We start from the raw sequence: 54,752 nt of genomic DNA on the forward strand, positions 1-54,752 counted from the left end.
GTCAGGGACAGTAAAGGGAAGCTAAAGCAAGCCTCTAGACTCATGTTTGTGTTTTGACAAGAGTTTCTTCTAAAGAACATGTAGCCTTCATGAAGGGGGTAATCTTGTGCCTGTTTCTCAGATTATCTGGGCTGGATTTTTTACTTGCAGCAGTTGTATGGGAGGTGGGGATGACAGCAGGAGCTGGGTGGCTTCTTTCCATACCTGACATTCTTGATTACTGACACACACATGCATTTTGCGTTAGGAAATCAAAGTCACGAATAAGATGAGGGCTGGTGGGAAAAGCAAAATGAGCACATTTTTCCACTATAGTCATGCACTAGGTCCAATTTTCACTGCTAAAGGAAAGAACATAAGAGCCAGGACACAGCCAGTAAAAAATTTAAAGTCTTTATGTGTTCTTCCCAAAGAGAAGAGGTTACTGTGTAAGCCTTATAATGAATATTTCTCCCCATGGATATGCTGGAACTGACCTGTCCTGCCCTGTAATTTGGACACTGGATGGTTCTAGGTTTGCTTTGCTTCTCCGCATGCCCAGCAGGAAGAGTCCCGCACATGAGCAACTATTTAACTAGATGGACCAGATTCCTAGCTGGTGACAGACAGCTGGACATCTTTCCCGAGGACTTTTCATCCACATTGCATTTGGAGAAGTGACTTGGGAAGAAAGAATCAAGGCTGTCCAAGGAAACCTTGGCAGATTTTTTCCACCACCCAACTTAGGGACTGCCATCAAATTGGGAGCTTTTTCTTCTTTTGTGGGATTCATTCCAAGACAGAAGGGTCAATTCACATCCTTTGATATCAGGAAGGCCCAATTTATCTGTCTCGTTACCTATGAGCTCATGATCCCTTAGTACTCATGATCCCTATGGACTGCAGGTTTACAAGAAACAAGGGTGAGAGGAGAGCCTGACTTTGCCTCACATCCAGCCATGGTGTAGGCTTTCTCCAGATACAGACGGGGTTTGGCTCACCCTTTGTGTACTGTTAAGGCTGAAGTAATTTCTGTTCACAGCATTTTGAAGAATAAAATAAAGAAGTTCACTGCACGATAAAGAAGCCTGTGTGTGCCCACAAACAAGTAACTGTGTTTGCTTCAAAAGAGCTAAAGAAAGGTGGGGAACTTCCCTAGCCCTTGTACTCTTGTTTGTGACACCCATGCTTTCCTGGATGAGTAGAGTTATTAAAAAGTTACTCACTTCCTCTTCTCCCTCTTGTAGCTATTAAGAGAAGGTGATTTTGCTTTTTGATGTGAGGTGCTTTGTTCCCTGAGTTTTCACAACTCTCACAGAAATATTTTTTTTTCCATCCTCAAGTTTAAGACATGTAATTCCCAGCTGCATCTCTATGACTCAAGTAAACATTCTGGTCCAGGGTGTGTTGTCAGCAGTTAATGCCTCTGTCCCACTCTTCATGGCAAAGTTGTTAATTAGGTCTTGCACTCTCCTGTGTGCATGTTTTGGAACTGTATGTCCCAAATGGCAGATGAACCTTACTGGTTAGAAGGGTTAGAAAGGTTAGTTCTGGAAGGCCCTGGCAGAACAAAAACATTCAGAAATTAAGGGATGGCACAAAATGGCACTGATGTGTATTGCTACCCCTGAAGGAACTGACTCAGTTTGCTATCTGAGTCATGATGTGTGGCCATGTGGGACATCCCAGAAGAAAAAAATTGCACCTCTTCCACCGACTTCAGGGAGGAACTGGGCACATAGTGTCTCAGCACTAAGACATGGGATGGAACAGGAATCAGAGACAGATATTTCAGCTGAGGAAAGCTAGAGTGGATCTGCTTTCCTTTCACCCAGAGAGATTAGGTCCTCACAATGAGAAGAAAACTGCTTAAAAAACTGAAACACAGTACAATCAGTAGAGAAAGGCCACTGCAACAAAGATGAAACATAAAAAGCTTATAAACAACAGCATTACACAATCTCTGACCATATACTTCCAAAAATGAGTTCACCTCTAAGGTGACAGACTGTAGTCTGAACAAAGTTTGGGAACTAATTCCTGAAGGACACTGAAAGTATTGGAAAATTATGTCAGTATGAATACAGTTTTAGAAGTAATATCTTAGAGCAGAGCCCTTTTTTGGGTTTTGTTGTTGTTGTCTTTTTTTAAAATCGTCTTAATTTGCAGAAAGCTAACATGACTTTTCACAGAAAATTCTCTTGGCCTGTATAAAGCAGAGGTAGCTGCTGGCTGTCTGTAGACTGATTTGGTGATCTTCCTGCAGAGGACATCTCAATATATTCCTCATTTCTGATTTTTTCTATGATAGACTTCCTGCTTCATCTGAAGTCTTCTATATTCTTCGGATATTGATTTCAGCCACTTTAACATGTTCTCCTAAAAAGTTTGAAGTACTAAAGTCCTAAACTGAGTTGCTTAATTGAACAGTATAAATAGGGATTATCAGACCCAGCATGCACTGCAGATCTCTGTATACTCAGAGTAAATCCAACATTTTTGGGACATCTCCTCCCTTCTGAGTTACACACAAGCATCTGTGATGCTCTGTGAAATGTCAGAGTAATTGTATGGGTATAACATAAATACCCAGGCTTGCACACCCAAGTGCAGTTCTTCTGGTAAGGCCCAGACAAATGTGAAAATAAGAAAAATCAAATTGTACACCCAGGTAGATTTTCTGAATAGAAAGATCGTGGAACCTTGACAAATAAAAATTGCTTGAGATCCTCTTTTGAGGATCTTCATCTTCTTTTGAGGATACTTCAAATTCTTTACCTGTGCCACCACAGGAGTTGTATGTACAAAAAGCAGTGTTCAGATCTGGATCCAGCATGATGAGAGTTCAAAGGGGAGAACAGCTGCAGATTCCTGCCTCTGCATTACCACTCCGGAATGGTAGCTATGCACACCTGTGACTTTGCAGGTCTACAGCACAGCAAAGGCTCCCTCTATTTTCCTCTTCAAATTAGGAGTAGAAAATAGTTATGCAAGTTTGCTCAACACTCATGAATGGCTTTAAAAATTCATTACATCTGTCCAACTTAGACCAAAGCACCCAGAAAACACAGTGGTCTGCACTCCCTGAGTATCCAAGCACCCTTTGGCATGCAGATTTACAAAGGCCCAGGCTCAGAAAAGCTGAAATGTGATACAAAGAGCTGTGTTTAGTGATCTTCACCAACTGTGCTCCAGATACTGCCTAGGATAATGCCTTATCCAGGATACTTGCTTCCCATAGCCAAGGAAATGCTGACAAGGAGGACTGCCAGAACGGAAAATAGGAGGTACAACTTGAAGTTACGAGGATCACTGAAAGAAAACTGATAGAGAAGCTGCAAACAACCCCTTCATGTCTCACTTCCATCAGCTGTTGTGCCAATGAGTCTGGGCACAGCTGAGAATTCAGCCCAAAGAATTATTCAAATTAATAGCATGTGAATTTTTTAAACAAAGTAATCTCTTTTTATAGGAAGAGAAGAGCTGGTCTGTGAGTTTCCCTCCTGAATACAGCATTAAATACTGTGATTTTACTTCTAGAAAGAAAGAAGTATCAGGATGAAATAGCAACGGTGAAATGCCATATACTTTTCACCCACTACAGACAATCTAGAACTTGGCTTTTAAAAAGTTTTACTCTTTTCTTTACATTTGCATGATTGTCATTGATATACATATAAAATTGAACTAAATTAAATTACATGATTTGATATGCTCTTTTTTTTGATGTATTGAAAGTTATTGGCAGCATGGAACAACACTTCCCATTTAAAAGAAATAAGTGAAGACAGATCCTATTAATACTCCATTCCAGGATCTGTTTGTTATAGAAATTTTATTTTAGAAGTCTTTATTAATGAAGAAAACAATCCCAAATGATTTAACATCATTGAGCTGTCTTATTTCCTCATTGTATGGAACAACACAACAGAGTGACAATGCTAAAGAGATGGATCACATTAAAATGACAAAAAAGTAAATATGTAAATATTTAAATAGATCTATTAAATAAAATATTAAAAATAATAAAAGTAAAAGGCAGTAGAAGACTATGGAGAGAGTGTAAAGACAAGGAGGAGGGAAGGAGGGCACTCTGAAAGGTCAACTTCTGCCTGGCCAAGCTAACTTCCTGAGGTGCTCTGAGCACTGGACAGTTTTCTTGAGGCTGTTTCTGAATAAGGATTTTATTTGCTGCCCCCATTGCCTTCAGAAGGAACCTATTTTCCTCCACAGTCTGCAGGAGGAATCTACAGAGATGAGGTGACTGGGCTGCAGCTGACTTTTGTAGGCACTCCCCACAGACGCTCCAGATTTTAGAAGAGAAAGTGAGAATACATTGTTCTTCCTGGGGAAAGGACATGGAAACCCTCGGTGCTTGGTAATCTGCTGGGCACAGAGTCAGGGCTGCAGCTGTCTCTTTGCGATGCTAATGTTCTTCCCTGAAGTAAGTTAACTTGCTAGTGATAGCTTTATTTCTTCCATTCCAGAAAATATGAACACACTGACTAAGGGGGGCAGGGGGGAGGGGGAGGAGGCATCCAAATCTGGCACTCAATTTCTAGCTAAAAGGCTTCAAGTCCCTTCTGCAATGGGTTCAGTCCCACACATTTTGCATCCTGGAGAGCAAACCCCAGGAGGAAGCACTCCCTGTTCATCACCATGTGGATATTTTGCTCATGGAGAATAGCAGTTACATTCTTTGTAGGGCTTTTTTGATGACAGGATGAAGAATGAATTCCCATGTGCTGTGTGGGAATTGAGGCTCCTTTTGCACTTCCCATCAGAGTTAAGACTCTGGCCTGGTGTCAAAACATCCCTTCCTCTTTGAAAAATGCTATGTCATCAGTGTAGCTGATTTTTGCCTTCGTGTGCTGTAAACCTCATGGCATGCTGAGGAATTCACGTTATTCCCACTCTAAATTCAGATACCTCAGAAGATTTTTTTATATGCCATTCTCTTTCTTTAAGTATTTTAATATGCTAGAGAGCACAGAGGTGGTGTCCTACATTTCCCCTCACCCTGGATTTGCACCAGTTTAATCTATGGGATGTACTTTTGACTTATGCAGCTGAGGTCAGATGTGATGTAAGGAATGATGTGGAAGCAGCTGTGCAGTGAAACATTAGACCTCTTCAACATGGGATCCTATACCAGAATAGCCGTTGTTGTAAAACTACTAAAAAGCTAATCTCAAAGATGTTCTGGGCTTTTCTCCATAGAGAAGGTGATTAAATCCAAAGGACTTCTCAAAGAAATCACTTCATTTCTGAATTGAAACAGTCACTCCACTTAACTTGTATAAATGCTGTCTTATAACTCCATGTAATCCTTTTTCTTCCTCCTGTAGTTTCCTTAGGCCTGGATTTGGAGAAAGTTAAATAAAGTGAAGTATTAAAAGAGGGGGGAATGATATGAAAAATACTTATCACTAGTATTTGAAGGAGCTATTGATATTCATGTTCTATGGTCTACTGAAGTCTGTACAGTATGTTTTATTTTTGTAAAAATATTTCCATAAAGCCTACTCTGTGCACAAATTGTCACCTGGGTTACCATTTGCTATTTTAATTGCTGGGTAGTCTTGCTGCATTGCCACAGGCCGTTTACAGTATTTGCATTGTTCTGTATCCATATAAAAAAGAGGCTTTTAAAAGTAACCCTCATACCAGTTAAACCTGGTGTATATTTACAGCTCCGATTATACAGTGTCCAAAGACGACATTCCAGGGAGGCTGTGGCTGTAACACATTAAACAGGCATTGAGCAGAGGACTTCTCGGGGTCTTATGAGCAGTCACATTTTAGAGCGTTTAGAGGATTATTTAATGGAAAGCACGTTTTATGCCATTATTTTTCTTGCACTTCTCCTGCCATAAATAACACCGTGCATCTCAATGCCTTGTTTAGATTTTCCTGAATGCTGAGTTGCCTTCTAAGCATGCAGAAGTACAACACAGGCATTCGGAAGCCAAATGAGAAGCAGTGCAATAGATGTTTTAGAAGTTTAGATGCGGTATTAGGAAGAAATTCTTTACTTATACTGAGGGGGGGGGGGGGTGAAGCAGCGGCACAATTTCCCCAGACAAGCTGTGGATGCCGCAAACCTGGGAGTGCTGAAGACCAGGCTGGATGGGGCTCGGAGAGCCCTGGTGCAAGGTGTCCCTGCCCATGGAAAACGATGAGCTTTGAGGTCCTTTACAGCCCAAACCACGCCGCGATTTTATGACTCTGCGGAGGTGACGGCTGGATCAAAGAACAGGCCCGGAGCGGGAGATCCCTGCACAAAACTACGCGGCTTCCCCGAAATTACGAAAGCGGCGGGGGCATCGCGGGCGGCTCCAGCCGCTGCCCGCAGGCCGAGGGCAGAGCGGCGCGGGGCAGCCCCCGGCCGCTGAGGGCCGCGGGCCACGCCCCGTGAGGGCGGGGGGCGGGAGGCGGTGCCGCAGAAATGGCCGGCGCCGCGCGGGGCCGGGGCAGGGGCCGGGGGCGGGCATGGGCGGTGCCGGCTCCGTGATGCGGCTCAGCGCCGCCGCGCTGCTGTGGGATCGCTCCTTCCGCCGCCTCCCCGCGCGGGACGAGCGCTGGGAACCGCCGCCGCGGGCCGGGACCATGCTGGGCGGCGGGGCCAGGGCGGCCAAGCCGTCCTTCGTGTCCTACATCAGCCCGGAGGTGCGGGGCCGGGCCGGGCCGGGCCGGGCGGGATCGGGGCGGGGGAGCGCGGCCGGGGCCGGAGCTGGAGCGGGGCCGGGCACTGCGGGGCTCATCTGTCTGGGCTGCCCCGAGGGTGGGCGGCGTGCAAAAGGGTTTGAACAACAGAGCTGGCTGTCAGCGGAGTTGTTGCTGTCCGCCGTGGCCAGCTGTCGGAATGCTGCTGTTCGGCCCGTAAGGTGGGACTTTCCGAACCTGTTGTTCTTATTGTCCCCGAATAGCATCCACTTCGCGTTCTGCTCGGTGAGCTCCTTGCTGTCTGTTCCGCCGCTGGAAAGCCCTGGATATCCTTCCTTAACAGCTCGATGTTGAGTTGTTGGCGGTGTGGATGTTTCTGTGTGCATCTTTGATGTCTGCTTTCACTTATTTATCGAAACTTTTGCTGACGGTTTGATCAAAGTGACCTTAGGCTCAGTTTACTGAGGTCATCATGTTAGCACATGGGATTGGGTCAGTATTGTTATTCTGTATTCCATCATTCTTATTCCTGGTAAACAGCTGTTTCCTAGGAAAAACATTTGATGAATATGGGCCGTAAGTGTTGGGATTTTTTTCCCCTCCTAGTCCTTTTTAAATTGTGTCAAACTGATTCTTCTTAATCATAAATTCTCTTGAGAGCTTTTTAAGGAAAAGATTTTTGTCAATCTTGTTGGTTAGTGCAGAGTCTATCACTGATAGGACCTTGGTGAATCTGCTGTTTTTATTTTACACTAGGTCTGAAAGAACAGAGTTGTTATAGCCAAAACCAGCTGTGGTATTTAAAACTTCTGTCCTTAGTTGGTGATAGGAAATCTGGTTTTATATGTTTTTCAGTCCTGGTGGCTTCTTGTATCATCAGTTTACTTTAAAAATTTTATCTCTTTCTCGTATTCCCAAGTGAAAATAGATGTAAATGATAGTTACAAATATTTCTGGAATCAGCAAATATATCCCTGTCTGAGGTCACTTTTTCACCTTTGGAAAGTACCTTGTACAAATATACAAGGAACTTGATTTTGTGAGAGAAACAACTTCACTTATTGGATTTACTGGAGGATATTTCACCATTTAAATGAGTGTGGTGTGTGACTAAAGCTTGCTAGAAAAAAATGGCTGGTTGAAAAGAGCACAAGTAAATATATGCATAGTGCAGCAAGATAGCAAATAATAAAACGTCCTTTAATTTGATTTTAAGTGCAGTGATGTAATGCATCAAATATGATCCTGATGGCTGCAGGAAGAGTCAATTGTATTTAACACTGGAAGATGACTCTTTATGAAATACCCTGATTCTGTAGACATTGCAGTCATTAACTCTTTAAGTGTTCTTGCTGCTTTTAAGCCTCTCTCTATTTCACTTAAATTTAACAATTTCATGAACTCTTGCAGCAGGACCTTCATGTTGTAGATGTGACTTCTGCCATATAATGGGTGTTTTGCAGCTTCAAAATGTTTTGCAGCTTCAAACAGACAGTGAAACTGAGGTCTGATGTAATTAGCAAGTACAGCAGGTGTGACTCTGTTGTTGGCAGAGAAGACTGCCAACTCTAAGACTGCCTTAATGGTTACACAGGGAACTGAAGACTTTAGTGGCTTTTATGAGGATTAAAAATAAAATTTTAGATACATGATGAAACCTGTGAGGCTATTTTGGTGTCTAGAAAAAGCATGTTGATTAAATATCCCAAAGTAAGCAGAAGTGAGCATCTCTCACAGAGCTGTGTGCGCCCAGAAAAACAACTTCCTGAACACAGGTTTCCTGTACAAGTTAACTTTTATTTACTTGAGTTTTAAAAGGAACTAGACTGATAAAACAGGGGAAATTCTAATTCCTCTTACATGCAACATAGTTTAGTCGACTGGGGAATTTTATTAAGGCATTTTAACTTCCAGGTGCTTGGGGAAGAAGTACTGGCAATAGGTGTGACGGATGCTTCTTCTGGCAGGCCCTGTCAGAAGGTGAGAGGCAGCAGTTCATGGTCTTAATGAGCTTGAGATTTCAGCTGTGTAGCATCGGAGTTAATGGTGGACTTCTCCATAAATTTGCAGAGCCTTGCCTTGAATCTCTTTGCACTTCCAGCCTGAGGCAAGATTTCCAATCAACCCCTATGCAGAGCAGAGCAATAGAGCAGTGTTGGCTGTAGTCCTCCCTTGCTTGCAGCCTCCAGCTTCTGCGGTCTTGTCCTGATTTGCTTGGAAGCTGTTTTAAGGCCTCAAACTGCTGCTTCCAGGCTAGGGGAGCCCTGCAATAGGGAAATTAACGGGCAAAGCTGAGTTTTGGTTTAGCCCCACCTTGTTCAGTCCATCTTCAGATACCTGAGGGACACAGTAGGCAATATTCTGAAAAATAAGATGAAGTCAGCTTTAAGCTGCTGTGTGTGCTAATTTGAATATGAAAAGAAACAGGAACTCTATTTGTGTCAATATACGACCAGATGGAAGCAAGGAGCAAAAAGAAAATGCTGTTTATTAAAGGAACAGAAGTAGTTTTTGGTGTGAAACCCCAGAATGTCTGGAAAAGCAGCATTTTTAACATCTAACTAAATATAAACTAGTTAGGCTTTGCTGTATGGAACTGCAAATCAATCAGTGGTCTGTTGAGAGTGAGACCATAGGATGTTGATATTAATGACATACTTCCCCTCAGGACAGACTTGGCTACCCTGCAGGAAGTGGGGTGAATACTAGGGTATAAAGTCAATGTTTTGACGTTTCAGAACGCAGACTTGGAATATGTGTCTTCAGCAAAACAAGAACCAGTGAATTACTTCATGATTTCTAACTTTCAGATTTCTAAAACTGAAGTTATTTACAGGTCAAACAAGCTAGATCATATTTTCCTAAAAATCTTAATTTGCATAAAAAAATTAGATTTCAAATTTTATTTCAAGCTTAAAGTTGGTGCTTTTGCATGCATTCTTTAAAGCTAAATTATTAATTCTAATGGGATGTTTTTTCCTGTGTGTAGCCTTTAAACTATGAAAGAGGTGGTTCTGCTTCATACTGCTTGTCTCTGAAATCTGTTGTACGCCACAGACTGCTGAGGGTAACGTCCATACCCTGTGTGCTTCATCTCTCAGATCCTGCTCTGTTGTTGGCTCGTAACCACCATTAATATCTCTTGCCTGTAAATCTTGGTACAGTGTTGCATGTTCTGTAGTGACCAGTCTTTAAAAAGTATGTCCCTCCTTCAGGATTGGAGTGGTGGAGTTTTAAGGGTGGAATAAGGAATAGGAGTTGGTGAAGTGAACAGCTGGACTGGATATGGGGGAAACCAGGCTTTGATGTCAGAGGGGATGGACAGGACAATGTAAGGAAAGAGGAGAGGATAAGAGATGAAACGGACGGGGAAAACACGTGCTATGATCTAATAGACTTCTGGATAATGGAGCCGTGAAAGGAAGGAAAACAAGCAGTTAGAGATTATTCTCAGCAATGTTATTAAAGTGTAGTAAGTATATGCTCTGGGTTTTATGGCATACAGTGTGAGATTAAGCTTGTTTCACCAACAAGGAGTCCTTCAGAAAGTACCAGGTATGTAATGTGATTTGTTTCTGGATGCAACCTAGATACCCAGCATTTGCACAGGTGTTTCATCTTTTGCATGGAATTTCAGTGGAACTGTTGCACAAAAGTTTATTTTACTCACTGCATTCACTTGTTGGAGCACCACAGCTGATTTGCAGGTATTTCAGTACACAGTTTTGGCTTTCACAACTGATAACTTTCTTAAGTATACATTTATTTTTATCTCACCCATCTTTTAGTGAAGTAAATATGAAAAGAAAACATGCTCGTAGCAAACCTCACCAGGATGTAGAGTTCCACTGTGCAGAACACACTTGTGGGAAACTATAAAAACATCAAAGTATTCAATCAGCTTTGAAAGCTGTCAATTATTTCAGACAGTAACCCTTGATACCCTGGAAGTGATAACTTGCTCTTTCATTATTCGAATCTTTCAAACATGTTTTCTCAGCATGTTTAGTAAAAGTCCTGTTTTTCATTGTCTGTAGCACAAATGTCCAGCAGCTATGGATCAGTGGAAGCATTACTGTGGAGCAAAGTGGGAGAGATACAGATATGTGTGTCAATAATGATGGAAAACCCCCAAACAGATTCTGTATCAAGATCTGGATTCTGGCATGCAGGGAATGTTTTTCTCTCTTTACATATTTCTAGTACACAGTTGTTTGCCTCCCTATGGAGTGAGAGGAATTGCTCTCAGTTGTGGTGACACTACAGGACAAAAAGCAGAAGTCATTTGTGATTCCTTTCCTGGTCCAGCCCTTAGGACCCTGTTAATGTAACATAGCTCCTACTTGACCTTGTTGCCCTAATCTTTGTTGCCTCACTCCAAGTGCTTTCCAGCACTCGGGGAAGACTTGTCTTCCCCAGACAGACTTGAGGGAATATTTTAACCCCTTTAAATACATTTTTTGGAGGAGCGCTAACTGTAGTCCCTGGTGTTGCAAACTGTGCAGTTGTTCCTTATATAAGGGTAAAAATCAGAAGAGACCTTCCCTTAAGAAAAACAGTTTTTGGTTTTCTGTTAGCAAGAAGGAGGATGTATTATGAATTAATTTGGTGTGACATGTCAACTTGAAGTTTTGGCAGTATTTGTCACTCTCTACTGTTAAAATTGATGATTAAGGGGCATTGGCATATTTCCTACCATGGTTTGAGAGGCTTGACGAAGAAATGTAGCACAAGGCAAGTGCACAGGTGAGAAGCATCTCTTAGAAAGAGGTTTTAAGAAACTTCTGCAGAGTTGAGGTCTTTGCCTCAGAAATTACAGAAGCAAAGTTAGTTTTCCTCATTTGTCTGGTGTCCTATGTGTGACTGCTTTTAACTGTGGCTGGTAGCAGGGCCTCCCATGTTGTGCCTTAAGTAAGAAGTGATTAAATGCTGCCTGAGACATTCAGAAAGGGGAGCTACAGATGATAAACTGTTTATCTAGAGGTTTGAATGGCTTTCAGTGGTCACATATGGAAAGTACTTGCATGCTTTGCTTCAGCAAATGGACAGAGGGTAGAAACTTCTGATGTCCAAACGTATTCAGTAACTTGTAGAAAAGGGCAGACTTACTTCTGCTGCTTCCCTTTCTTTTGTTTCTGTGCTCATCTGACCTGTTGATGAATCAGTTCTGCTAACAATAGGCACTAACAATAAAACCAAATGTAGGACAAGTATATACTTCCCAGCTGATTTTACAAACCAAATTACCTCACCATGTTGTCAGACAAACCCGGGGTGAAGGAGTGGGTGACTGTGAATATGACCGATTGAAGGGCCAATGAGTAGTGTGAACTGAAGTGTCAGTAGGCTCTTCAGTTAGAGGTAAGATCTGTGTTGTTATAAAAAGTGTTGAAACGGAGTGGAGATGGCAGCTGAATTTACATGTGTGTTCTTCCACAACTTGAACTGACTCATGGTGAATTAATTTTTCTTGGAGGTCTTTACCATCTCACTGAAAAGAGCAAATACCGAATGTGACAGTAGTAAAATATAATGTTTTTTAATACCCTCCCTAGGAAAATGAGTGCAGCAGCATGGATTCTTCAACAGGACTTATGGCTTGAGGTCTAGCTATCTCTAACATATATGTACCAAAACCACCTTTAATGTGTTTATGAATTTATTGTGGGAAAGTTAATGTTGAATTTCAAATAGAATAATTCTGGAGACTTAGCTCTTGGAATCTGTTGAATGTTACAGGAATCCTGCCTATCATAAGCACTTCAATGTCTGTAGGCTTTTATCAGCAAAGTGAAACTGGATTTTACAAGGTGATCTCCATGTTTGTGGTCTCTAATTTGCTGTGATGCGATTTAATTAAACTTCTAACTCCGTTCAGAAGATAACTAATTTTAACTTGTAACTGAAACCACGACCACTTGTTCAAGATTATTTGCTGTTGAAACCTGTTATAAAAGCTTCATTGCATTTTTAACAAATGGGTGTGAGCTCAAAGAACTTCTTTGGGGTCAGATATCTTTTTTCTTCAGTTCTGCCAATGGTAGCATAAACTGGTACTCATGGCAATGAGTACTAACAGTATGTGTGCAGGAACAGTGGTTATTACATTCTTTGAGACATCTCCCAAAGTCAGGGTGGTGGACTCAGTGCTGGAAAAGCACCTGGCTGATATAATTGCTTTACTGTTCCATGGAAGTGATTGTTGGCATGCAGTTTTCTGAGCAGTGTTGCATGTGGTTAGTCACAAAGAGTGATTGTATAAGGCAGAGGTTTTAAAGGCACTTGTAAACCCAAAGTGTAGTTTAAAGCTACCAGTGCTGAGGAGACGACACTGGAGGAAGGAAAGGTGTATATATTTTCTCCTCTGAATGCAGAAATATTCAGCTTAAGTCACAGTAATATCTTAGCTAACTTATTTAGCTGACAAGCCTGAACTTTGATTAAATATTCCTTCTACGGCATCCACACTTAGAAGACAAAGGCAGCAAACTGGGCATTTGTTTTATCTGTTAGCAGTCAGTTGCAGTTACGGATTTCTTTCTTCACACTGCTACCACTTTCATTTTGTAGCTTTTTTCTCTTTTTGGCCTATCTTGAACATCTCTGTTGTTCTTGTGACATGGTTTCCTGGTGGTTTTAGCTTTGCTATGCAGCCTTCAAACTTAGTTCTAGGTCTTCTGAGTGTGGAGAGCAAGTGTTTACGTGAATAGCAGAGGCTGTTTATTTTTATGCTCTCAGGCACTTTTGTTCCTCTGTTTTTAATCCAGCAAAATTATTATTGCTTATATCTTCTTTTGATTGCTTGCCTTGAATTGCAGTAGCTGACTCTGGATGCTGGTGACAAACTAAAATTAACTTGCTTACTGCTGTGCCCCCGGTGGGGGGGTTCCAGTTAACTAATGGTTTTCCAGAAAGAGTCCAATGCATGCAAAGTGATTTGGGCTTGGATTGGAGGAGGAAGTTCTGAACAGGCTGAGCAGGAAGGGTGTAGCATGTCCTCTAGTTTAATAGTCTTTTGGCTGGACATTTTAGCCCAACTGTCAGTGCCTAAAGGCACTGACAAGTGACACAGGGAATTTAATATATTTGCTTTGAGCAATTTAGGTCCAAACTGAAGGATATCCTGTCACCAGGTTTTGCCTCTTTGCTTCAAGATGCTGAAATACCTTTCCATATAGTCGTGTTAGTGCCATTTAAGTAACTTTTGTACTTTGGTTGAAATAATATGTATGAAAAAATCAGAAACAGGGAGTCATGGATGAAACTTGAAAAACTGGAAGGTACATTAGAAACAGTAGCATGTCATACATGGAAAAGCTTATGAATGAGCTGGGAGATGGTGCTGTAATACTAAGTTTATGCTTATCCATTTAGGAATGCTAATATAATTTAAAAAATACTGGTAATGTTTTATTTCTGTCTGTTACAGAAAGAGTGCATTTTCTTGTGTGTTCACAAATTCATGTAACTGATGTCAAAACAATTAATTACTTAGCAAATAGACTTCTGACATTAAGTGGAAAGATGAAATTGCAGACATACTCCTTTTGTTTAGGAGGCTTTTTTCCTTAATTTTAATTTGCCAGAATGTGAGGAATTAAAGTGGGAGGGTGTAGTTCTTTACAGCATGTGTTGAAGGTATCTTTGCAAAATAATAATTAATCTTTCTCTTTAGGAAATACATATAAAGGAACCCATAGAAAAGGAAGTAAATCCACACTTATTACCAGGTAACTGTTGTATATTACTAGACTTAAGTAATAAAAATTAGTGATTAATGAACAATTCTTAATTATTTCCATGTCTGCAGCCAACACTCATGTGACATCAGTGTCACAAGTAGTAAAATACAGGGTTTGGTTTAACAACCCATGCAGGTTGAAATGTTTTTAATATCTCTGCCTACATGGAATGTTGGAAACTCTATGTAAATAATTTTTTTTTGAGTACAGTTGAGTACAGTGTCCTCAGGTAAACTGCATGTGGAGAACTGTCAATGCTTGTGTTTGCCCTGTTTCTTAGAAGTTAAAATTGGGTGGATTTTGTTTATTTGGAACTGAAGACAATAACTAGAGGAAATTTACCTTGTAGTCGCTTTGCCTCTACTGTGAGTTAATTGGGCCTTCCAATGCTTCTTTTACCACTAAGATTTTCTTTTGTAATTTACAATCATTTATTTTTTTAAAAAAATACTTCCTGAGATAAGGGAAGATAAAATACATGTAAAAGTTTGCATTAAACTAGTATTCTTCTGTTGGGTTTCCTTTACTTTTTAGGAAGGATCAAGAGTATCTCTGATCACATCCATTAAAACTTTACTTTCTTAAATTTGAAGTTTAGTTCATGTGAATTCTAACATGGGAACTTAATTACTTCACAGTTATTTATGCAAACTTCTGAAGAGGCTTCCAAAATAGCCTTGGGACCTGTGAAACAGTAAAAGCTATGAAAAAAATAACTATGATGGATCTGAAATAATGCAAATATTTCAGCATTCTTAAAGTTTAGCAGTATGGAAAATTAGAATAATTTTTTACTTGTTTATTGCATATTCATAAACTGGTCTTGCTTCATTTGAGGTAACAATTGAAATAATTCAGTTGTAAATGTCAGTTAATGTTGCAAGTCAGTGTTTCTTCTCTACAGGTGAACTGCTGCTTTGTGAAGCCAACACAGTGTACAAGTATATGCAAGAGGATGGGTCAAATCGTGGCACTTATGGGAAACTCGTGTGCACAAACTTTAAGATTTCTTTCCTTGATGATGATTCTGCTTCAGATGATAGTGTAAGAAAACAAGTCTTCTAATTATGACTAAACAAGCTCTGCATAAATAATATCTTTCCCTTATATAAAGATGCAGAATGAACATGCATAAAATTTCCAAATGGGTGCAGAATAACTTCAGTCAGTCTGCATCTGCTTGATCCTTCCTCAAGCTCTAATGACTATTTTAATCAACGGCAATGCAAGCATTTATATGGACACTTAGAATAGACATAGTTTATAACACTCTGTATTTTGTGAGTTCATGAAGCTTAAGTTAAAAGAACCCATTGTTTTGAAAACTAATCAGCAGTTTGTCTACAGCTGATTTCTGACTGTCTTGGTAGCATTTGTAGAAGTGTGACTGTCTCTGATGGATAACATCTGCCTGATTTGACTTTGGGCTACATCTGCAGAATCATTTTAGGCTGTACAAGACTGAGCAAGCTAATACTCAGCAGAAATGCTCTGAAAAATTATGTGGCTCAGTAAAGCTCTGCATTATTTAATTCAAAGTCTGACGGTTTCTGAAAAGATGTAGTGCTGCAGAGCTTGCAAAGACTGAAAAAGCTAAAAACTCTCCAAATCTTAAAAATTATTTTGATCTTTTTTTTTCCTTTGGCTTACATGCTCAAAATGTGCTGTCAGAGGAGAATGATAATGCCACAGGGCTTTTGATAAGCTTAAGCATTGAAATAGTTTAGTCCATTTAGGTGTTAGAAGTGAAAAGAGAGTCTAGTGCCTCCTAAGTTCAAGGTGATCTTGACAGTTAAGGACAATGAGAATAATACGATTTGACACATGTCGATTATAGTCAGAAGTTTCTTGGGGTAAAATTTCAAAGTTTGAACATTAAAGCTTCCGTAGCCAAGTACAAATTATTGGACCTTCTGGAATTATTTTAAGACAAAGCTGCAGCGTCTTTTGACATAAGTCTCAAGTGTTCTGTGGAAAGTTGGTAATGACCATGCTAATTTCTGTTCCATTGCTGGCGTTGAGCCTTGGGTTTATGACATACCAAGTCAACGATATTCCTTTTAACAAAAGTTTAGTATTAGCTACCTGCTTCAGAGTACTGGAGACCTAGAAGTAACTTGAATAAGGTTATTAACTCTGTTCACAGTAAAATATAATTTGCTGATGTAGTGTACATCAGCTGTTTGATAATAATGTTGAAAATAGTGTTTAATTGAGGCATCATTCAAAGGCCTTTTTTAATTGAACTCATGGAATGGTAGAAGTGAAGTGAACTAAAAATCACTTCAAGTTTGGTTACACAGTAGATAGTGTAATTGGGTTGTGTGTGTCTTCACTTTACCCAGTGATAAATCTGACTTTAATGTTGGAATGTTCTTGGGATACTTCTCTTAAGAGACTTTGTATTTCCTGCCAGGTTCCCATAGCAAGGAAACTTGTCATAAAAGGGCTTGGATTACATGAAGTTAGTGTATTTCCTGTTTACTGTAGTGATTCTAGTTTGAAAAGTGACTCTCAATAGAAATGTATGCTTTGATGCTATTTGAAAAGTAAAAACTGTGTCTATATTTCAAGCATGGCTGAGACTTAAAACTATATTGTGTAACTTGCATCTGTCTGTATTTTAATAAATGTTCTTCAGTGTCCTACCTCACACAGCTTATAAGAATAAGAAGTAATGCTGATACTAAAACAATGTATGGAAAGCCTTTACTTGGCAGAAGTTGGTACTGCAGTGTGACATTTCTATGATTTTTTTCATGTTTCTAGGAGCCACAATTTAAGAATAAGATTGTAGGAGAAAATGACATAACTCTGCAATGTGTAGATCAAATATATGGAGGTAAGTCAGCTTTCTACTCCTTGGGGTCTTAGAGTGCTGGTGCTCCTTCTACAAGTACATCCTTTTTAGAAAACCAGTAGATTTTAAAAAGCAGCTGCAGTTACATCTAATGATTAAATAATGGATAAGAAATCTACCAAAACCCAGTCTTATCCCTCAAACTTGTCAAATTAATTTTAATTTATTTGATTAATTATCTGCTGGTACAGACAAAATGATTCCTTCAAAATGCAGTGGTTCAAAGCAGAGAGCATACTGCAAAAAGTCCCTAAATTTGGTAGACAAGGATCTTCCAATGTATCAACAATTTCTATAAATGGATGTATTCACTTCATTTGAGCAATTGCAGTACAGGTACCAAATTCTCAAACAATTCTTTTTTTTTTTTTTTTTTTTTTTTTTTTTTTTTTTTTTTTTTTTTGTCTAAGGAAACTTTGTTTCATGAGATTCATGATGTCTTCAGTGTATTAAAGGAGATAGAAAAGGAGGTTTTAATTGCCAACTAAATTAAGTGCTTGGCATCAGAGCTTAGAGATGTGCTGGTATTGCTAAGAAAGATAAATGAGAACGGTGCTGGTAATTTTAATTTGGGGAAGGCTTTTATTGAGAATCCTGTTCTTGAACTAATTATGAGTATTCAGAGTGTTCATAAATGGTGGTGTAGATTTGTGAAGGAGTGAACTGGGGCAGACCAGTGAGGATGGTTATGAGACACTTGTGAAATGGTGCATTCTCAAAGAGAAATGAGCAAAGGTGTGCCTTGGACTTCATGGTGGCTAAAAAAATATTTTTAAGGAACTTAGAATGATCTCAGATGTCTGGGGACTTCCCCTTGGGTAAAATTACTAAATTGTTCTTTATGTATCTTGAAACGCTGAACTTAGTGTGCAGTCAGAATGTGAATAGATAGAACCACTGAGCAGCTGGTTTGCTGCAAGTTTGCCTTTTACCTTATATGAAGTAATTCGGTGGGCTTTAAAATAAAAGGTTGAGGGTAATAGCACAAGAGCTTGACAGCCTGTGTTGTAGTATGCTTGTTTTTTCTTGAGAAAACTTAGGCTTGAATTAGTTTCTTGAGTATTCTGGACAGTCAGTCAGGGACAACTTTATCAACATACAAGTACCTTTTTGGTATTTACTTCGCTTTTTAATTTTTTCAGTTTATGATGAGAAAAAGAAACTTCTAACAGGACAGCTAAGAAAATACCCAGAGAAGTTAATTATCTACTGTAAAGACCTTAGAGTATTTAACTTCTGCCTGAGATACACAAAAGAAGAGGAAGTGAAAAGAGTACGTATAGTAACTTAATTTGATTTTCAATTTTTAACTTGGTGTTGTGAGGATGAGAGGATGAAATTCACTCTGAGAGATCTCTGAAATTTTGAAGTGTTTTCTGATCATTTTCAGCTAAGACAGAAAGTAAAAGATAGATTTCACTAAACATTTCATTATGCATAGCAGTTAAAAGATAGGTGTAGTGGCTCTTTAAAAAAAACTGGAACCTGGGAGTGCTACAGGAAATTAGCTCCAGCTCAGGCAAGCTGTAAAACTGATTGATTTGTGATATGTAATTTCATTATATTTTTGACTCAATATAACTTATTGTTACTTTGCTGATAACTTCAGGTTTTTTGACAAATTAGTCTGAACTCCAAACTAAGAGTTAACTAACTTTATTTAAATAAGAGTAATTCTGGACATTGAACATATAATACTAATTAGGCAAAGTAGGTAGTGTCTTGCTGACTACAGAGAAACCTTCAGTCAGGTGTCAGCTGTTGGGGATAGAGCCCATCAGTTTTGTTTAAAACCTGGATGGAGGGGTTGGTTAAAAAAAAAAAAAAAAAAACAACAAAAACAAACATTCATTACACTGACAGTCTTGGTCTGTTTGGGTGTTAATTTTTGGTCCTTTTTTAGATCGTCAGTGGTATAGTTCATCATAGCCAGACTCCTAAGCTGCTTAAACGTTTGTTTCTGTTCTCTTATGCATCAGCTGCTCCAAACAACACAGGTAAATGTTTTTTGATCTGTTTGTTGCATAGTTAATTTGTTAAGCAGTCTGGGAGGTCTATAGTTGAGTTTGTACTCAGATTATGGCTCTCACCTGCTGGCAGGTAGCCTCAAAATATTAATTTTTCTTTTGGTGTACATTGTCAGTCATGTTGCTAAAAACTTCTGAATTGTCTCCTGTTGGTTTTGGTGTCATTTGGGAAGTTGCACAGGAATTTTCCAAGCAGAAGTAGCATCCCTGGATTGAAAACTTACTGTGACTAAAATGTGCAAATACTTTTCATTTGGTTCAACTAGAAAATACTTTGCTTGTTTTATCAGTGTGGTTTTTCTGTATTACTGCTGTGAACCAGACTTCCTGCTCTTAATTCTGAAACTACTGCATTTGCAGTGGCATCCTGTGAGAAAGTATTTCCCCTTTTGCTCTTATTTGCAAGCAATATGCTTTTTCCAGGCAGTTGCAAAAAAACCCCATAGGTTTGCAAGGCATCTGGTTTCCTCTTATATCTGACTTATTACATAATCTTCCCACTTGATCAAATTGGCTGAATAATATGTTAGGCTGCAAAATTCAGTATAAAAAGTTGTCAGGGCACTTTTCTAGCCTTCTGTAATTCAGACTTTAGCTGAAAAAATAGTGCTGTTTTGAATTAGGAACCTGACCCCTAGTGCACCAGCAACACCAATTCCTTTCACAGAGGGAAGTTTTGATGTGTGCAAGATATTAATCATACCAAAATATGTCAAGGAATTTCAGGATCCCTGAGGTTAGAAGAAGCCTCTGGAGATTATCTAGTCATGTTCTTGTCCATATGCCCTTCTTCAGAGTGGGGTTAACTACATCAAGCTTGGTCATGTCCAGTTGGATTTTTGACTGTCTCCGAGTATTGAGACTCCTCAGACTTTCTGGACAGTCAGCTTCATTGTTTGACCCTCCTGGTAGTGAAAAATGTTACTCTTATGTGTAAGTGGGGTTTGCTGTAGTTCAGCTTGTGCATCACTGCCTCTTGTCAAGTCACTGAGTCTGGATCCATCTTCTGTACTTTCCTCCCCTGTTCCACCTGCAGTGTTTATATTCACAGGGAGATTGGCCTCTGCTGAGCCCTCTTCTGCATGATCCTAGCTCTGTTTCTCCTCATATCAGGTGCTTTGAGCCCTTTAATGATCACAGGGGCTTTTGCTGGGCCTGGTCCAGGAGCCTTCACAGGGCAGCCCAGCACTGAGCACAGCTCTGCAGACGAGAAGAGTGGTTTGGTGCAGCTGGAGCACAGTGGCTTTGCTAATGCAGTCCAGGAACACAGGGTCTGTCTGCTGCAGGGAAGGGCACATTGCTGGCTCAGGGAGTTCCTGCAGGCTTCACCTGAAACTGGTGTTCTGTTTCAGCTACAAACAGTGGAAAGACTGGAAGCTTTTCCAGGCAGAGACTGAGCCTGGGAGGAGCCTACTCTTTAAAACAACATGGAAGTGCTATTCCACACTTTCCTGTTTTAGTAGCTGTTTTCAGCAGTAGGTGGCTCAGTGTCATTCTTCATAAAATTATTACAGGATAAGCTAAATAGACTGTAGAAAGTGTTTTTTATGCCTCTTAGAGTCTGTTACCTCTAAAATCTTGTTTCCAAGAGCTCATCAATAATGTTCTGTTCTGAGCTGTAAACTTTTCATCTCCCTTATCTTCTTAGAGTGGAAAGCTTCAAGTTGCCATTGTATTTTCCATGGAAATTATAGTTCTGTTTGGTATTTCAGTATTAGCTGATGTTGTAGAATGTTACTTAATTAGGATGTGTGCTTAAAACAATTGACATTACTCCATAAATTATATAGTTGTTGTACAAGATTTGAGGCTAAATCAAGCTGCTGTCTTAACTGTTCCTGAGATAGCTAAGTAGAATTACAGGGAAGATTGTCAGCTGAAAGTATTGAGACTGAATTGCTGTAATTAATTTTCTACTCTTACTGAGTGGCTGGGATATTCTATTCAATGCAAAACAATGAGGAAAAAAATGAACTCTAAATGAAATGCAATATCTGAAATTTTTGTAGAAAAGTTTTTGGTATGACTGTCAATTCTGCTTTTAAACTACAGGATTAGATACCAGGCAGCTGCATTAGTATAAAATTATATTTGCTGCATAGTATTCTGCATTTTAGGCTGGATGTGAGGACAGCCCCAGCTGTATGGAAGTTCTGTAGCACCTAATTAGTTTCTGCAGGAGAAACTGTTCCTGAAGTTATTAGTCACAGCAGTATTTGACAGAATATTGCTGTGTTAAAGATCAGACGGAGGCAGTGTGGTGTACAAAGGCATTCTGTCTTTGACTTGAGGCTTTCTGTACACAAGAGGTTCTGCTTGCTTCCCTTAATGGCAGGTAACAGGTTTACTTAGGATTGCTTTAGTGTTAGAGTTCCTGACAGTCTGCAAAGTTAATATTATTGATGTCTGACAGATGGGAGAAACCAAACTGTGATGTTTGAGACCCTCGAGGACTGGCGTGATGAGTTGGAGCGGACCAAAGGGAATGTGAAATACAAAGCAGTGACCACCAATGAAGGCTACAGAGTCTCTGAAAAGTAAGCCCTAATTAATAGTGAATTTTCGACTTGGGAAAATCAGCGCTACCTTTGATGCTGGGGACTATACAGTTTTTTAGGACTTTTTTTAGAGTCTGGTTTCCCTTTTTTTTTATGGAATAGTTTGGCTTGTAATCTCAGGAGGTGATCCTGCACAACTCCTGGTTCAAACAGGGTTAGCTTCAGCATTAGGTTCATGCTACTCAGGTCCTTGGTCAAATCAAGTATATCTAGGAGTACAGAATAGAACATATGTATGTCTGGGACTTACACTTCTGTCATGCCTGTTGACATGACACTTTCTCAGTCCTGTACCTTTACTGTGGTTAAATTTCATGTTATATGCACTGGAGATTTTCCACTGTTTTAGTTGCAAGGGAGCTGGGTGGAGAAAAAGTAACTGGTTTAAAGTAAATCTGCAGTGTGTGCTGTGGAGGTTGTGTTGCCTTCAGGAGTAGGTTAGCTAAGTTTAGCTGGGCTTAGCCATCACTTTAGCTGAGTAGCATTTAAGTGAGCCCCTTAGGATGCATACAAGGCATTGTATACTCCTATTTTTTTATAGTCAAATCTTGAAAGATTTCACAGAGCTTGGAAACTAGTATTTCAGAGTCGTAACTGTCTATTCTAGAGCTCTATCTTGGGAGACCCAAATTGAGTGTAAATACTTACCTTCATTGCTTCTCTGGGCCTTGAACATAAATAGTGTTGGTTGATGCTGGAAATCCTTGATATATTAAATTATATTCTTGAATTAGGGTGTGAACTGCTTAACAGATATGGAAACAGAACTAGTCATTTAATACTGCAAGGGTATCTTTTAAAACAACAAAGCATGAGAAACCAAGGTGGTCTTAGCAATCAGTCTCAGAGGCTACAATTAATTGTCCCTTTAGAAAGGCAGGGGAGTGTTACAATGAAAATAATTATGACCTCAAGGTTGGGGAAAAATTATTCAACTGAAAATAAAGGGACAGCTTTGTAGACAATAGAACTATCTAGTAAAAAAAATAATGTAGCAGGGTGAACATTAGAGTTAGAATTAGAGCTGGAACACTCACCATCATAAAAAGGATCTTGGAGATTGTTCTTTGTTCAGTTTTTGAGACCAAGAAACTCTTCTTTCTTGTCTTAGGCTGCCTTTATATTTTGTTGTTCCCATATGCATTTCTGAAGAGAGTATCTTGAAGTATGATGGCAGAGGCATTCCTGTGAGTATATGTGCATGGCTGAGGGTAAGACTCTTACTGAGATGGCAGAATTTCAATTAACATTGCAGATGTTACTGCATGTTGTTTTCAGAACTTGTATTTAATGGTTTACATGTATATCTGGTCATCTACAGAAGGGAAACAGATGTTGGAAGGAGAAGGGCTTGATATATTCTGTATTTCACTGTCTACTTTCACTATGTTCGCTGTGAACAGTGTTAATATATAGCAAAACATATATATAGCAGATACATAAAAGGAAAATGTTATTTACTGTTCACATTTCCCATTTACTAATGTCTTATAGCCTACATATATTACTGGCCTGTCTGTCCATCAGCCTGTTTTTCATGAGACTGTGCTGAGTGGCATCTGGCTGGGGCAAAATGTAGGCCTTGAAATGCTGTTTGGATATTGAGGTGAAGATGGTGCATGTAAGTTATAGCTGAACACCTCCAGTTACCTGGCTTGGGTTCTGGTAAGGGCTATGGCTGTGATGATGCAGTGTTTTTAAAAAGTCAGGTAGCCCAAGTGATGAACTAGTTCTACCTGTCCAACAGAAAATGAAGTTAAATGTACTGGTTTGCAGCCTCTAGCAAGCTGGGTTTGGTTTCCTGCCTTGTAGGTCAAGAACCAGTAAGACAGAGAATATGGAAACAAGGAGGAAAGTAATCTCACTTGTAAGGCCTTACCTTAGTTATTTTTTGTCCATTAAATTTGCCAAGGAAAACCATGTTCATTTTGTGCTTGTACATGCATTGGTCCATGGAGGAGATAGTAATGTGTTGTCCTGTCTAAAGGTCAAAGTAGTTTGGTTCATTTTTTCTCAGAGACCTATTACACTGTCTCTTACATAGAAACAGAAGTGTTTGGGATTTTTTATTCTGTCTTGCGTTCGCAGAACTGTAAATTAGTTTGGACCTTTAAACATCATCTAGTCTAATCCTCCTCTGGAATGAACTGAAGCATCTTCTTCTAGATCAGGTTGTGCAGAGCCCTGTCCCTGTTCTCTTCTGTATAGGACAATTTACTAATTTTTCTCACCTGATAAATGTCTTTCTGCAGATTTGGTGTTGGTCTTGCCATAACGGTGCTGCTCTTCTCAAAATGGCTGCATTTCCCAAAGAACAGGATGACAGCACTTCACAAATGCAAAAAGCCTTCTTGGATGGGTCAGTAATAGCTATTCTGTCCACAACACTTTGCTTGGTATGGACCTTGCTTCTCTTTTTCCATATATGCTATATCTTTTAAGCTTTCACACATGAGGAAACAAGTTCTGTATCTGAAAGTAGCTTGCTGTAGTGGAATGTGTTTAAATTCTCGACCCAATGGCATTGGTCACTTGTGCAAGCTAGGAACTATATTGAGGGCTTTTTCTATGGAAATACATACAGATCTGTTTCTGAGAAATCTGTACAAACTACCGTGTGCTGTTCAGGTGAAGCAGCAGCAAAGCTGTGGGGTTTAATGTCTTAATTTTTGCAAGAAAGAGAAATGTAGGCTCCATCTCTAAATGTGCATTTGCAAACTGAGTTTTTAAGATTCTGCCACCTTCTGAGAGTTAGGTTCGTGTTCTTAAATAACTTGAGATGAAGTGATCTAAAATGTGTGAGATAGCCTAAGCAATTCACTACTGCAGCTTTCAGATGTGAAGGCAGACAGCACTTTTTTCAGATGGGGGAGTGAGCTGAATTAGTTCAGCAGTCTGAAAAGTGACAAGTGTAACTTAAGGGAAGGAGCACAGCTGTCTGACTGTTATGGCAATGATTTTTTGCCCTTTCATTTTAGCTTTTTTTTTTATAACCTGTTGTTTGTCCTGGGCAGAACTTCTCTCTCAGCAGCCACCTGTTAGATCAGGCTTGTGTACAATCTGTACATTGAGCATTGATCTTGCTCCTCATAGATGGAGACCTGTTAATCACACAGAACTGATGGAAAACAACTTGATTGGGCTCTTAAAGCTGCTTTGGTTTATAAAATTAATTATACTTGTATAGGAAAGAGTTGTGGCCCTTCCTGCAGGTACTCTAATATTTCTACCCTGAAATGGGAAAGATTATATGATTTAGAGCTGTCTTTAATGCTATTTTGTGATGTAAAAGTAAATAAAACTAGTGGTAAGCTGTAACAAGGTATCCTCTGATATTTCGATCCCTTCTCTGTGGCCATTTGAACTTGGAGCAGTATTGCTGGTTTTCTTTGCTCTGCAGTACTGGTGTTTAATTACTAGAGTCTGAAATGTGTCTACAAATCGGCCATCAGGGTGTGTTAAAGTGCCATTATAGCAATAGTCTGAACTCAGGCACAGAGCAGATGTTTACAATTTGCAGTTTATCTTGCTAAAAAAAACTGTTCAGAGACTGATCTTCCAGTGCAAATTCTTTACTGCTTCATTTGGAAGAAGTACTGTATTTGACCAGCAATTGCTTTCCCTCACTTCTCTGATCTGATGCATCTTCCAGTAGGTCTGGTAACCCTTGTTTCTGATGTGGACTCCTGTAGTTCTCACCTAAAGCAGGTTTTTGTTGTCACCTAAAGCAACCTGCAGGAAGCAAAGCACTCTGCCTGGAAAAGTGTCCACAAGGCCTCACTTCTGAAGTATGAGCTAGGGCAACTTTTCATAGGTTTTGATAATAAAGAGGCCAGTGTGACAGCAGATGTTACTATGTTGATGTTCATCTGAGTTCTGGAACCTTAATGAGAGGGAGTGTTCTGGGTCCAAGCCAAAGCATCATCTGGTCTGGTATTTTTTCCTTTCCTTCAAGGGAGAAAAAAAAAGTAAATATATAGGGAAGTGCATTGTCATGTTTGAATCCAAATAATTTCCTTTCCTTGTATGTTTCATTAGAAGACCTGGCAGCTAGGTATCACAATCTGCTTGGCAAAAGTCAAGAGAAATTGTAAACTTCTGCTGGGAGGTTTGGGTGTTTCTGTCTATCTCTCCTTTCAGGATACAGATCTAGCAGCCTCCTAGTAAAGTGATTTTGGTCTGCCTAGTGAAGAAAATACTAAAGAAACAGCAGTAAAAATCAAGCTGTGCTTGTAATATTCATAACTGCATAAATAGGCACAAGTATAATTTTAATAGTGTCACGGTTAAAAGCATCAAATCTTGTTATAAGCCTGTAGGCAAGTTCTAGACAGTACTTAAAAATGTATGGAGGTCACTAGCTTTCCAGGGTGTCCATCTTCTGGTATTAGATGCTCTTTGACAAATCATGCCTATTAACTTTGTCTTCAGTGATAGTAGTTGATGCATTATTTCACTTGTGAAGCAGAAGGCTTTAATCTCTTGATGGTTTGTTTAGAATCTATAAGACAATTAGCAAACCTCCCTATGAGCTCCTGAAGATGGATGACTTGTCAAGCAGCCTTCCATCTCTGCAAGATATCCAGACTGCATACACAAGATTTAAACAGCTGTTTTTCATAGGTAAGTCAGACTGTAAAGCAAGGCAAAACAATGATGTGCTGTGTCTCCTGAATGCAGTAGTTTTCTTGATTGGTGTCCTGATTTTGAGGGTGGTTAAAAGCAGATTTTAAAATATGTAACTGAAGACTGTGCTTATGTCTGGGATGTGAGTGAAGGTTTGTAGTTCTTTAACCTAACCACCTCTTGCTAAGTTGTCACAGTGTCTGAAAATTACTTTTGAAGGCATGGATTCTTAAGTGTTAGTTGGAATACACTAGCTGGAATGAATTTTGTGGGGAAGATTTTTCAGTCTTCTCTGGCCAGCCTTTTAGCCTTTGGGCTCTGTCTGTAGTAGAGACTAAATGCTAATTAATTTTTACCCTAAGTTTTGTTACACACTAGTCACATCTCAAAATCTATGAAGCTACTTAAATTCTGTCCTTTAGAAAGCAATAAAATGTGAACCACGTGAAAGTGTATTCTCGGCTTTCAGACTTCCTTCTTCTGAGACTTTCTAACTGTTTTGTTGTCATGGAACACTTTGACCTCGTCTCTTGAGATATAAAAATCTCCACTCCACTTTTAATATGAGGTATTTGAGTTTCACACTGAGGATTTTGTCTAGAATACACTATCAAATCCACAGTGAATCTTCAGAGCTAACAATAATTACCTTTGGTTGTGATTTCTGGTAACTTACCCTCTGTAGGAAAAAGGCCAAAGCTTGAATTTAAGTCATTTAACCTGTCTCAGGAAATACTGTGTATTTTGTTGATGTAATTGCATCGTCTTTTATTCATACAGAAGGGATTGTGTTGAAACTGCAATCTAGTAAGTGTTTGTTCTTGCAGTTTTTTAAATAAGGTTTGTTTGTGGTCTGTAACTCCCTGTGTATAGCACTAGTCACTTGTAGTCTGAGAAACATTCAGGTAACCTTTTGCAGAAGTACTAAGATCTTACAGAAATTTCTGTACTATCTTACTTATTACTATCTTTCAAGTCTGAACACATTAAACATTACTTTTGTTTTTTATGTGCCTAGTTAATATGGTATAGGCAACTTGTCCTGGCCATGGCACTCACAGCCCAGAGAGCCAAACATGTCCTGGGCTGCATCCAGAGCCCCGTGGGCAGCAGGGCAGGGAGGGGATTCTGCCCCTCTGCTCTGCTCTGCTGAGACCCACCTGGAGCACTGCATCCAGAGCTGGGGTCCAGCACAGGAGGGACAGGGACCTGCTGGAGTGAGCCCAGAGGAGAGACACAAAGATGATCAGAGGGATGGAGTATCTCTTCCATGAGGACAGACAGAGAGAATTAGAATTGTTCAGCCTGGAGAAGGCTCCAGGGAGACCTTATGAAACTGTTCAGTGCCTGGAGAGGAACTTTAGAGGAGGGCATGAAATGATAGGACAAGGGAAAATGGGCAGGTTTAGATCAAGTATTAGGAAAAAATTCTTTTCTGTGAGGGTGATAGGATTTGGTGAAAACTGTCTAATGGAACAGAGCTTTGAAGATGCGTTCTAATACTTTCGTGGAGAACTAGTTTCTGTGGTCAGGGTGAAAAAAACTGGGAGAGGAGTTTAAATTGCTTAATGAATAGGATGAGATGCAGAGGCATGGAGGCAGCACAGCCACAGGAATAGAACATGTATAATATGCCTGTACATTTGAGGCGTAGGTGAAAGATACAGTGGAGACAGAAGTGTGTTTAAGTGTGCTGGAACTGAATACTGGAAATGTTTAGAGTCTCTGGAACGTGTTACACAGAAGTGTATACTGAAGCTATTGTGGAAAGGGTGAAGGATGAGGGAAGTGTGTGTATCTGGGAACTAGTAGAACTGTTGTAGGCCTTGTGCTTCAGGGTTTGTCTCATTTCTGCTTGTCAAAGCTTTCCAGTGTTTGTTAGCTTGCTTTGATAGAAATAAAACCAATGGGCACTTAGATGGCATTTGAAAAAGCCTACAGAAGTCATAGGGAAATTAATAGGAGTTTAATGACTTTGTGGTGTTGAACTTGGCCTCCCTGTTTATGTATTTTAATGCCTTTTTTTAGTTTCAGCAAAAACTGTTTAAAACATTTTTCAGGTAGTCTTATATTCCATTAGTTTTTGTAACCTACTTCTAAAACCCATTGATGTTCTGGCTCTGGTGATCATAATTTTCAAAATCCAGCTCTTTAGGATAAGCTTTATGTGCATCATTATCTCTGATTAAATGTTTTTATTATTTTTCTATTTTGTCAACAGATTTTTTTTTTTTATCTTATTTTATTGCCATGAACCTTCAATATATTTTTTCTCAAAGGCTGTGATGCTCTAAAACTCTGCTGGTGTTTGTAGGACTACTTGACTTCCTTATTTAGTTATGAGGTGTCAACTTTGATAGTGATTGAGATTTGCTGACTCCATAGCATTGGTTGTTTTGTACCTGTTCACAACTGAAGGGTAATTCAGTGGATGGCTGTTAATTATCACTCTATATGTGTAAACAAACCAATTTTTTGCTTTCCTCTTCTTTTTGCAGATAGTAGTACAGACTTCTGGGCAACTGATGTGAAATGGTTTTCATTACTGGAGAGCACAAACTGGCTAGAAATAATCAGGTTTGCTGTATCTTCAGTTTTCTGTGTTTCAAATTGTTGGTAATTGCATTTGTAGTGGGTTTTCTAGCTAGTTTCTTGAAACTGAGTGACATTTTTTACTGCCAATAGGAAAAAAAATTAAGACAGGCCTAAGGTCCCATTTATATATCTTACTTCTGCAACCTGAGACAGTGTTTTTAACAGTGCAGATTTGTGTGAAGCTATCCACTTTAAAGGATATGAGAAGTATCAGATCATTCAAACTGCAATTCTTCCAGAGAGCCAGTCAGAAATACAGATCCAGTAATTTCCATCCCGCACTGTCACCTTTTTTTCAAACTCAAGAATCCTGTTTGTTTCTTGCATGAAACTGTTCTGTCTGACTGGCCTTGCCATTCTTCTCTGTACTCTCTACTTCTGTAATGTCCTTTAGGATGAGATGAAGTGCAGTGTTCAAGATGTTAGCCCACCAATTAAAAAAGGACATTTCTTCTCAGTTTTGTCCCCCTGCTGTCTGATTGTTCCTTAAGTTCTCTTTTCTTCTTTCAGCAGTCCACAGTGAGTAAGTGTTGGAATGGTGTTGGCTACCTTAAAGGCTTGTTGTAGTGGAATGTTGAGGAGTTTTGTTTTCAACTACTTTATGCTAGCTCTTTTGTCTGTCAGTTTATTTTGTGATCACCTAATTACCATGAGATGCTTCTGCGGTTAGATCCAGTCCCTTCTGGTCTTAATAACAGTCAATAAATATTGATAGTTATTAACTCATTAATCCAGTATTTAAATGTGTGTGTTTACTGGAAGGTTCTAGTGAAGACCATATATGTTGAGAAATTCATTGACATAACCAAGATCACAAGTAGCTTGAAGTGAAAGCCAGGCTGGTGTCCTATCCTTAGGTTGTCTTAAGGCTGGTCATTTCCATACTTGGATCCAGTTGGTTCCTGGATCAGCCTGTTCTTGGCTCTTGCAGTTAGTAGGAACGCTTTGTCACATAGAAAAAAGATAGAAAAAAGATAGAAAAAGAATCTGACAACCCCACACTTAAAAAATAAACTCAGCTTCTATTAGTGACCTAAGATATTGCAGGAATCCTAATTTGTGTGCAGACTTTTGCTAAAAATAACTAGCTTTATGAAGATCTAGAAACCAACAGTTCTACATATGATTTTATGGGATCTGTAATTCCACTCAGTCTTCCTTGTGTAATAATATTCTCTGCATAACTTTTGTCTGAATATTTATGAGAGCTGAATGCTCATCCTTCCCTCTACCTCTTAAAACCAGATTTTGGAAGAAATGTAGTGCGTAGTACATGAGAACATAAATGTGGTGATGTTGACTCTTTCCAGGATAAAGATCTAGTTCTTAGCAGTTGCAATACCCCAGTGTGTGATGGCTGCTGTTGATCCAGAATAAAGTGTGGTATCATAGCAACTGAAAATGCATGGTTAATGGCCAAACAAAATGTTCTTGAAGCAAAGCTAAGCAGTTCTTCATTTACACAAACTGAGTGTGGATTTTTGTGTTTTAAAGAACTAGTCAAGTTTCGAGTATGGCATTCTAACCCTGTCTAGGGGGGTTAGAATTTAATAGAATAGAATAGAATTATTGTCTAGGAGTCACTCAACTTTTCCTGTACCAAAACAGGAGAGTCTTGAAGAAAGCAATAGAAGTTGCTGAGTGTCTGGAAATACAGCATACAAATGTTCTACTCATAGGTAAGAATTTAATGAAATAATCCTATATATTGATCTGTTTAATTTTGAAGTAGCCTAAGCTGTATAATTATGGTAGAAACTTGCTAAAATTCATACAGTTCATAAAATTCATACTCAAGTAAGACACCTAAATATCTCACACTCCTGGAAATGCTTACTATAGTTAAAGAAAGTATGGTAAACACAGTTCCAGGGAATGAATGAAAAAGCTGCTGATAAATTGGCAGAAGAGTCTTGCATAAAGAAGAGGTAACATTCCTGTTTCCCAGTTTGTTTTATTTAAGGTCTCCTAAACCTTTTGCTATACTTTAAAGGGCAGGGAAACCATATCTATACGAAGGACCTTATAAAAACCTTGCAAAATAACCTTTATATTTTCTATGTACACACTGGATATTCTGCAGGCTCTTTTTTAAAAATACATGGAAGAACATGCTTACTGTAACCACATTGAGCAGTTTATTTTCCTAGACTGAATAATCACATGTAAAACCAAACCTGAAGTTAACCATTAAATTACTCTTGGCTTGGTAATTTAGTTGGGTTTTTCACACATATTGCCATTTGAGAAACCTAGCACGGGAAAGAGGTGTTTTCTGGAGACACCTTTTGGAAAGGTGAAGAATGTATGTTGCATGAGGAGGCAGTTCCACACTTTGTGAGAATAGGTGTGGAGAGTAGAAAGATAAGGACAAATAGCTGGGCTGAGGGGCAGTGTGTGCTTGTGGGAGACTGAAGGGCACAGGCAAGTTACAGTAGTAAATGTTGGGGACTGCAGGTTTTATTGTCAAAGTACTTTCCTAGGACAAGCGTGTAAGTAAGATTAGATTTGGAATCATGGATTAACTTCCCTCAGACTTGCAAAAATGTCTGTGCTGCTCTGATCCTGAAATACAGTTTTGCTTATTTGAACATGGCAATGCTTTGCTTTCTTATACAAAGTTTGAGGAATGGCTCAGTACAGAATGTGTTTTCTGTTCTCCTTTGTAGAAGAGAGTGCTACTGATCTGTGCTGTGTAATCTCGAGTCTGGTTCAAGTGATGATGGATTCATACAGCAGAACAAAGTCAGGGTTTCAGAGCCTTATTCAGAAGGAGTGGGTGATTGGAGGACATTGCTTTTTGGATCGCTGTAACCACTTACACAAAAGTGAGAAAGAGGAGGTATGTCTTTTTTAAATTGCTTTCCTTACTTACTATTTATAAGCTGACTCAGCATGAGGAGGGATTTAGCTGTTAGTCCAGAGGTTCTAGTTACTCTGAAGGTCTTTTGTGTTCTGTTTTATGCGTTGATGGCTGTACAGTGTCACTGGTTTTGCTGTTTAGAGGTCAGCAATGGCTTTATTATTGAAGGGAATAAATGTAAAATTTCTTTTTCTTGGAGTCCTTTGAAAGTCATATATCTTGTGCCCTTGAAATTTGTGTTAAATGGTAGTAGCGTCCATAGAAATAACTCAAGTTCACTGCCTATTCCTGATCTGGAGATCAACTTTATACTGTCTTGCTTTGGGACTAGATCAGATTGCTATTTAAATGGAAGTAATAGGTGTAAACTGACTAATTCTGATCGAGAATTGCTATTAACTGTTTTGCTTTGCCACCTCTAAAAGCTATATGGTGGCAACTTTCAAATTCGGAGTAGAAAGTACTCATATGTTCTGTCAATAATTGCCCAAGGGTAGCTCAGATAATACTACTTCAGATTTCAGCCAAATATATATGCATCAGTTCTATAGTTAATCAGGCTTCTTGCCTTAAGATTTGTATTTGGAGACACTAAATACTACAAAATAAATAGTTTGCATGGTGGAGCAAATTTAATTTTTTTTTAACTGATTAAATATTTTCTTTATGTAGGCTCCTGTTTTTCTGCTCCTGCTAGATTGTGTTTGGCAGCTGGTACAACAGTATCCTCCAGCATTTGAGTTCACAGAAACTTACTTAACTGTCTTGTCAGACAGCCTCTATGTGCCTATTTTTAGCACTTTCTTCTTCAACTCTCAACATCAAAGAGACACTAATAAGGTAAGAAATTTTGTGTAAATTTTGTTAAATTTTACCAAAATTTTTTGGTATTTTGTGGATGCAGTGTGTTGGAGAATGAGTTTGACCAAAAAACAACAAACACTCAAAATAAGTTAATTCCCAACAGCACCTTTTCCATACTCATTGAGATTCCTTGACAGATGAAAGAGTGCAATTTTGGCTATAAGGAGTCAAGTTCAGGACTTGAGAGTTCATGATGACAGAAAGGATACATTACCTGTAATACGTAGCTGTAGTGTCATGTTTAATGCCCTTCAGTGAAATTGGACCTCCTTAACCTACAAGGAGTATCCAGCTGTCTTGCTGAATAAGTGATATATGAAATTCTTGTATAGTATTATCTTTTGTTTTCCAAAATCAACATCTCCTGAATGTTGATTTTTATTTGGTTCATGTTCTTCTCTAGCCTAAGAAGCTGGGAGCAATGGAAGTATCCTCTGCAAGGCTGCACAGGGACCAAAGAAAACAATGAAGATTACTGTCTCTCATACACATAAATTGTTGAACACAAAATCTAGGCCAGTAGCACTGCAGGACTACAGTTATAGCTTTTGGTGTTTGGAATCCTCACAGGCCCCTGTATTTAAAGAACCCAAGTGTCTGTCTCTTGCCCAAGTTTTGAAACTTATTTCTTTTCTGAGAATATTAAACTTCCTTTTCATTTGTGAAAGTCTGATTACACTGTTGTTCAGTTATTGAACAGATAGAGAGCAGCAGTGTTGTTGCAACTCTGTGGCCATTTTTCTGAAAAGCCAGTTTCTTAATTTTGCCTTGACTTGGTCAGAATTCCCTTCTAGCAGTATTAAATGTGACCTGTTTGTTTTGGCAGAGTGGGGAAAGCTTCAAGACACAAAGTGGTCCTTTCAGATTCCTTACTGTGTGGGACTGGTCTGTGCAGTTTGACCCTAAGGCCCAGGCTTTTCTGAACAACCCTTTTTATGCAGAGAAACCAAAACCAGATAAAAGTCAACGGAAGACTGCACGGTTCAAAGTAAGATATGTACTGCTGAACTGTTTTTTAAATTCTAGTAATATTTTGCACATCTCTTATTTCAAATGTACTCACAGTGAAAGTATTGGTGCAGGCTTTTTTAGAATGACAAAGTACATGTATAGCTCAGACCCACCTGGATATTAACAACCTAGTTTGCATCCACCTCACTTGTAAATATCTCTTTTATAGTTAATAGCCATGAAGTTAGGGATTCTTTTTCTTTATACTTCTGTGCAAGTCTGTTGGTAAGTCATGAGATTTAATACTCAGGTGAGTTGCAGTGACATGTTTGAAGGGATTTGATTTAGTTGTTCTGTGGAGTACCTGACTGAATTACATAACTTTGTGATTGCCTCCCTAATTTTGTCTGAGTGTAACTGGACTGAGTGTGTGTACTTGGAGTGGGAGGGGGACCAACAACAGCAAAAAAACTTTGGAGTATGGAGGATCATGAATGGACCACCTCATTACTGGCACGCAGCACTAACTCAGGGGAAAATTTTTGGAGTAGCCTCTTTCAATTGCAATAATTTAGTTAAATTCTATCCTGTATAAAGCATTCTCATGTGAGTCACTGCCAGTATGATCTACAGCATTAATCTGAGATGCAATGAAGGACCACTGGATAAAAACCTATAAATAAAATACTCTCTGATTTCTAAATAGCTTAAACTAAACAAGGATGTTTGCAATATTTCTAAGCAAGTGTAAGCAAAGTGTTTGGCTTTTTCAAAAGAAAATTGCTTTACTTGGTGTTACTTTTGGTTAGTGCAGGGAAGCAAGCTGGCAATACTCAGCATGCTTTTTGGAGTTCTTGATGTATTGAAAGATGATTTAAACACAGCTACTGCTTTTCTATATAGTTCAAGTGACTATTGCTTGCAGGAAGTTTCTGAATGCAACTTTTTCTTCCTCTTAAAGGTGCTTTCTGAAGTCCTATTCCATTAATATTTAACTGAGTATTTTCCTTTTTTTTTTTTTTTTCCACTTAAAGCATCAACGGCAACTTTCTTTGCCTCTGACACAGGCAAAACCTTCCACGAAAAGAGGATTTTTCAGGGAGGAAACAGATCATTTAATTAAAAACATTCTGGGCAAAAGAATTGGCAAGTTCATAAATTCTTCAGATGAGCCCCCTAATAGCTTAAGGGAGTTTTATGATAGCTGGCATAGCAAACCTGTTGACTACCATGGTCTTCTGTTGCCACGCATCGATGGCCCCGAGATCAAAGTCTGGGCACAGCGTTACCTGCGATGGATTCCCGAGGCTCAGCTTCATGGTGGTGGAACAATAGCTACAGCTGCCAAGATTTTAGACTTGATGGAGGAAGTGCAAAGCCTGCAGGTGAAAATGGATGAAGAACGCAGTCAGGCTGTTTCTGGAGACGTACATTCTGTTCCCATGCTGAGAAATTCTGCCCGTTTGTCATCCTTGTTTCCATTTGCTTTACTGCAGAGACAGTCTGTCAAACCAGCTTTACCCACTAGCACCTGGAAAGACTTGGAAGATGAAGATGACTTGGTCAAAAGGGATGATGAATTTGTTGATCTAAGTGGGGATATGTTATAACATATATAGATTGCAGTATGGATTGTATGTGGCTGAGCACTGAGTTTTAAATGTTGTGCTGTATCTTCATATAAGGAACTTGAGCATCTGTTTAATGGGTTTGTGAGGGTAAAAATCCTTGATTGGAAAAAACTACTTGCTGTAATTAACTGAACGTGTTTTGAACTTCCATTTCACTCTTAACAATATTTATTGCAGAAACATATTTTTAGCATAGATGTCATAAAAATAGGAGTCTTGGCTAGAGTAACCATATGGCCACTCTGATAAAATAAAGAAAAACAGCAAAAGAATACTTTCTGCTCAAAAGGTGGAGTGTTTAATGCATATGGCAACAAACATCCTTTCTTAACAGAACATCTCTTTCCCTGTATGTTAAGAGTACTGAGGTGGAGTACTGCACGTAAACAGTGAAAGATGCAACTAATTGTGCACTCACGAATCACTCACTGACAGTTGAGGAATACCCTTGTGGTCACCAGGGGTTTTCTGTCTGCTGTTGGATAAACAGAAGTCATGTGCTTTCCCCTTCCCTTTTGTCAGTGTTGGTCCGTGTGGTGTCATGGTCACAGGTTGGCTGCTGTGAGCCTGTGCATGCACTTATCTCAAGGGTCAGATGCAAGAGCTTAATGACACATTTCAAGTCTTAGTGTATGGGTGCTGTGCTCCATGCCCTTGCTGCCTTGGAATATTAAGTTTGTTCTTAAGGAATGAGATTTCAATTTGCCATGAGTATTTTTTCTCCTTTCAAGTGGAGTGAGACTTTCATTTTAACTTTTTCCCCATTGATGCCAGTTGCCTTTAAGGCTTTCTGTAGCTTGCACTGAGACTCTCCACATAGCAGGGAAGACTTTTTTCCTGTAGTCCTGCAGCAAAGCAGGATTTGCAGGCTGTTACCACTTGTCATGAGTTGGTGGTACAGCTTATGAATATGGTGTTTATAGAACACTTGTGTCCTGTTGCTGGATGTTATAACAGTACCTCAGTGAAAAAAAAAGCCATAAAGAAATGCCTGTTGACTTGGATCTACTGTGTGTATGTTTATACAAATTTTTTACTGCAAATAATTATCCTTTGTAAAGCTGAATGTTATTTGACTGTCTGATCTGTTCTGAACCCTTAAATTCTGTAATACCGAAGAGCAGATTCAAGTCTTAAAATCAGTTACACTGAGAGGTTACACATTGAATATTTTTTTCTGTTCTCATAACAATTTAGAAATCTATGCTGGAAAACTTAGCTGGTGGATAAACTGTTGCTTAAATTTGATCAGCTCAGTGAAACTGGGGATATTAAACTTTTGTTACTGACTTATAACTTCATACTGAGTTGTATTAATGCATAGCAACAATTCATCAGCATCCCTCTAAAAATAAATTCTCTTAACTGGGAAAGGGGAGAGAGCTTGATGCAGCTATGCCAAACTGAAGCTTCCCAGCTCTTAATTGCCTTAAAGTCTTAGTGCAAGAACAAGACTTGAGTTTGTAGTGTTTTATTTAAAAATACACTAGTACTTAATGCTTTCTTCTGTGATATGTATGATCTTTACAGCTAGCATTTGCTAGAATGGGCTGTACAGCACATTTCCTTCAGATTGAGTTGTAATTCATGTGACTCATGTATGCAATAATACTTTGCATGTTGAATGAGCAATGTGTTATTACAGTGAAGAAATACTTGTCATTCTAAGGTCATTTGGGTTCAAGGGTGGGTTTTTTAAAACACTGCCATTAAAAATTATTAAAATGATTTTTCTATACTTTTGATCAAATTGTTGTAATATTTCAGTCATGGAGATTACATATTTGTATTAAAGAACAGATGTTGGACATCTTATTTGTACATAAATTATCAAATATATATAGAAGAGAAACATATCTGGAATTAAACATGGGAACACTTCTAATGTAGAGTAAGTACCATTGTTGCTGGTTTTCTGCACTGAAGGTTTGGAAATATACTTCATATTTTTGCTCCAGGCTTTTGTTTATACCTCCAAGTTCTAACACTGAATGCAAGCTAGCAGTTTTTCAAGTTTTATCTTCTTTTTTTTCCTTCTTTTTGTTAAATACTGTTACTTTTCACTAACAGGCTATTTGAAGAGTGTCAATAAAATATACTTTGAACTATTCATCCTGAAATAAGAATGTATGTTTAAAGTCCACTTTGCAAGTGATGCACTGAATCACAGCAGACTTGACAATCTGCAAGGCAAGGCTTTTCTGGTTATATCCTGATTTTTCCATACTGTTAGGCAGAAGCTGTGCAGTTTTGATCTGGCTGTACTTCTGGAGAGATGCCACCAATGCAGGAGAGAGGACAGTTCAGTGCAGTGAAGTAGGATGGCTGTGGGAAATTAAGTGATCTAGAAATTTTCTGCTCAGTGTCTGTATTGGGGAGGTTCTTAAGGAGTGTTTGTTTCTGTCTTAGCAATATATTTCCCCCCTGTCCAGAGTAAAATTTGTTCTTGCATTGTTATGGAAGCAACTTCTTGAAATTGCCACAGGGGGGTATTTCTCAAACCAGATGTGTGTTTGAGATGGAGTGAGGTGGCCATAGTAAGCTGTGGAGTACAGATTTTAAAATTGCTAGCCCCTGGTAAAAGGCAGCATTCGTGCAAATCACACATTAGAAACCCATGAACGTTACAAGACTGTGCCAGCCTTGTTCTTGAAGCCCCACTCGGCAATAGCTGTGGGTCACATTGTACCACAAGGCATGCCTCTGCCTCACCCACACCTACTAAAGACCAGCAATTGTACTTTGACCACTTGGCTTTGATTTAGGACTGTATTCACTACTGAAAAGGTTCAGCTATTGATGTGCAGCATAAAGAAATGCAAACATGTACTTCATTAAGGTGCGTACTGCCAGCTTGCCCTCCTGGCCTTTTGCTCCAGCTAAAGCTTTTTCCATTTGTACTTGAAGCACAGAAGCATAACTTCTTCCAGAGGTTGGTGAACACTTTCTGCTGATGACTTCTTACAATGGATTAATTTTATCACAGCAGAGGTCACCTTAATTCTAAACACCTGGAGACTCCATGCAGGATTTATGGCTGGGTGCTCCTTTATGAAGAGCTAGGTTTTGCATAAAACTCTTATTTTAAAATCATATTAAAGACTTCATTTTCTGAGACAGGAAAGAGGTTTGAGTAGTGAACTTAGCTGAGTCTGAAAAGAGTATTCTGTGTACAGAACTATGCATTCTCATCCAGGGTGAATTGGATAGGTGTGGGGAGTGGAAGGGGCAAAACCCTTCTTAAGAGTCGTGCATCCTTTTTCTTGGTTTGTAATAAAGTCAACATGACAAATTATTTTTGCTAGCCTTTCTAGGATGGCAGAACTTGGTGGAATAATAGAGCTAACTTAGAGAGAAGCGGACACAGATGATAAGGAGAGCTGATACTTGAGCTGGAAGCGAGTTCTGTGGGGAGGGTACCACCATGTTGAATACAAAGGCAGTAGCAATGGGGTTCCAAAGCCTGGGTTAGAAGAACATGGGCAGACACACACAGCTCTGAGCCCCAGAGGACTCCCTCTGCTTGGGAGGTAAGTTTGACTGGGATCACAGATTTAAATGTGCTGTGGAGGCTGAGAAAATGTAATAGAGGACTGCTACTATCTTGGCAAGTGTTCAGATGGGCAGTGGATGCTCAGTGCTGCCAAATTTTGGCTGTTGTGGAGCCCTGTAGAACAGTAAATGCTGGTGCTCAACTGCGGCATGTTTGCTTCCAGCAAGCATTTGGTTTCCCAGGTTTTCATGCAGCAACCCAGTAAAACTAAATAGGTGCTTACCTTAATGTTCTCCCTTGATGCTTAAAGCAAGTGAATAGTGAATAAGACATCCCTAGGAAACACATCTGTAAATTTACTTTGTGAGCAGCAGATCTAGGAAGGCTGATTTCCGGTGGCCTTAGCTTGCTTGGCCATACCACTCAACCTTCTCCTTTCTTCTGGCATTTCCTTGCCTTGCTCATGCCAGAACATCTTGAGTTTCCAAACTTGTTCCGAAGTCATGTGCTGTTCCAGCAGTTCATAGTTTTGTCACTGCTGCTGACTTGCTGGGCAACTCAAACTCTGTGACTTGATTCCTGGGGAACCAGGTAAATGTTCATGACTTGGCATGGCCTGGCCACATAGCCTCCAGATTGCCTATTGGAATCTAGCAACTTCTGAAATAATTTTTTGTCAAACACCATCAAAATTATTTACTGGTTTTCAAAGCCAGTGGATGGAACATTGATCAGATGCCCTGTGTTGTTAGTAAGGAAATCAGGGTAGAAGAATGCAACATAAACCTCTGTGCCTGCCTGCAGCTCAGGCATGATCCAAATCTGAAGTTCTCAGGCTAAAAGCAAGGCTTCTTTCAAATAAATAGGAAAACCTGTTCATTTACAGCCAAGTCAGGTATCGCAGTTTCTTCTTAAAGTAAATGTACTGGTTTGAAAAGCAAAACCAGTGAGACTTCAAGTCAGTACTACAATTTTTAATAGGGAAAAGAAAAAGGAAAAACAAAATACATGCAATAATAAAAAATAAAACCACTGACAGAGTCAGAATACAACCTGATACCCTGTCAGTCAGGGTGTTGGTGCAGTTTTCCTCCAAAGGGTCCAGCGATGATGTGGAAAAAGCCTGATTCTTCCTCTGGAATCCAGTGGAAAAAGGCTGCCTTTGGCGTTCTAAACCTCAGTGTTTATCTAGGTAGGAAAGGCTTGGCTCATCCTCCTGGCTGGAGCATCTCCCAATGGGATGATGTAATCTTATCAGTTATACAGTAGGACTCAATGGCCCATTAACAGAAGATACTTCCCACAGAGATAAGGATGATCACCCTTCTCCGATGGTAATAGAATATATATCTTGTAATGTAAACCAGGACAGTAACTTTTTTAAAATCTTGCATTTTGTCTGTCTCTGGGACCTGAAATAAAATGTTTGTTATACTGTAGGAGCTGAAATTCAGTCTATGGAACCACTGAATTTCCTGGAAACCAGCTGATATTTCTACAAGTTCTGAAACTTAGTCTTACTGCTATCTGAAGAAAATTTCCAATTAAGAACAGCTAACACCACTAGAACTAATGTGTGGTTCTGCTAATAGAGTGTAAACTTTCAAGTTTTCTTAAGACTTTTAAAAGTCAGAGCTCTGTGGGCTCACTTTGCAATCAGTGGGACTAATTTCCTTTTGTTTTAGAGACATTAATTGAAAGCATGTTTATGCATGAATGTGATGACAGAGATGCTAATTTTATGCAGAGGGTTTAAGTGCTCATTGCTTCATGTTTTGTGATGCAAGAATATATTTCCACTCTCACCCTGACCCCAATTCATAAATCAAAACAGGATGTTCCTCACCACCCTCCTTGAATTCACTGTACATATGAACCCGGTTTCCTACAGAGCACTTCCTGTATTTTCCAGTTTTCCATCCCAGACCTTCCACTGTGGATTAACCATTAGAAAATATTTCTTGCTTTTCTGATGGCAGTTATTTATCTTTGGAAAAGACTGGTTTTATACCTTCCAGCTGTGCTTAGTTTTTCCTGTTGCAGGAGGTGGTGGGAATATTTGAAAGCCAGACAAGAAGTACCACAGATGACTGAAACAGTTCTCGAACTACAAGGTCTCTGCCAATACAGACTGTGGTTGCTCTGGAAGTTGTCATGTTGTTGTTGTTGTTATTTAGAATAAAATCCTCCTGCACAGCAATTTTTCACAAACAAAAACTGCACCAAAAGAAAAGCAGGGGGGGTAATCCCACAATGTGTTTTCTAGTGCAGCACATCTGTAGATTCAGCACTTTGCTGTGATGGTGCCTGCACAAGTGACACCAGAATGATGGTCTGTCCTCCAGCAGGTTTAGGATTGGGTTACACTCAGTGTGCAGCAAATGCAGGGATCTGCCAGCATGAGTCGTGCTAATCACTGCTCAGCAATGCCCTCACACCGTTGCTGCTTGCCAGCTGATTTTATGGAAATCGTTGTTTTGGTTTTGTGGATTAGCTCTCCATTGGATCAGCTCACTGATCCAAATCACCCCATGGGGATGCAGGGGAAACAAGAGAAGCAGATTGTTTGAGGATACCCGTCTCACTTGGCAGCCCTCAGTTGGAGCAGATCAGGTGAAAGGTGGAACCACAGGTGCAGGAAATGTCACTCTCCAACTGCTGTGCTGTTGAAAAAGAGATAAATCCTGGGAACCACCTCTAATGTGCAGCAAGCTGAGATGCTTTAAATAGCACACATGGCCAGTTCCAACTATTTAACTTTTGAGGGAAGATAAAAAGGGAAGAAAAAAAAAACAATCCAAACCAGCTGTGTTTTGAAGTTGCCTGTCGAAGCTGTACAGAACGGTTTATAGTACAGCTGCATTAGGTCTGACCTGTTTGCCACAGCAGGAAGGTAAGTAAGGTGAGCAAACCCAGGGAACTCATTCTATTGTCATCAAATGTGTTCTGATGCTCTTCAGGCCTGCAGTTCCTTAGGCTGTGCTCTGGTTGGGCTGGCAGTCTTAAATACCATCATGCTGCCTGGGCTGTGAGAAAGCAGTGAGTGAGGGCAGCTGCTGAAAAGCAAATCGTGTTCTGACTTGTAATCTAAAAACTGCCATTGCTCAGAAAGTGGGTTTGGATTCCTGGTGCATTCCTGCTGCTCTCGTTAAAGCTTCAGCCACACTTAGGTGAGCTGACTGGTTACTCCCCCACACTCCTTTAGCATATTTTACTTCTCATTTGTATTTAGATTTAATGCAGGCGATCTGCTCTGTATAATCTGCCCATTATCTCTCTCAAGTGTAGAATCTAGTACTTTCTCTAATTTTCCATGAAAATGTATCTACCTAATGTTGTTCTGAAAGCAATGGTCCTTTTTATGTTTCAAATTATAGTTGAATAGCTGTCTGGCAGGAATGATGATAAAAAGGGCAGGTTAGTGAAATGAAATACAGTAATAGTAAAACCATTACTCAATGGCTTGGTATTAAGTAGAGGCTGTGTGAATATGGCAAACCTTTGGAGTTCTGCAGTCAATAATGAATGCTAGAAACAGCTGAAATAGAATTACCAGGAACCCAGAATGATTTAGGCAGCAGGAAATGACTGAACATAAACTTTTGAAGAAATCTTTTGGTCTTCTTATAATAGCCCTCCTTGAGCAAGTTACTGACATTAATGTTCTGTCTAGGCTGATCAGCCTCACCACCTATGCTGATGTCTAGGGCATCCTTCTCCTCCTTGAACATTTTCCCTCTCAGTTATTAATATACAACTTGCTGTCCTCCAGCTCCAGCCTCAGAAGGCAAATGTCTCCTCAGCTGCAACACACTGAGGGGTAAGCTGACTGACATCTTTGCATTTGTCAGAGGAGCACTGTAAATGGCTGAAATGGCTGTTCCCTGCCAAAAAAAAATATTTTAAAAAGTTACATTTAGTAAGTAAAATAACACCTGAGTGTGTCAAACTAGAGTTGAAAAAAGATAAATTAAACCACGGGACTGAAAAATAATTCTTTAATATACCTGAACTGAAGAGAGGAAAGAAGAATTAACTCTTTCCATGGACAGGTAGAGGAAAAGACACACTGGCTGGCTGAGCCCCCACAGCCCCTGGGGGACTGGGGGGAGCAGAGATCCACCTGCAGCCCCTGGGGGACTGGGGGGAGCAGAGATCCACCTGCAGCCCCTGGAGGAGCCCACACCAGAGCAGCTGGGTGCCCGAAGGAGGCTGTGACCCCATGGGAAGCCCGTGCTGGAGCAGGACCTGGCAGGACCTGTGGCCCATGGAGAGAGCAGCCCATGCTGGAGCAGGTTTGCTGGCAGGACTTGTGACCCCACTGGGGACCCACAGAGGAGCAGCCTCTTCTGAGGGACTGCATCCTGTGGAGGGAACCTGTGCTGGAACATTCCATGAAGAGCTGCAGCCTCTGCAAAGGACTCACCTTGGAGAAGTGCATGGAGGACTGTCTCACTGGAAGGATCCCCACACTGGAGCAGTGGAAGAGTGTGAGGAGTCCTCTCCATGAGGAAGGAGCAGCAGGGACAACACATCATGAACTGATTGCATTCTCAATTCCCTGTCCCCTTGTGCCATTGGGGGAGTGGAGGTAGAGAAACCAGAAGGAAAGCTGAGCCTGGGAAAAGAGAGGGCAATACCTTCCTTGTGCTCCAGAGGAGAAGGCCTTCTAAAATATTCATTCTTACTACACTGATTTAATTGGCAGTAAGTTAAATTAACATCTGTGAGCCGAGTCTGCTTCACCTGTGGTGGTAACTGCTGAGTGACCTCTCCCTGTCCTTATCCTAGCCCCAGAACCTTTCATTTTATACTCTGTGCCTGCCCTGTTGAGGAGGGGAATGACAGAATGGCCTTGCCAGGCACCTGATGTCCAGCCAAGGCCACCCCACCACAAACATTTAAACACAACTACACCCTTTTGCAGCATCTCTTCAGCTGTGTGAGCTTTTTGAAAACCTTTATAGCAGGATTTTCAGTCCCTTTAGGTATGGCTGAGTTTAAAAGGCATTTACAACATATTTAATGAGTCTCTGTTAGCCTTTATTCAATTAGTTTAAGTATTGGTCTGCCAGTGGGGGCCACCCAGGTGGCTGTGCTTGCAGGATGATCTTGCTTAGTGAGAAACACCCACTAATTCACATCTCCTAAGCCTCCTGAATGTCTCCCTGGGCCTGCTAGGAGAAGGTGTATGTTAATTACTGACTGATCTCACTGTGGCCACCACCAAATCATCACTGCTGAGTGTGGTAGTCTAAGCAGTCTGTCTCATATGGGGCAGGGAGTAGCTGTCCCACCACTCATTAGCCACTTTGGTGGGCCAATTCAATCAGATTTTTGAGATTAATTTTAGGGCAGTGAGGAGCACCAAGTGAAGAACTGCCCTGTGGAGAACTGGTAGAGGAGAAGCCTTGCAAAATGGTGCTTGGGTCAGCTGCTGGCTCAGAGATGTGTTAAAGAAGCTGCCGCAGCTGTTTGATTTATCTTGTGCTCAAAGCAGCAGGGCTTCTTATATTTTTTAAGTAAACCAAACTGCATCAAAGATGCTTTATTCCTAACTGGAGTAACCAATTGGACAATGAGCTGGCCAACTGCCCAGATCAAGAAAAATCTCTTCATGCAGAAGGGAAACTAAGAGATGAAGCAGAATTAGGGATCTTGATATTTTTAATTGTTGTCAGCTGTGCTAAAGAGCTATCACAAAAAGTATACTTTGAAATAATTTTATCTGCCTATGTATTTTCAAATTTTAGAGTAATTTCTGTGCAACATCATTTTTTCAAAACAAACATGCTAATGGAAAGTGTAAAAATGTCATCTTCTTCCCTAAGCAGACTTGGTCCTTCATATTCTGTACTATATTTCTTGATGTTAACGGCAAAATTAAGTCCTTGCTACTGTCTGCTTGAACCACACCTTCATAAAAATAATGTACTGAAGTTTTTTACTTGCAATACAGTACTATAGCTAAGAGCAACACAGCCTTGCAAAGCATCAGAAATAGCTCCTGTCATAAAACAGGATGTCAGAAACACTTAGCACTTTGTATTAACCTTGTGTTCATAATGATGAACAAACACATATGCAAACATGACATTCATATCTGAGGCCAGTTTATAACCTTGGGGTCATGCAGATGTAGGTAATGCTTTAGTTTTGGCTGCAGGATGTCTATGACTGATGGTGAAGGGCCAAGTCGGTTCCCCAGTTCCAGGCTGAGTTTGCAGTGACAGAAACAGAATACATTTGATTTAAAGAAGAGGGAAAGTCCTAATTTCGGGTTTGGGATTGTTTGGTTTTGGGTTTTTTTTTTCAGAGCTGTGTTTCAGAGTGGAACCATGCTTCCAGGATAAGGAGTTCTTTGCTTTGGCACAGTACGTGGTCCTGCTCTCCTGCTCTGAGCAGTGGGAGATCATCTTGCTGGGTTTCAGCCACAGGTGTGTTTTGACCATTAAGGCCAGTAAGACCTTGTGTCTTCTCCTCATGCATTTGTTGTGCTTCTGCATTTGTTGCTTGAGTTGAGATTTTTTTTTAATTTTCTTTCTGAAGGGCTTAACTGTGTAGTAAATAGCTGTTAATTAAAGCCACTGTTCTATCCCTTGGCAAAGAGAATTGAGCTGGTACCTGAGTAAATATTAGGGAAAACACTTAGTGAGAAAAGGCCACACACACCAAAGTAGGGCGCATTGATACAGATGGCTGACTCATCAGTGTGACATTTTCTCTGTTAAATATGGAAAGCTCAGATGTCATTTGTTGTACCTTAGCAAGAGCAGGAAGAGATAATTTTTTTTCTTCCAAAGAAGCTTTGTAAACCAGGCAGAGATCTTGATTTGCTGTCTATGCAGGTGAAAACACAGATACACTGCGCAGCTCTTCTCATTCCTCTGCTGCAGCCATGGGCTTCCCTCACAGATGCCTTCCTGTTGTTTGGAGGTTCCTGCACCATGCCAGGACCACCTTTTTAGGTTGCTGGATATGTTTTTATTACCAGTTATCAGCTGAGTTTCTCCACTAAGATTTTGTTTCCAACTTCCATCTTAATTTGCAACCAGCAATAATTTAGCTGCTATTCCTTTTCCATCTCTCCTCCCTGGGAAAGTCATTGGAAGGTCTAATCCTGGCTTCACTGACATAGCTTATTGCTGTGAGCATCCCAGTGGCCCCAGAAGCTGTGGGAAGCAGATTTTTGGGAGGTTGTATTGGGTAGCCAATTCTGAAGCTGCACAAGAAAGTGATCTGAGGGTCACCTGCCACACACTGCTGCTGCTGTAAGCCTGAGGCTCTAAGGCAAACTAATACCATTGTTCTGGCTTGAAGTTTTAATTTAAGTGGATTCAAGAGGAAAGGAAAGCTTCTTCTGGCCAGATCAAGGTAACATTTGCAAGAACTTAAAACCTTTAGAAAAAAAAATAGAAACAATAATGCAGAAGTGGTGCTCAGCAAGACACCAGTGCACCAAACTGATGAGTGATGCAAGTGATGCAAGCACATTTTCACACTTCCTTTCCTTTTCCTTCCAGTTACAGAAAAAGAGTTTAGGGGAACCATTCTCTTGTCAAGTTTTTCAACACCATTTTCGTCAGGGTCGCTGCTACAACATGTCTGGGCATGCAGGCAAATGCACCAAGCTGCCAGTTCACTCCACAGGCAGTGAGGCTACTGAATAGGGAGTCCTCCTTCCCCATACCAGCATCCCTAGTAAAAAGGAGTCCTGCAATTTTTCCAGGTCTGCCTTGTATTTCTGGTGTTGTTTTAGCTCTCTTTGCCTTCAACAGTGAAGTTTCAAATCCCCCATCTTCTTCCTCAGTCTAGCTTTCAGGGAGAGAAAGAGAAATACACCAACAGAGAGAAACATGAGCATTCTATGGAGGTACAAGGCTGATGATAAAATTATCTTTTTTTTCCTGAGTTTTCTGACAGTCCCTGACTACTAGTCAGCTTTCTTCTCTGTTTGAATTCACTGAGACAGCTTCAAATACTAATTAAAAAAGATAGGAGACATTCTAGAATCACCTCACTCTGTGTCTCAAGGTTAAACACTGTACTACTTCTCAAGCCTGAGATGAGCTCAGCTGCTTAGAACAGGGTGCTAATAATGCAAGGTTGTGGGTTTGGTCTCCATGTGGCCATTCACGTGATGATCCTTGGGGGTCCCTTCCAACGCAGAATACTCTGTGATTCTGTGATCTTTACTTAGCTCTGTACATCTAGACATGTTTGGTGCTATGTTAGTACATAGCAGGAGTCCTTACACATTTGTAGCTCATTAATGAACTCTTAAATGAAATCAGGACTTATGAAAATGTACTTATTCAACTAATAAGCAATATTTTTTTAATAACTGGCTAACATTAAAAACAATGTTAAAATGCTTGTGAATCTCTATTATGTGGTTAATGTCCTAATGTCCTAAACAGCCTTTGTCCCAGCCATTCAAATTACCATGCCTATTTTGATTAGGAATGTGGTCTGCAGTGTAGATTCATTTAAAAAATTCTTTGCAGATCCCTGTGAAGAGATTTCTGTTTGAAAAGCGGCTCTTTTGGAGCAATTTATATATTTGGATAGATGGTAAAGTGCTTGCCAGCAAAATTGCTTTAAAAGCCATCCTATATAATATAAAAGCAATAATACCATTTTACAATACAGAAGATAGATGTTTCTTCACAGATATGCTCCAGTACAGAATTAATCCCTCAAAATACCAGACCATGTTTGACTTGTTTTAGTCCTTTGTTCACAAGATAATACTCTTGTATTGAAGCTCTCTGTCTTGTAGTCAGCAGAGGCATTTGGATTACAGGTCAACACTGTAAGCTAGCAGCACTCTGATGCTAAGTCTCATTCCTGAACTTCCCCAGCTAAGGGCAAGTACATCCCCTCCAAAAAACATCTTCTGGAGTTTTCTCCCATTGTCATAGTCAACCACTGCAAGCCAGTTCGCAGCAAGAGGGTGAGACAGAGTGCTCTCTAAGGTCTTGACTAGGATTTTATTCTTCCATGTTTTCAAAGCTAACGTCAGCAAACTAATTAGACATGCTTCCAGAGATGTTGGTACAATTGATCTACAAATGTTTATCAGTGTTTTTTGCTCCCTGGGTAGAATGTACTATGGAAGGTATTGACATCTGTGCCAGATGTAAAAACCTTCTGGTATTTTCTGTGATCACAAACTCTCGTCTTCCATCAGGAGTACAAACTACTCTGCAAAAGCAGGGTGTGCCACCTCTGCCAGGAGCAGCAACCAGAGTGCAATGAACTTGGCTGAGTTCTCAGGAGCAAGGTAACTTGGAAATGCAGCTTTTTCTCCCTTAAAACAATTGTTTTATAGGGGCTTGGAGATGGCTGCTACAAATGCTTCTAGATTTTTCCTCTATTTCCCAGCTGCTCACACACCTTTTCTGAGTTAATGTGACTGCTAGTTCCTGGAATCTGGACTTTTCTCCCTCACTGACCCCACGGATCTGTTTGCCTCATATTTATAGTTCTCAAATTACCACTCAGTATTTGATTCACTATGCATGAGTCTCTGGTCACAACAAGAGGGGGTAAACCTACCAAGAAAATTTGACATTTATTCTACACACACTCTGAATGCACACAAGTACTCTCTATTTAGACAACATGAATGCTGCTCTAATCACTATTTATCTTGTAAATTACAACTCTGTGGAAACATTTTCTTTGCGCCATCTGGCTTGATGTATTTTTTAATCAGTTGATGAGTATTTTTATACATTACAAGGAGCAGATAGTAAAGCATTTGTTACACTAGGATGTGAAGTAAAGATTTTTCAAAGCTGAACTTGTAAAAATTCACTGCATTAAACATTTAAAATTTTGCCAAAATACCAAGGAGAATTTTGGTGAAAGTTTCATAAGACTCATTTTGTACAATGAACATCTGTCAAGAAACTGCATTTTTTCTAGGAATGCCAGTTGAACAGGATCCCTGTGTAGAAATGAAAAGATATCTCAGTAACAAAAAGCACTTTGATAATTCTGTCCTTATGAATTCAGTACTTTAATTGTATTATTGAAATAACCAGTACAGATCCTTGCTGCCGAAGAATTTCACTCAGATACAAGTTGGAAAATGCTATTACAGTACAAAGATTTCAGGAACTAGCAATCATTTGAACTGTCCTAGAGATAAGAAAATGAGAGTACCTGGAAATACTCAAAATAAAAAAAGCCCCACTTTTTAAAATGAGCAAATGTACACACAGCACTTTCTCATGTTTGCCTTTGGTCTTCCCAAAATGCCAGTCATTCTTTTTCTAAAAAACCACAATTTATTGTATTTGTCGGTATAAAACTTAAAAGCAGCAGGTACTGGTTTTTAACTCAAAGTCCTTTGAAGATAAATTTTATTACTAAATGTCTGTCTAATCTGATTTTATATGAGCTCACTGTTAAACATTGCCATTTATGCTGCTGAAAGTAGTAATTGAAGACACCATTTTTTGAGAAGCCTAGAACATTGTCCTTGCATCATCCTAAGGAAGAAGCTTAAAAAGTGGCTATTCGAAAAGGTGCATTGGCAAATTTTGGCTTTATAAATTGACAACTCAAACAACGTCCAAATACTTAGGCGTTAAAAGACAAATAAGAGTTTGTTGTACAGCTAGAAAGAGTCATGAGTAAGTGTTTTCTTACTTAGAATATTTTGCTGTTAGTGTTGGAAAATCCCTTCTTAAAACCAGAAGAAAAACCCAGCTGGTTCACACTGGCTACTGAAGGATTTATTTAGCAACAGCAGCATTAGTGTCTTGGTTTGAACGATAGGTATCTGCTAGGGAGGGCAGAGCCTCCCTTTAGAATGGAGAATTCAAATCCCCTCCCTCCAAGTTATTATAATTTAGAAAACTAAAGGGGCTTCCAGGCAGAGATCTGGGAATAGTAATAACAATTCTTTATTAATATGTATAGCAAGACAAACGAACAACAATAATAACTACAGCATTAAAAGTAAACAGAACTGGGGACCTTGAGGGGCTTTGTTTTACAAAACCTGGGGCAGTCAGATTCTGGTGTGGAATTCCGAGAGCACCAAGCTGGAGCCATGGAAAATCCTGGGCTGGTGGTAGCAGTCCAGATGAAGCAGTGATCTTGTAGAGAAGGTTTGGGGGGGGCCTTTGTCCTCTGTGAAAGATCTAGTGGGTAAGGGCTCAATTCCCACATTATATCCAGGAGAGAATCCTTGGCTCCTCCCTCTGGGCAGAGCATATCACAATGGGATGCAGTAGGTCCTTGATTGCCCATTAACAGAGATAGCTCCTGGAGGGAGTTATCGATGAGTCACGGCAAGGCAGTGATGGGCCCATTAACAGTTCATGAAGGTGGTGATAGAACAGATTTTGGGCTCATCCTGGATTGTAACCTAGGATGAGTAAAACAGGTCCATCTGAAACTCAAAGAGAAAATCTTACATTATCACTGTGTACCAGACACAACTTCTAGGGTCAGTTGATGATTGACCCTGATTTCTTCCCACATACAGTGTCACACACAAGCCCACTCACTTGCCTCTTATCTTCTCCTCCTTTCATCACTCTGTACCTTTCAGCATCTTGATTCTTCTTGGCCGTGAAAATCCTGTTCTTGGAGATCACACTGATAATATTGGATAGAACAAATCTCACAGCAGTTTGTTTCCAATTCTTTGCTGGCATTAATGTCTAGTCTAGCTTTCAAGCAGCACGCCTTTAATCAGCATGGGTCTTGGAGACTTTTTTACCTTAAGGAATTCCTGTCACCATTTGGTCTTGGTTCCTCGGTTTCCATACTTTGTTTTCCAGCACAGTACTCCTTCAGAAATGATCCTGTGCCTCTATAAGAGACTGGTCTGTCAACAGATCCTTGAAACCATACAGGGGAACATGGACTTTTTCTTGACTGTTGTTTTTAAGTCAGATCCTCACAGGGATTCAGACCATGGCTCCACTTGACACTTTTTTTTAGTGGCCTGACTGGGAGTGTCAGACTTTCACTGGGAGGGAATGAAAGACACAGGCAGGAATGCAAACAAGCTTGTCTAGTGAAACTTCTGGATGGTGGAGTCACAGCAGAGCCAGGCTTCTTCTGGAAAACAACTCCTGTTTGGTTGAGGTCAGCTTCAAAACATGCACATCCTATTAATCTAACTGTTCTTCAGGAGAAAATCTGCCTGCCTATATCTTGTAATTATACTGTGACAGGAACTGCAGGATTCACCCTTTGTGTCTGAAGTTCCAGAGCCTGGCAAATCCGTTAAGCTGAGGTGTCTGCAGTTTCTCACTTCAACCAGCTCTGTGTCATGCTCCTGATGTTCAAGTAGTGAAACACGTGTTAGTAGTTATGAGAATGTGAGCTTCTATTTCAGGTGTTAAATAAAGTTACTCTTTTCCTGACCTGATGTCCCAACACACACTTGGAATCAGTTTGCCACTCACTTTTCCTGCTGACATCACTGAGGTGATTCCTGCACCCATGAAGAAGCAAATCATGGCAACTACAACCAGCACAACAGAAAGTAAGACTCTGAGATTCATGCCATTGCTCTTTTCCCTTTTATTTCAAACTCCCACTTGGCTAGCAGCAATTAAAAATATCCTAGCTACTTCAGAAAACTACTGCATTCTGCCAGAGAAGGGCTTAAGGATAAACGAGGATGCATTACGAAGTCAGTTTACTGCTAGATGAACAAAACTATTTATAGATGACAGCCTGTGCTTTGGCATTATTACTTCTTAACAGAGTGTTTGAAGATACAGCTCTCTGGATACCAAAAAGATGCCCAGTGATAACTCAAACAACACCAACCACACACTGCAGTGTCAGAGGCTACAGCCTTCTGAACTCCTGATAAAGCCATGCAGGACTCAGAAATATTTTTCAAATACTGCTTGACACTGTAAAATAAATTGCAGTTATGAAGGTTGTGAGAAAAGGCTCTCTTAGGTGAGTATCCAGAGAGTGCTCCTCTCTGGCACACCAGCTCTCTGCTGTGTAGTAAGGAGGAACAACAACAACAACAAAATCATGTGCTGAAACATGTCTTGTTTGCTATCCTTTTCATTCAGATTTTGGTTTTCTATATCAGTGTTGCAATGGTGTAAAAAAATTTAATTGGCTCAAAATTCAAATATATGTGTTCTTAATTTGATTCACACTGAACTTCTTTATGTTCCTCAGGTAAGGAGTCAGAAGTGAAATTAATAGTGAAGAAATAAATTTGTTTGAAATTACACCATTCAATTTGTGCAAACACCTGAGTTTCTAAGTCAAAAAGGTGACTGTTAAGTATAAGGAACTTCACTGGACAGTTCATCATAATAAAAATGAAATTGATCAACAAAAAACCTGTAAGTGATCCTAATTTGTTTGCTTTTGTAACAAAAGACAGAAAAGAGGGCAAATCAATAATGTAATCAGCAACTGTTTCTAAAGACTGATTTTTACAGAACTGAATGTAATGATGAGTCCTTTGATGCCTTTCAGGAAAGGATAAAAAAAAAACAACAACAAAAGACAACAACAAAAAACCCTCAAAATAAAAAACAAACAAACAAACAACAAAACAAGACAAGACAAAAAAAACAAAATAAAAAAGAAAAAAATTATGAGCTTATAATGGATATTCCCTAAGTAAATCTTTAAAATGCAATCAGGACAAAATGAAAATGTACTGAAATGCCACAGTAATCTAGGGGGGAAATAAAAATAATTGTAACAGCCCACACAGTGCATTCTACGGATAAGAATGTAAGACAGGAACTGGAGAAAATGTAAGTCGTGCTTGAATGTGAATTGAATGTATGAACAAGGCAAATTATACCAATGATACTACTAAAGTGAAATGTAAGAATTATTAACAGTCCTGTCAGAAAATGTATTCAACAAATAGCTTTGCATTCTGGGAAAACAGGTAAATATGATCAGACTTGACAAAGATTAAATTCTTTCCAGTAACAGTGCTTAAAAAAAATTAAACAACAGCACTACAGCTAAGTAATTTGTATCAGTAAGCGAGGATAGCTTGCATAAAGGTTTTTGAAACAGCTTTTTGGAACCTCTTTTTGATCCTTAAATATGACTCTCAATAAACATAAAATAACAATTAATTGCAACTCAGAAATGACATTTTCCAGGAAATACATCTTGTAGTGCTATTGTGGTAGCTCTTCTTTGAGCAAACATTAATTTGATAAAAATAACAGTGATGCTATATTCTTCAGCTTTGGTTTGGCATTTGAGCTGGTACAGCAGCATATTTTAATTAACAAAAAAACCCCAGAAAGATTAAAAAAAGGACGTTGCACAGTAAGTGCACTGTGAATAATCATCAGGCCTCAAAAACCAGAAGAGTTTTTGCTATCAGCAAAGACTTGTGTGAGTGATCCAGATCCTCTGGGGATCAGGATTGTCCATCTGCTATTATTTTTTATTCTGCACAAAATTGTCACCGAGCCACAATATCAGGGGATGCAAGAACTGGGAGTGTGGAAAATTATGAAAGCTAAAGTCACTTCCAGAGTGACTCAGAACTCTTGCTAAACAGTTCAGTTTAACAGTGGCTCCAGTTAAAAAAAAAAACCAAAACAACAACAACCAATTAAAACACCAAAGAAACAAGTCACTAAAAACAACCCTCTATTTATTCACATATTTTATTTATATTGTAAATAGCTATTTTACATATATTTGTATTTATGTATCTTGATATGGTTAAATGCAATATTCTAACTGGGAAGTAAAAAGTGTAAGCCTTCCTTGCCTACATCATAAACACCTTTATTCTGCAATAAATTACATTGCCTGCAAACTTACATGGGATTTAGCCTTGATAGGGCTTTTTTTTTGAGCTTTTTTGGTGTGCACATGCCAAAGGGCTAAAGGTTTGAAAAGGTGATCATCAACAGCAGAGCTGAAGGACTCCATCTCTAAAATCTGAAGTGAAAACTGTTGAGAGCTCACCTGAGTTCACCTGACTGGTACACATATATATATGCACAGAATCATGGAATCACAGGATTTGGGTGGGAAGAAACCTTAAAGACCTCCTAGTTCCAGCCCTCTGCTATGGGACAGAGAATCACAGGATCAAATAGACTGGAAAAGACCACTCTGAGATCTTTTGAGTCCCACCTGTGACAGAACTGTGTCAGCCAGATCATGGCACTGAGTGCCACATCCAGTCTTTCCTTAGACATCCCCAGGGATGATCGCTCCACTACCTCCCTAGGCAGTCCAATGTCTAATCACCTTTTCTGTGAAGAAATGCTTCCTAATGTTCATCCCGAACATTAGGTACAGCTGGAGGATGTTTCCTCTTGTCCTGTCAAAACAAGAGGCCGACCCCCACCTGGCCACGCCCGCCTTTCAGGGAGCTGCAAAGGTCTCCCCTGAGCCTCCTTTTCTCCAAGCACTCCCAACTCCCTCAGGTGCTCCTCATCAGAATTGCGCTCCAGAGCTCTCCCCAGCTCCGCTGCCCTTCTCTGGACTCGCTCCTCAGAATCTTGTGAAGGGCCCAGCTTCGCTCGCTGGACACCCGAGCTGCGGCCTCACCAGGGCCGAGCCCAAGGCGCGGTCGCTGCCCTGCTCCCGGGGCCGCTCCTTGACCTCCACCAGCCCCGGCTGCTCATCGCCGCAGCCACCCGGCCCCGAGCTCTCCCTGTGGGCGGAAAGGGGCTGGGGGCGCTGCGCCAGCACTCGGACGCGGCTTGGTGGCTGAACTACAGTGATGGAACGGGAGTGCTGGAGTCACTGTCCCTGGAAGTCAAGAGCTGTCTGGATCCGGCGCTGGATGATGTGGTTTAGGGGTTACAGGGGCAGTTCAGGGCGGACGGTTGTACTGGGTTGTCTCGAAGGTATCTTCCAACTCTAATGATTGTATAAAGCCAAGCGGACTGG

At 39.9% G+C, this 54,752-nt stretch overlaps 1 protein-coding gene across 1 annotated transcript; it reads left to right on the forward strand.

Moving 5' to 3' along the window:
• Positions 1 to 6,492: 6,492 nt before the first annotated feature.
• MTMR12 (myotubularin related protein 12) lies at positions 6,493 to 35,341 on the forward strand. Its single transcript, XM_062513256.1, has 16 exons — positions 6,493 to 6,648; positions 14,321 to 14,375; positions 15,292 to 15,431; positions 17,157 to 17,229; positions 18,390 to 18,520; positions 19,151 to 19,244; positions 21,688 to 21,811; positions 22,944 to 23,019; positions 24,085 to 24,191; positions 26,331 to 26,455; positions 28,957 to 29,035; positions 30,662 to 30,732; positions 31,723 to 31,895; positions 32,589 to 32,756; positions 33,607 to 33,768; positions 34,766 to 35,341. The coding sequence occupies exons 1-16, from the start codon at positions 6,493 to 6,495 to the stop codon at positions 35,339 to 35,341; spliced, it is 2,310 nt and encodes a 769-aa protein (XP_062369240.1).
• The last annotated feature ends 19,411 nt before the right edge of the window (positions 35,342 to 54,752 follow it).

This window comes from Cinclus cinclus, chromosome Z, assembly GCF_963662255.1.
Source record: "Cinclus cinclus chromosome Z, bCinCin1.1, whole genome shotgun sequence".
In the NCBI taxonomy this organism is placed as follows: domain Eukaryota; kingdom Metazoa; phylum Chordata; class Aves; order Passeriformes; family Cinclidae; genus Cinclus; species Cinclus cinclus.

Bases quoted from the DNA above. Each gene is read 5' to 3' on its own strand.
- MTMR12 (XM_062513256.1), top strand. From the start codon at position 6,493: ATGCGGCTCAGCGCCGCCGCGCTGCTGTGGGATCGCTCCTTCCGCCGC. The intron at 15,432-17,156 runs GTAAGAAAACAA...TCATGTTTCTAG, and splicing joins ATTCTGCTTCAGATGATAGT to GAGCCACAATTTAAGAATAA. The intron at 23,020-24,084 runs GTGAGTATATGT...GTCTTTCTGCAG, and splicing joins ATGATGGCAGAGGCATTCCT to ATTTGGTGTTGGTCTTGCCA.